The following is a 69,616-nucleotide window of genomic DNA, read 5'->3' on the forward strand; positions in this document are numbered from 1 at the left end:
CACCAGCATGAGCCCATGCAGTGGGGGCAGTCCTGGATTTTCCGCCCATGCTGTGGGGTCAGTTTTCCCCCCTGTTTGGAGAAGGGTACAATGCTGCACTAGGAGGGCTGAAGGGTTGTGTTGTGTCCTTGGTCAGTGTGCACTGGGGCCTCTATGGGTCTCCATGGGTACTCTGCAGCCCATCCCAAGCCTGAGAGTTGGCTGACACCTTGAAGAGAGGCTGTGCTGAGCAGAGCAGCCATCCCTATCAGCCTCCCTTCTCTTGGATAGGTTTTCTTGCTCCAGGTCATGCCAGCAGGTATCTGGAGCAGCCCTGCTCTGCAAACCCTCTCTGCTTTGGGATAGACAAGTGTGGGGACAGTGGGGCTCAGCTGGCAGCATCAGCAGGAGGGCTGTGCTCAGGGTCCCATCTGTGTGCGCCCTGCTGGAAAACACAGTCGTTTTCCCAAAATAATTGTCTCTGCCTCTGTGCTGAGGCGCTCAGAGCTCTGCCTTGTGTACTCTGGGAACCAACGATTTGTAAAGACACGCTACCGGGCTAATCCTCCATTAGCTCCCACAGCACAGTCCAGCTGGGAGCTGGCAGCTCTTTCCCTTCTCCCACTTCAGCCTGTTAAAATAGCGAGCATCTCTGTAACAAGCGGTGTACAGGTTTTGACTTATACACAAGGCAGAGCAGCAGCTCTGTGCGGTCGGAGGCCAGGGCTGCACGGGCACGTCGTCCTCCCATGCCAGCTGCTGCCAGCATGGTGCTGTGCCATGCACACAGTCCCGGGGCGATGCCAGCTTTGGTGGTGAAAGTATCTTGGCTCTGCCCCAGCTCCAGAGCCGTTGTTATGCCCTGGAGACACTCTTAGGGAAAAGAGCACTTTTCACGGCACGATTTGCCATGGCTCTGGTCCATAAGCTAATACATTAGGGAAGCAATAAAATTAGGCACTAAAAACAGATACCTTCCTCTCTGTGTGCAGGAAATCTCATGCTCTGCGTGGAGCTTTTAATAGTGAGCACAGTAGCACTGTGAGTCTTGAGCTGAAGATCACTCGTGCTGTTCCCTACGGTGGGGTGTGGGTTTGCTGAGCTGCGGCTGGGTGAGTGCTGGGGACAGTTAGGAATGGGGACACACACATGGTGACTCTCGAGGGAGGTCTGGGAGACCAGAGAGGATCTGGAGCTCAGGCTGCCGAGGTTTTCTTGGCATATAGGTGTGTGCTGGCAGACATCAGCCCCAGGATCCTTCCCACCTTCTAACATGTAGCGATCATGGAGCTGGAGCTGGTGTGCACCGACGCCAGCTCTGCCAAGGAGGATGGCTGTCAGGGTGACACCTGCAGCCAGCTGTCTGTGCATGACAAATGCAGCCCTGAGAGCCGTGCTGCACCTGGGCTGTGCATGCAGCGTGCAGGAGGCAGAGCAGCAGGATCCCACAGGCTGCCCAAACAGGCACTGGCACCCACAGCCCCCACCCCTCTCCTGCTCCCTTATTCCAGATAGTGCCACTGCAGCTCAGTGTGGGGTTAACCAGCACAGGAGGGCTGCAGGAGCAGTGCTATTAGGGAGGCTGCAGGACACGGTGCGTGCACTAGGTGGAGGGGACTTGTGTCACCCCAAGGGACAGCTCAAAAGCTGCCCCTCTGTCACCTTCTGGGTGAGCCTGGGGGTGCCCGGGAGCAGGGGGGAGGACGTCCTCTGCAGCACACAGTGACCTTGGGGGCGAGCACTGTGCTGTGCAGGTGGAGTGGGCTCATCCCTCAAAAACACAGCCACCCTGCAGCCCCCAGGAAGCCCCGTCACGTTGCTGCCCCATGTGTGGAAGGAAGGCTGAGAGTTTTAAGAAAACTCATTTTGAAGCAGACTGGAGTCTGTCAGAGCAAATTCGTTGCAGTTTCTGAGAGCCACTTGTTTCTGGTTTAGCCCTGGGAAAAGCAACTGGGCTACAAATGTTTACCTTATGAGGTAAACCATCAATATCCTTGAAACTTTGATTAAAAAAAATACCGCACTGGAGCATCTTGTGGGTTTCTTTCCTTCTCCCCCCGATGCGTTTCACAATATGCCAGAAGCATGGCTTGAGTTAGGGCTTTGGCAGGGGCTTTTATCATGATGGATATAGTGGAGGCTAGAAAAGAAATTTGGTTATCAGAGAATGCCAGAACTCAGCTTCCTTGCACATACATTTAATAATGCAAAAGTTCTCCTTTAAAGGTCTCCTTAGAACAAATCCCAGTCATCACAAAATCCATGCAGATAAATTAAATTACATTTTAATAGCGGAGAAGTCATTCCTGGGCTGGGCACAACAGTGAAAGTATGTTCTCTCTTAGGCAAAAGTAGCATCAAAGTTCTGAATGTTACCATATGAAAAACTTAATTGGAAATGAAACCCCGAAGCTTCCAGGGCAAAGGCTGCACGAGGGGCTGTCAGGTCCGTGGTAGCTCTGTTGCTGACACTGCAAGTATTGCAGTGCTTCTCCCCCCTCCTGGTAAATGGAAGGGCAGCTCCAGGAAGCAGCTTCTCTCCTGTTTGCTGGGGACAGATGGTGGCCATGGGACCTCCTGCCTGCAGCAATGAGTTGCTCATGCACTGATCCCCCTGCACACACCTGGAAGTGCTGGAGGAGACTGGAAAGGGCACAGCAAGGAAATAGATACTCATTTCTGATTAACTGCTGGTGGGGCTCCGACCTTCTGCTCTGCCTGTCCCAGGCTGAGGCTGCTCTTCCACACATGGGATGGAAGCAGGACACATCCAGGGCTCTGCGATGGCCCCGTGCCTTTGTCCCTTTGGGAGTGACTGCCTTCTGTGCTGTGTGCCTGCTGCATCTCTCCCCATCATCAAAACCTTCCCATGCAGGGAAGTGGGCAAGCGGCCACTGCAAACCTTTGTCCAGGAGGAGGGGATCTGCCCATTGCCCAAAGCCTTCACACACCCATACTTGGCACAGCTTTACTGCAGAGCCCTTGGTCATTTCAGTGATTTTTTTTGTTGCAACCCACCTTTTCTGAACCTCATGGCTCAGTGCCCTCAGAGCATTGCAGGGTGCGGGGCTGCCCTGAGTGGGTGTCCCTGCAGGGAGGGTGGTGGCTGAGCTCTGGGACATATTTCATGCAGATGAGAAGAGGCGCTCAGCCGTTCCCTGGAGGCATCACTGCATTTTCCCAGAGAATGGCTCATCTGAACTTGCACTGACTGTCTCCAGCCGCTGAGCCCTGCAGCAGACGTCGCTACATCTGCTCCGCCGCCCTGCGCGGCTCTGGCTGAGGGCTCCTGAAGCATTCTTTCCTTTGCCTCAGACCATTGTTTTCTGCTCTGCCATCCTTTTTCGAGCCCTGAACAGTCCATTCTCTTCTCCGCACTGTCATCTTGAAGATATTTAAACTATGGACAGACTCTTTCCGTGCAGACACGGAGCTCGAAGTGGAGTGCATGTGCAGCATGAAGTAATGGGTCTGGACCAGGGCTGCAGGGCAGTGCTGGCTGCACCCTGCACCCAGCCCTCCACTTTCACATCCCCCCCCCCCATCATTCTCCCCATCTCAGCCTTTCCCTCTCCCCAGCTTTCTGCAGCACCCGCTCCCAACACTGCGATCCCCTCCCTGCCCAGCGCTGGGCGTTGCTCCTTCTCCGTGTTTACAGAATTACCCAAATCTCTAGGCAGAATTCGCTCCTTACAGAGCATGGCACTCAATTAATTATATAGTTTAAAACACAATGCACATCCCCTCTGCACCAGCAAAGCTGACGGCTCCGCTGGAAATCTCTCCAAAGCCGCAGTGCAGCAGAATTAAGGCCGTATGCACAGCCCGAGCCGTGCTCCTTCCGCGTGCTCACAGGATACCATCTTTAATTATGACTAAAATCATTACAGATGTACTGCAAACGGCTCAGAGAGCAAGCGCATACTGACAGCTTTTGTGATACGGTTACAAATTACTTATTCGCCCTGATTTCCATGGAGTGATATTCCTCACTGCTTCGTGCCTTCCTCCCTCCTTTCCTCGTGCCTTCCTCCCCTGGCTCCTGCTGCACATGGGGACATGAGGACAGGGCCACCTCTGCAGCCATCACCGGTGCTGGGGACTCCAAGGTCACCCGCCCGTGTCCCCATGCTGAGATGGGAATCTGCAGCAATTACAGGCCTCCTGCGTGTCCTTCCTCTGGGTTTTGTCACACATGGTGTCTCACATCTGGGATACGACCGCTCGGAGGGGGTGGCAGTGCTGTTTTCCAGCCAAGCTGTAGCCGTTCTCCCCCTGGCCGTGTCAGGCTTTACAGCTATTGCGGTTATTTTGGGGAGTGGTAGGGTTTTTTTGTTTGTTTGTTTGTTTTTTATGTTGCAAGAATTAATATTGGGAAAAGTGCCTTTTTTTTCCTCTTCCCTCACTGCCCTGGGAAATGTCAGCCAGCAGGAATGTTCCCCAGAGCCGCTGGTGGCTGAGGGAAGGATGGGCTCTGGTGGCTCTTCGGGTGCCCCAGGAGCCCAGGGAGGGAGAAGCTGTTCGCAGAGCAGCCCTCAATTCAAAGCACTGCATTTTGTGTCCTCCTGCCTGATCTTCTCCCCATTCCAGCTCTGGGGAAAGCTATGGGATGTGCTGGAAGTTCCAGCCCTGTGGCCTGTCATCATTTTAGCTTGACTTTAATAGTGTCTCAAAGCAATTCACTTTTCCCAAATATCAAACCCCCTCAAGTGATGCTGGGAGAGGCAGGGCTGCCCTGCACAGCCCATCCCATAGCAGGGCTGGGAGATCCAGGGGCGGTGCTCCCCATGGAACAGCCTGTGCTTCAGCCCAGGTGATGCACTTTGGAAATACACTGATGTATTAAGATTAGGGTTCCTGTGGGTTTGTTAAATAATTCGACTTTAATCCTGGAGCATTATAGATTGGCGAGATCAACACAAAGAAGAGCTGCAACTTTGTGCAATGGGAAAGAAGGGGAGTGAAGGCACACACTAAAGCACAAGTGAGGTTTAGATGATTGTCCTGCTACAAAGATGCCTTTTCCTGAAGCAAACCACTTTGGGTGGAAGCGAGCAGTCTGCCCAGAGCCTGCAGCACTGAGCACCTGCATACTATAGGGTGGAAAGGGCAGTGGGGAGAAGGATCTCCCAGCTATGTCCCATTTGCAGAAGGAGCTGAGCTGGAGAAGAGTGATAAACTCAGAGCCAGCAGAGGGCAATGCATGGGGTAACGCATGGGGCAGCACATGGGGCAGCACAGTGGATGATCCATAGGATAGTTCTTGGGCTTGTGCACGTGCCATGGGGAAAAATATCGAGGAAAAGAAATAGCGAGTTGATGCTCGGCTGCATCACCTTTGCTTATGGCCCCCACCCTCCCAAGGGATGCTACAGGACGCAGGAGGAGCAGCTCTGTGCAATGCAGGAGGAGCAGCTCCCTGCATGACCACTGTCTGCCCAAAGCTGCCCCTGCGAACCCCCCTGCTGCTGCCCGCTCCCCGGCCTCCTGTGTTTTGTAGAGGAAATTTTACAGAAAAAAAAAACTGCAGAAGTTCCTGCCTCCACAAACAGAGCGCTGCTGTCCCTGCCAGAGAGCTGCTTTGCCTCAAGGAATCTGCGAGATCTGTCCTGCTGTGATCTGTAACAATATTGGGATTAAATTAGCTTCCCTGAGCTGCAGAGGGGTCAGCGTGTGAGGCCCCCTGGTTAATCCAGCAGGCCAAAGAGAACAGAAGCCTCCCTGCATCGGGAAAGGAAAACAACGGGGTCTGTTTGCAATCCGTGGAGCTAATTCAAACAGCATTCCTCAAACAACAGGGGAGAAGGCCCTTCGAAGCGAGCGAGAAAAGGAGCGTTTCCCAGCATGCATGTGATGCCAGGCAGAGACGAGATGCTGCAGAGCAGGACTGCTTGCTGGGTGCATGCACGTGTGCTGCTGGCGCATGCAGTCACCTCCTGCCCACTCATGCCTGGTGAGCGAGGAGCCCGTGGTGTTGTAGCATGGAGAAAAGCAGCACGTTGCAGCGATCCCAGAGCAGAGCAGCTCCCCATGGCCGTGTGGGAGGAATGATCCTGCGTGCCCCTGTGCGTGACCCCCAAGTGCGGCTGCGTTGGGAACTTGATAGTTGTCTTTGCAACCAGAGCAGTTGTTTATGCAATAAGTTAGGCACTTGGGATAACTGTATTACCGGGAACTGAGGACTGCAGGTGTTCAGATATTATTAAAAACAATTGCCCAGGCTATCAATCATCCTGCGCTAGATAAGCCTTCTGCAAAGCAAACCTTTTTGTCAAAGAAGGGTGCGGAGAAGCAGAGCAGGGAAGGTCTGGAGCTGCAGCGCTTCAGAGTTGATTTCAGCAAGTTCTCTCTTTCCTCCTGGTGTCTCTGTGAGCGTCTTCTCTGCTTTCTGCTTATGCTGAGATATTATCAAAAGGCTGATGAGGCACGGGGCATGAGTAATGCATCCTGTGTGCCAGCTGAGGACTTGTAGGCACTGGTATCTGCAGATAGGGTTAATGTCAGGCGGAGCAGAGCACGGTCTGCCCCAAGCTGTGGTGCTCAGCACTGGAGCTGCAGGGTGGGGATGTGCCATTCACAGGGAGAAGGTGCAGAGATGGTGCCAACCTGGGTGTCCCCAGGAGGGGTGGGGACTCTGCTCAGGGGTGTTGTCACCTAGCAGCTGGGGGCACAGGGAGATGTGGGGCAGGAGATGTAGCTGGGGGAGCTCGGTCAGGATAAGAGCAGAGTTTCAATGGGAAGGGAAGCCGGGTGCCCCAGCTGTGAGCTTGGGGCTGTGGGAGCTCTGTTTTCTCTGCACAAACTGGAGGAGTCTCCTCTTCGGAGTGGGCGCAGCGCTGCTTTGTGAGGAGTGAGACAAGAAGCTCTGGAAGGGGACGGCTGGAGCCCAGCCAGGCAGCATCACCCAGGCTGGGGGGTTCTGGTGGCTGAGCATTAGACCTGCAGCTCACTTTGCCACTTAACACAACAAAACTTGCTGAATTCAGATGCCGAAAGGTACCAGTGCTTCCAGGGGAGGATCCCAGGGAAGCCCCAAACAAAGGAGCACCTGGCACTCAGTGAGGTTTCCCATGCCTTTCCCATTTATGGGTTTGGATGGGAGCACCAGGTCTTCAGGGTTCAGAGCAGAGGCTTTTTGTGTCACCTTAATAATGAAAGCAAATATCAGTAGGATGGCAAACTGGCCAGCAATCTGTCCAATGCTCCTAGAGGCAGCAGTGTGGTGCTCTGCTGAGGCTGATGCTTTTGCTGTTGGAGGAGTAAATCCGGTGATCCTCTCCATGATTGCACTGGGACACTTGTAAGCAAGAAGAGATGGTGCTGGGAATGAAGCCCTGGGGTGGCTGAGCAGGAGGAGTGGGACCTCCTGAAGCCCCTGTGCTGCTGCTGCACCAGCACCTGCTGAGATGGGAACCTCTGAGACAGCAGCTCTGCTTCCAATCGGGAGCAGCTTGGCTTTTTTACCCCGTGAAAATGTGGAATTTCATGTTCTTTTGTATAAGAGAGAAACAGCCTGTTCAGGATTAATTTAGGATCAGCCTCAACAGCCATTAGTGAAAGAAAAACAAAGCGGTAAATTAGCTGCCTGTCAGAAGGGGGAGAAATGTGGGACTCGGTGCTGGATTTATTGTGCAGGGTGTTAAGGCAGGATTTAGTGTGATTTACCATCCTCTGCAATGATACCTCCTAACACCAGGTAGCTGGCAAGCCCCTCTCCTGCCTTCAGTCAGACCCAGCACTGCTCGCTAATTACCGGTGTGCCCAGTAGCCCCGTTCCCACCGCTGGATTTGTCCATAAAGCTCTGTCTTCAGGGGTTTATTGCTCAGTTATAAACATTTGCTCCGCACTGAAACTCGATCTACGGCTGTCAGCTGGGCTGAGAGAGGCTGGGAAGGAAAAGGTTTGGTTATCCCACATGAGCATAATATGCAGAGCTTCTGTCTATGAGGCTGCTCGCTCTTAGGTTCCATTATGGGATTTTGTCTCAGCAACGTTGGGTATCACTTCAAGACATCTAGGATAGAGAGCAGAAATCTCCATTCAGAAGTAGAACAGCTCTTTGATATGGAGGCCGATGGCACTGCCCACTTTGCATCTGTGCAGTGCTCAAACCACATTCAGTAATGCTCCTATGAGACAGCAGTGAGCTCAGAAGGTTATGAGTAGGAAAGCAGGGATACTGAACAAAGTGCCAAAGAAAATTCAGGACAAATCAAACTACCATATGCATATGCTGAATTTTCCTCACTGTGTGTTTTGGGCTGTTTCCTATCTTTGTCTTCCCACCTGAAGAACGCAGATCCCAGTGATGAAGTGAAGACAGCGCGGCTCCTCGTTTCTTTGAGACTTCTGCAGTTTTAGACACCCTGCACGGCACAGCCTGCTCTCCTGTAATGTCCCTGTGATAATTTGGAGGCAAAGACAGAATTTTACTCATTACAGAAGGACGATGGCATACGCTCCAGCGGATCTCACACCTACAATGAAGGCCGCCATGTGCTCAGATGGGAGGGATGCTGAGCCATTTCCCGGGGGATCGGGGCCATCTGGAGCCACATGGCCACAGCTGCCATTGGGGCAGTGGTGGCTGCAGGAGCAAGGAATGCCTGCTAAGGGATCCTCCTGCCTGCCTCATCCCAACCCAGGAGAGACTTTGCTTCTCGACTTCATTAACAGCGCTGCAACTAGAGCAAGCGTCACATCCATCTCTCATCCAGCCACTGAGAGTGGTTTCTGGGGATAATCTGCTGTCTCCTGGCTCAGATCAATACTGTAGCACAGAATTGATGGCTGGAGGAGGAACAGTGGCCGGAAGGGGGAAAGCAAAGATGGAGCATTTGATGCATTGCCTTCTTCAGCTCCACGGGCTGCTGCTCACTGCAGTCACACGTTTGGGCCGCGAGGGAACTGCTTTGCTGGGTGATTCCAACTAACCCGCACATAGAAAGTTTGGATGGTGTCACTGCTGACATCACCCCTCAAAGACCACAACATTGCCTCTGGACAGAGACAGGCAGAGGCATTATGATGAGGAAAGCCTTAGGCAAGGCCATGGAGTCAGGCAGAAAGAAGACGTGCTGCATCCTCATGTGCTGAGGATGGTGGAGATGAATGGGAAGGGAGACATTGGTATGGCCATTGCTGTCCCATGTATAACACTTGAATGTCCCCCTGAAGCCAGCCATGGGTGGGAGTGGGCTAGAGACCCCGACTTCTGGCTCCAGAGCTGGGGGATGAACCCAGGGTGGTTGGCACCATGTCTGCCCCACAGAAACAAGGGAGAGGATTGTTGACATTGGGGGCCACTGCTGCCCACGCTCTCTTGGTCCTCCTTTGCAGCAGGCACAGCCGGGTGCAGGCAGGGAAGGTGCTGGGTGCTGCCCAGCTGCATCCTGACCAGCCCACCGGTTATGGTGGCTCCTGGGGACACCAGGGAGGTGCCACCCTTCCCCTGCACACATGCCCCATGCAGAGCAGTTGGTCCCATATCACCCCTGTGTTAAGGAGATGAAAGGGAGCAGGGACACAGCGAGGAGGAGAGGGGACAGGGCTCGGGGCAGGGAGCAGCACGGCCCCATGGCGAGGATGGTGCTTTCCCACGTGTGAGCATTTCCTCCTGTTGCACAGCTACAGGGATGGAAAAATAACCAGGCTGTAAAGCTCATCAGCTCGATGTCTCCCCCCCCTCCCCTCCAGAGAATAATAAGCTGCTTTTAATATCTGACATGTTTATTAACAGATGCAGTTGTGACAGCTGATGACTTCATATGCCAGTTACCACTGAAATGTTAGTAATAACTCGGAATTAACTGTCATAAATAAAAAAGACTACAAAGAAAACGAGATGTTGTGTCACTCTGCAGTAATTTACTGAGACCCCGTTGGCTCTGGATGCAATGCTGGAAGGTCCTTTGTGGAGCTCCAGTCCGGGTTTTGCAACAGTCACAATATTTTGGCTGGATATTGTCTTAGGAGGTGGTACTAGTGGGGTGGAATTCCCTCATGCAGGAGTTTGCACTAGATGCCTTTACAAAGCTGGATACTCTGGTAATAATAATAATAAAAAACCCCTACCTGGTGGATGGGGATGGAGTCTACGGCATTGAGACCTGGATTTATTAATGTGCAAATTGCTCTGATATGATCACATACTTTCTGCTTTGCATACACAGGGAGCAGCGTGGGCTGATGGAGTATGAACTAGCCTGGGCGATCTTTACGAGCTGAAATCCTGCACATCACAGAAGGGTTTGTTTCTCTGCGCAAAGCCTGGGATGCTGTTAGGAACCTGCTTACAGACACGTGAACAGAGCCCCCAGACCCAAGAGCACCAGCCTGCTCCATGAACTCGCCATGAAAGTATTTTGTATTTTTTTTGACAGAAACGCGCACGTAACTTTCGCTGGAGGAACTGAGGATTTTTGTAGTTGGTCTGGTAGTGGTTTAAAACCAGTAGAGCCTTTGCAGCAGTGATGAGGGAGTGACAAGTCAGAGGTAAGGGTTTCAGAATGCATGTTTGTTTAGATGAAGCTTTTGCAATGTGGGCTGCTAATGAGGAACGCGAGCCTTGTCAGCATCCGACTTGCGGGTTTGCCTTGTGCAACGCGGATAATGAGTTCAGACAATGAAAGCTGTGAGAAATCACAGCCCGATCTGTCGGGATCCCCCACCCCCAAGGTGAGAGGGGCTGCGCAAAGGAGCCGGGCTGCTGCTCTGCCCCGTGCCGCTGCAAAGCTCCCCAACGGAGGGGCGAGCCGTGCAGTTCGGTGTGCTGCCTGGTGTGCAGCTCGGTGTGCTGTCGGATGTGCAGCTCGGTGTGCTGCTGGTGCCGGGTTCAGGGCTGGCTTTGTGGTCCCACAGCTGCTCAGTGTGCTGCTGCTGTCCCAGTGGCTGGCGGAGAGGAGCGTGCCTGTGCCCTGCAATGAGGGAACTGACCCATTAAGTAATTACTGCCTCGATACTGTCCTGCTGCATGCAAAACTGCCTGCTCCAGAGGACGGGACCCATGGGGACGCAGCAGGCAGCCGAGCAGTGCGGGGTAAGTGTGTGCTCCTTGGGTTTTGGGGTGTGGGATTGGTAAGAAAATGGTTAGCAGTGATCATGAGAATAATTAGACATCAGCGTTAACAGCCAGCGCCGCTGTGCAGGGGAAGTGCTGCTGTGTCTGGGTGCTGGTGGGCAAGCCACGGGTTAGGCTCTGTCCCATGGGCAGGAAGGGACACGGCTCCATTCTTGGGTGTCCCCAGCACCCACCCAGGTCACAGCCAGGTCTGACCCGTCCCTGTGGTCCTGCACACCTATGGAGCCAGGGCACAGCGTGTTGCTGACACCGGGAAGTTTTTATCTTTGGGCTTCTATGGTTTCTATAGGCTCAGACGTGCGTTCACCTTGAGATGGGCAAGGAGTTGTTCAGGTTTGGGCTTAAAGGAATGCTTTACAGAAAAAAGCACTACAGCAGGGCAGTGCCGGCGGAAGCAATGTTGCACAGTGTGGCAGGATGGAGCCTTTGATCTCCTTTGCACAGGTTGCTGGGCACTGGTGCAGATAACCACGCAAGCTGAAGGTCTGGGATCTTGAGGCAGTGTTTAACAGTGCTGTTTGGTGGCCAGGCTTTTGCTGAGACCCACGAGGACCAAATATTTGCAGCAAAACCTCTGCCTGCAGCACTATCCAGCCTGAGTTATTTTGTCTGAAGTCCACCTGTGACCCTGTGCTCCTCCCTGCCAGCTCACTCCACCTGCCCACCCAGGGCCAGGACGTGATGGCTGTGTGGGATGCAGGCACTGAGCCATGCCTGGAAGCCCCCCTGGGGACGAGGCTCCCTGCAGCTGGATGTGCACCCAGCCTCACTGTGAGAGCAGCAGCACCACCCTGAGGGACGCGGCAGGGAGCGAGCAATGCTCTGCAGAGACGGGGCTGCCACCCCACCAACACACCCCAAATAATGCGGCATGCACAGGTGGCTGCAGGGCACAGAGCAAAACTCCGTGTTCCCATCACCTGAGCTGGACCTGAGCTGAACCAGCACCTTTCTTGCCTGAGCTACGGGGCTGCTGATAAAGCAAAAGGTAGAGGGGATATAATGTACAGCACGCCAAGGGACAGCAGAGGGGTGGGAGAGCAGGGTCACCTGTCAGCTTCCCATAGCATAGAGGTGCCCATGTTGCCTGCAGCCTCTTCTAGAGGCAACTCTGCAGCCATGCCCACAATGTCCATGGGAATGATCCCCTGTGACTGCAGAAAGTCTTCACTGCAAACCACCCCGTGTTATGTCAGGCTCTGTGGAGTTCAGTGCTGGTCCCACTGCCTCAGGGCATGAGATGCTATGATCCCCTCAGACACAGAGCTCACATGCATTTGCAGCAATAGCTGAAAGCTGGGGCTGCCTTGCTCACTGCCTGCTGCCAGCACAGCAGCAGCAATGCCCCATGCTGAGGCTGCTGGCTGTTTTCTCCCAGCTGTGTTTTTCGTTCTGCTCCTGAAACGTGTGAGGCTCAGGTTTCCCAGGTGGTGCCATGTCAGTAGGAGAGGCAGCACGGGGGGGGGTCCTTGCAGGGAGCCTAGTGATGCTTCCACTGCCTATGGCTGAGCAGAAAGCCCTCGGTGCTGCTCCATGCCTTTGCCTTGGGTTTGCTCTCTGCCTTCTCCTGGAGAAGCTGCTTACACAGTAGCTTGTGACTCATTGGGCTCCTGTAAGCCCTGGAAGTTTGCTTTTAAAAACCATATATTTAGAGTCAATTGTATGACATCGCTGTCAGCCCTCGCTTGGCCACGCTGACAGTGAAACTCAGCACCCCGCTGTGCAGCAATGCAGCTCCCGGGGCTGTTTGTTGAGGAGCTCTTTTGGTGGAAGGCTCTGATTTTCAGAGCCCACCTGGCTTGTTATGGTCTGAAACGGTCTGCTTTGGAACTCCTGCTCTGAATTTTGCTTTGGTTTGCTCCTGTTGTAGTGCACCATGTCCCTGCTTGTCACCTGGGGGAGGCTGGATTTCTGTTGTGAAGTTAAATCAACCACACTGGGTTTTTTGGTGACCCCATCTAAGCCCTCAGGCAAGCTCCAGCTCTGCAATGATGTTGGGATGGCCTCAATGCATTGCCAGCTGCTCTGGAGGTTGAGCAGCCGCATGGCACAGCCCACAGCGCGCCGCGTCTGCCTGCGCTAGCGAGAAGGGCAGTGGAAATCCCCCAGCAAAACATTTCCTGGCGTTTTACAATGCTGAGCACAAGCACTCCCGGAGCGAAGGCTGTGGCACCAGTAATTGCTGTCGTATTCAGAGCTGCTACTGTGCTGGGCACTGTGCAAGGTGCCCAAGCAGAGCAGAGCGGGCGCTGGGGATACGTGGTGCCACCTGGAAGAGGGGCACCCGCAGGCAGGAAACTGTTCCCTGTGTTCCCCACTTATGGGGTCACAGCACGGCTCTGAGATACGGGGGAATGCAGTGCAGAAGCTGGTGGAAGGAGTCAGACCTCAACAATGCTGTGGAGAACGCCGCTGCCAGATTGTTTTTTATTATTTTATTTTTTCAGTGAAGTTTATGGGTTAGGGATTTTGCAAAACTTGGCACTCGGATATAATATCAAATGAAGACCTTCTGGTTCGGAAATTTGACTTAATGCAGCCTTCTTTTATTGCTTCAGGGATTAGGCAGAACAAAGTGGCTCTACATGCGCTGCGCAGGGCCACTCGCGGGCTGAGCACAATGCCCAAGTCGTGCATGCATGGGGTGCTCCAAAATCACTTCTTGTGCAGCACGTTGCTGTTCTCTGCCTTGCTGCAGAGAAAACTGCCCTTGGAAAGGCAGTAAGAGGGTTCCCATCAATGAGCATGATGTGCTCTTGGTGAAAATGGCCTTTGCAGTGCCAGTTCTGCACTTCAGGCCCTCACTGGTGATGGGAGCGAGCTGTTCAGAGGCTCTGAGATGGGTGGAGTGTTTGATGTTGCTGCTGCTATTGCATCTTGCAGCCCTCACCCATTGCCCCTGCCTTCTGCATGGTGTAGTTCTGCATTTGCAGAGTCCTGGTGCTGAGCTGCTCTCTGGTGCTCAGCCCTCTGTCCTCCTCCTGCCTGTGCTCAGCTCTGATGCAATGAGCTCTGCAGGTGCTGGATGGGATCCTGGTCCCTGCGCCTGTGTAGTGTGCTGAATTCTGACCCCCCAAAGGCTGCAGCCAGGCCCCAGCCCCAGCACAGCCCATGAGATTCAGATATCTCATTGCCAAGGGAAGGTAAGGCATGTGGTGAGATAAACAGATGTGTGGGCTTCTGCTTGTTTAAAAGATGCCTGCTTTCCAGCTGGTGATGTCCCACCTGCTGGGACCTAGCCCTGCTGCAGCAGAAATTGGGAACATCATCATTGGGAAGGCAGAATAAATGGATGCAATCTGGTCTCCTGATATCTTTACACCCCTCAAAGAGGCTGCCAAGGTGAAATCCAAATTATCTGCCCATCTCAAGGATGTGGAAACTCAAATTCCTTTGTCCAGCATCCCACGGGCAGCTCCCGGCTGCTGTCCTGACTCCAGCCCTCACCCAACATCTGGTCCTTCTCTTCCCACTTCAGTAAACCTTTGGAGAGTCCGTTTACATTACTGATAGCCTGATACATCCAGCGAGAGGCAATATATCAGCAATTTAGTTATTGCGGATTAGGTCTCGAATATCCTGGGGATATAATGTTGGTCTTTCTCACCTTGTGTGTAGGAGGACTAATGGCAAATTATCTGGATGGTTTACATTTTCTGGTTTGTATCGGATCTCCCAAGGACCAATTTATCCTGATTGAATTGCAAACAAGGCTTACTGTCATCGCAGATGCAGGGGCCAGGTCTCTCCATAAATGAATTCAGAGTAATTCGGGTTACCCTAAATTCTTCCTGTCGATGGGATAATGGCATAAATCCTGCTAATGTTTAGACTGGGAATTGTTTGCAGCAACCTGAGCTTGACTGATGGCTGGAATAGTGTAAAGAATCATAATTTGTGTCCTGAGGGTGGGAAGTGCTGGGATCTCAGCTCCTCTCCCACTGGGCACACCATGGGCACACGGAAGCAGATGAACGTGGAAAGTGCACAACAGCCAGGAGATGAGGAGGAGAAAATGCTCACGTTCAGAGCTCTGGGTTTCCCATGGCACCCCCTGCCCCTGCGCTTGTGCAGCTGAGGCACAGCTTCACGCTGGCTCTTGGCACACGGGGCAGTGTTTGCTCCCTGAGAGCATCCCCGCTGCTGTCCCCACACCAGGAGAGGTTTGCCTGTACTGTGACTGTTGTGTAAACAGCAAAGGACACAGAGCTGGTTCAGCTTGTACTTCCTGGGACACGCGTCACCCTCACGCTGCAGGGATTAGCAGCAGTGCAGTCGGAGCAGCGGTGGCAGTGCTCTGCTGGTGCAGCTTTCAGTGCTAATTTGGGAAGAGTTTGTTCTGTGCTGCTGCGCTGGCACAGCACTGCTCTTGTTGGTGAGCATCCCTGAGCTCCTCCTGGCGTGCTGTGCTGCGCCGCACCGTGCCATGCCATGTTGTTCTACAACATGCCATGCTGTACCATTCTGTGCCTTGCCATGCCAAGCCATTCTGTGCTATTCTGTTCCATACTGTGCCATGCCGTGTGCTGTGCCACGCTGTGCCATGTGTGTCGTGTTGTGCCATGCCATGTTGGGCTGTGTGTATGGGAACTACTGAGTCATGGCCTGAACCTCTGATTGATCACCTGAGGTGAGCCATGAGCCAGCCAGAGGAGCACAGGTGAAGGCAATTCACCTGTGCTGCTGGAAGGGGTGGAGCCAGGCTGCACCCCTCCTAGACCTATTGAAGAGCTGGCTACCAGTGGGGAAGGATCTCATCTGGAGATCCCTCCTTCTGGTGTTTTGTGGTGAGCCCAGCATAAGGGTAAGCCTTCCATTTATTCTCTTTCGTTATCGTAATCTACTTCGCCTAACTCTCTTGTTTATTTTGTGATTGTAGCATCTTAGTATCCATCGATTATACAGCTGTGCTATGCTGTGCCACATCATTTTGTGCCATGCTGTACCCTGCCATACCATGCTATGCCAGGCTGTGCCATGTGGTGCTGTGCTGTGCTATGCCATGCAATGCTGTGCTGTGCTGTGCCAGGCTGTGCTCCCCAGAGGATCCACACTGCCTCACCTCTCTGTGCATGCCAATGAATGCTGCACATGGAGAGGCTGCAGCAGCTCAACGGTGTGATCTCTGCACAGATCTCCTCTCCGGTAAACACTCCCAAACAGCCCAGCTTAAGCACTTGACAGTGTTTATAAAGCAGCTTGCAGCAAACAGGCTGGGAAGTGCAGAACAAGTTGGTGTTTACACAAGCGCCTAATTATTTATTTGAAAATCCCCTGGATGATGCCGTGGGCTGTAACAACAAGCACATGGGCAGCGCTGTGCTCTTGCCCCAGCAGCTCTCAGGGGATCTGCAGGACGAGTACAGTGAAAAGTTCAAAGCTGTCGTGCAGGCGGATGCCAGCAGTGCCCTTTGGTGCCCTCCCAGCAGCGTTGGTGTGCTTGGAATCAGCGCTGCCCCAAAGCTCACACTCATCTCAGCATCTAGCTGCACTGCTGCAAGGGTTGCTTCCTCCAGCAGCTTCCCCTCTACTGCTGCTGTGAGAGGCATTGAAGAGCTTTTCTATCATTTGTGTGTTTTCTATCATTTGTGTGATTGCTCGTGGGCTTTCAGTGTTGATGCTGGGGTGCAGGAAGCATCTTTCTGGGCACAGGGCTTGCTTCCAGCTGGATGGCTCCCATGGTTTCTCCAGCCATGGGATCCAGGTGTGCTGTGGGATGGAGGGTGACCCCTCAGCATGGCTGAACGTGGGGTCCTGCACCCCTTCCCAATGCTACAAGCTGCAGCCGGGCATTGTTCCAGCCCCATCACCGCTGCCCATTCGGGGCACTGGTGATCGCGCAGTTATTATAAGGGGATTAAAACCATTTTCTATTTCTACTGACCTCACAGAGTGAATGTTGTCACCTTTATTCCCACACAATGGCAACAGTTGGTCGAGCTGTGTTTTGCCAGCTGCGTAGAGAGGAGCACAGCCCCGTTGTGCAGGGTCAGAGCTTTCTGTTCAGCCTGGAAGTCACACTTCCTCCACTCCTGGTGCACACAGAGCCACCCTCGTGGCCCTTCCCCAGAGCAGAGCACAGTGCTGCTCCCCCAGCAGAACTGCAAGCATCCCTGCACACCATGAGTTGGGTCTGGCATCACTGCAACAGCTCAGCATCCCACAGACCTCTGCATTGGGCTTTTCTTTCTTCTCCCATACTTTAAGCAGAGAAACACGTCACCTGTCCTGATTGCACATCTCATTGCTCTGAGCTTGTCTGTTGGCTGATGCAGAGCATATAGCTGTGTCAGTGCTGCTCCAAGGGGAGCTCAGGAGTTTGCAATCATTCTGAGAGCAGAACTGCAACGTTTCAGCAGGTCCAGGACAATCCTGGCCCATCCCCAAACTTGGGGACAAGTCCCCAAGCTCTTCAGAGTCGCCCCGTGCCCAACTCTACTCCCAGTCTCCAGAGGTGCCCACCTGATGGGAAACATCCTGTGCTCCTGGCAGCCTGCAGCGACCATCTGCTGAGGAGCACTGGCACTACAATAAACATGTTAGAGCTACAACCATGTGCAGCATCAGCAGAAGGCATGACCACATCAGGCATTTCCCTGGGAAAGCCATGTGCTGTTATTATGCTAAGCAATGACTTGCAGGTGGGCTTGGAGAGGGATTCCCCCCATGCACTGCTCCTCCAGTTCTGCTCCGTGACTCCCTGCAATGCCAACCCAATCCACTTTGTACGGGAACGATGGAGACCGGTGTTTGTCATCCAGTAGAGTTAATCCCTTCTCCTCTTTCTTTCCAGTTCCTGCACCTGCACGTGGAAACTCCGAGCAGCTAACGCTGACTGCCCGACCCCCCGATGGGACTGGACCCGAGCTCCTGCGCTCCATATGGGGATGAAGGTAGAACCATGTTACCTGCTACCTAAGGTCTCTGCTGCTGCAGTGGTAGCTGGTGGATATGGTCCTGCACCAGGCGTCGCACACAGACTCTCAGCTCTGAGCCAGCCCAGGAGGTTTTAGTGGCCACGGACTCCGATCACCCTGCGCTACAGGGCTGCGGCGCTGGAGAGTTACTATGCAGCTTGGACTGTTTGTGGTGGTGGTTTTTCTAAGCTCGATGGATCTAACAGGCGGCAGCAAAGTGGTGAAGGGCAAGAGGCAAAGGCGAAGTATGTATGAAACATTTCCCTTCTCTCCTTCTCCTGATGCTATGCAGACTGGGAATGCCTGTCCATGCAAATAGTGAATGTTTGCCTGTGCAGAATGGGAGTGTTTGCCCGATTAGACCAGGAATATGTGCCCATACGTGGACAGCCTCTTGGAGCCCGGTGTGGTCCGGGTGCTCCCCTTGTCCCAGGCTGCTGCCCATTGCAGTCCCTCTTCTCCTGGTTGTCCCCATCCAGCTGCAACCCGAGGTGCATGGGAAGTGTGGGTTTTAATTACCAGGGCAGGCTTTGGGCAGCCCCACCCAGGGACTCGACTGGCTCCAAAGGCACAAGAGCGGCCCCATGGGTTTCTCCTCCTTTATGCAAGCTCGTTTTAGAACTGGTTTACATTAGAACTGATTTAAATTGAATTATATAAAAATGATTTTATGTTAAAACTGACTGCCGGAGCTCCGTGAGAACAGGGAAAGCTGGATGTCATGGCTAATGTTATTAGCGTGGCTCCCAGCGAGTCTCGGCTCATGCATTTGCCACAGAGGCAGACCTCAGCTCCATGGGGAGGGACTGGGCCAGACCCCCAAGGGCCTGCAGCCCCAGACACAGCATGGAGGTCACAGCCCAGACATGGAGCAACCTCCTAGGATCAGGGCACTGCAGGACCCCAGGCGAGGGGTGCCTCTACTTTCTGCTTCCTCTTCCGAGGCTGCAGCTGCCTCTGCACCCTGCAGGTGAGCTGGGACCAGTTATAGGGTGAGGACAGGCAGCAGGGAGCGTGCAGAACCCCGGGTCTGCAGGAGGGCAAGGAGAGCTCTCCAACACTTAGTCTGGCCTGGGAATGCTCTGGTGCTCCGCTCCTGCTTTTGAAGTGTAGTAAACACGGCATTTAAAAGAATACATTTTAACATACACAGTCTTTCTATAAACAAGGACACTGCTTGCATAATAAACTAATAAAAAGAACCTGCATTCTAGCCTGCAAAGAATGCTATGGGTTTCAAAACAAGCAGCATTTTATATGATAATTAAAAGCAGAAAACTCTCAAGACAGGGGATTGAGAATTTTTCTTGGACTAAACTTAGGAGCTGGGAACACATCTCTATTTTGGGGGCAGAGAAATCTCCTGCACTGCCAGATAGAGCGAGCGTCAGAGGGGTCATGGTGAGACAGAGCTGGGACTCAGCCTGACAAGAAGTACGAGGCAGGCTTCTCTGAAGATGGTTTCCCTCTGGCTCTGTGTGGCTCTGTCCCCTGCTTGTCCCAGAGGTGCCTGGGGTGGTACTGATGTCTGGCCTCTGGTATGGTGATATCCTGCTTGAATGCTGCTTGCAGCTTGTGGCTGCTTTTGAGCCCTGGTTCTGGTGGTGCTGGAGCTGCAGGCAGAGCAGGGTGACCAAGGCATCCCCCAGGCAAAGCCACGCACAGGGACAGGGTTGATGAATTATTGAGCTGGGTTTGATTTGTTCTCTCTGGGCAGCAATTGTGTCAGGACGTGAACTCGTACTTTGCATCAAATATTTATGGCAGCTTTCCTCAGAAGGGGATTTGTCTCCAGGAAGCTGCTGGCTGCCCTCCAAAGAGGCTCTTGCACAGCAGCGATGCCCGTCTCACCACTGCCTCTCTCTCCTGCTCTTGCAGTTAGCACTGAGCTGAGCCAGGGCTGTGCCAGGGGCTGCGACCTGTGCTCTGAGTTCAACGGGTGCCTGAGATGTTCCCCCAAGCTCTTCATCCTTCTGGAGAGGAACGATATCCGGCAAATCGGGATCTGCCTCCCATCCTGTCCACTGGGATACTTTGGCCTTCGCAATACAGACATGAACAAGTGCATCAGTGAGTATCAGCACTGAGATCCTCCACAGGTCCCTGTCCATGCTGTGGGCGGGGGTAGCAGTGAATGGATCGTCCATGAAAGCAAAGTGTGTCACCAGCAGTGTGCAGGGCTGCACTGCTCTATCACAGTGCCCTCCGCCCCATATGGGTGCAGTGATGTGGGATCCTGGAGGAGAGGGATGCTGACGCCCCTCGTCTTTGGAAGGGAGCAGGAGGAGCAGTGCTGGCACAAGTACCTGCTCTTCTCTCTGCCCATTTGAATAACAAACGATCTCTCTGAACGGGATCCTCAGCCCAGCTCTGCCTCTTTCGGCCAGAGCACCAGAAAGAAGCTTGGTGTGGAAAAATGCAATCACTTCCCTGGCAGTTCTATGCAAACCACCTCACAGCCAGGTTTCCATCCAGCTCGCTTTCTTTGCTGCACATGCTGGAGCTGCAGCTGGAGCAGCTGACACTGGGCTTTATTCTCTGCACTTTCCCACTTTGGCAGACTGATGCTCGAGCTGAACACAAGCCCAAACCTTTTCCACCCTGCCTGACGTCCACCTGGCAGCTACTGCAGCATAGTGGCTCTGTCCTGCAGCAGGAAGCAGCTCAGAGGAAACCAGCATCCGAGCAATCTGCATGAGCAGGGCTGGCAGGACACGCAGAGACTCTCAGTGGAGCCAGGAGCAAACTGTGGGGAACTGTCTGGAGCTCCCTGAGCCTTTGGTGCTCAGTGATGCCTCTGCCCACACCAGCTCCTTGCCCACTCAACCCCTTGCATGGCTGCAGCCTCAGCCCAGGCGCACACACAGTGTGAATCACAGCTCCTGTGTGCTGCTCTGCTCACCAGGGCTGCCAGCCGTTGTTTGCGTCAGGCTTCATGACGACTTTGTGGTTTTGTTTTTTTTCCCTCCAGAATGCAAAATCGAGAACTGTGAGTCCTGCTTCAGCCGAAACTTTTGCACAAAATGTAAGGAAGGTTTGTATTTGCACAAAGGGAGATGTTACGTCACATGCCCTGAAGGCTACTCTGCTGCCAACGGCACCATGGAGTGCAGCAGTCCTGGTAAGCAACACTGAGCTTTCAATGCATCTATTGCTACAAGTTGGTTTAAGTGATCAAACCAACCCCTCGGGGATGCTGTGTTGGTGCCTAACGGGAAATGCTTCAGGCAGCTTTGTACACAGCCCTTGGCTGGGCACAGCACGGATAGGCACTGCAATATTCATGCAAATTGCTTTTGGAGCACTCAGAGCTCATGGTGTGGTAGGAAAGGGGGTGCCAAGAAACCTGGGAACTGCTGGGGAAATGCACACACTGCTCTGGCTCCACTGGGAGAGGGGCGGGAGGGCTCCCCGAGGTGCAGCAGAGAGAAATGAGAGATACCTCTGGCCTCTCTTGTTATCTGGCAGCACAATGTGAAATGAGTGAGTGGGGGCCCTGGGGGCCCTGCTCCAAGAAGAGGAAGCTGTGTGGCTTCAAGAAGGGGAACGAGGACCGAACGCGGCGGATCCTGCAGGCTCCCTCTGGGGACGTGTCCCTGTGCCCCGCCACCACGGAGGTGCGCAGATGCACTGTGCAGAAGAGCCAATGCCCCGAAGGTGAGTGTGGAGCATTGCCTCCTTTCCCCCAGCACCTCTTTATGTGGCACTGTTCAGCCTAACGGTCCAGCGCTGTAAATGTAAATCCCACCACCTCTGTATGGCGCGGGTGATTTGTGTTAGGGTGCAGAGCTCCCTAATGGGGAGGGACCCCAGAGGGACCCCAATGGGATGGAGCATCTGGGCAGCCCCTTGGCCCTATGGCTTGCTGCCTGCCCTGCAGGATGTGGGTACTTCAGCAAACGAGGCAGCTGAGCAATCTCTGTGTGCTGCAGCAATGGGAGTTGTCGCCTCCTTCATGGGAGTGCTGAGGTCTGTGCTTTCCCCTGGAAATGCAGTGTCAATAGGATGAATGGTGGCTTGGTCATCCTCTTATGGGGTGCACAGGATTGTGGCTGGGTTGGCTGCTTGGAGGGGAACCGGTTCTGAGCAGTGAGTAAGAGCAGGGAGGGTTGAGCCCCACCTGGCTGCGAGCAAGGCAGGCAGCGGTGTGACAGCAAAAGGCCTCGGGCAGCAGCGGGGAAATGCATGCATCAGGAGTCCTGCTGGAAACTGCAAAGACAGATCCAGGCCTGATCCTCCTTTGCTGCTTTTTGCTTTGTTGCAGGGAAAAGGAAGAAAAAGGATGAGCAAGGAAAGCAAGATAATACAAATGGGAACAGAAATCGGAAAGACACCAAAGATGCAAAGTCTGGCACCAAGAAGAGGAAGAGCAAACAGAGAGGGGCTGTGGCCCCCACCACATCCGCCAGCCCTGCCCAATAGCTGCCCCTTTACGTCACCTGATGGCAAGACTTCATTGCTGCTATGTATATGAAAGCTTTATTGAACCAGAGCACTGCTACACAACATTACACACGTCAGAAAGACAGAGCTATACTCCTAGACTAGACTCGACAGAAGCCACATCCACAACACTTAAGGAGGCGGTAACCCCAGCACCACGGATGGCATCCACTGGGGCAGTGGGACACTGCGGGACCAGAGGTGAGGATGAACCAAGGATGGGGGCATGGGGCCACAGGACACTTGCCTCGTGCCCAGCCAGCCACGGGGACTGGATTTCTGCTCTTCCAGACTGGGGAACTGGATTCACACAAAGGCAGTGTCCTCTTTCTCTACACCCCCAACCCTTTATTTTGTGTTTTAAGCTGTATGACTTTATCATTGAGAATAATACATGTTAAACGTTTGTGGTAAGAGGTCAGTGGTATCTGCCCTGAATCTGCTTCAAAGAGTTATTTGGAATTAAAAGCAAAGCAAAACCAAACCAAAAAAAAAAAAAAAAAAAAGCAAAAAACAAACAAACAAAAAAAACCAAAACAAAACAACCAAGACGACAACCGGCTTCCTGAGTGTGTGGTTCATGCCTTGGCCCCTATGGAGGCTGCTGTCCCACAGGACAGAGACTCATTTGTGGAAGGGAAACTGACAAAAGCTTTAAGAAAATCCCAGTAAATGCTGCCGGCTGTGCTGCAGCCAGAGCTCAGTCTGCTGCCCTCACAGGACTGCGCTGCTCCCTGAGGAAGTCTCCATTCAAGGACCTGGCTTGAGACAATGAGAGCTAATGGCAAGCTGCAGGCTGCAAAATGCTGTGATTTTGTTTGTAGGCACAGCTCCCAGGCTCTGCTCCTGGCCAGGGACAGGCTTGTCCATCTGTCCCACCACCACCCAAATGCATAGCAGGAGGGAATGAAGGTGGGAGGGGGAAGGCAAAGCTCAGGCTCTGCAAAGTGTTTAAGTTTGGTAGGAGCCACCAGTCTCCATGTCACCGATGGGAAGCTCCTGGACTCAGCACAAACACTTCTGCTCTGCAAGAATTGGCACCAGGCAGAGGAACCAGAAGGATGGTGCTCGGTGGGGACCTGGCGAGGCTGCAGCGGGCGCACGCTTCTCACTGGGCTTCTCTGCATGGGGAGCCTTGCCCTTGGCCGTGCCACAACATGGCACATTGCTCCATTTCCCTGCTATTTTAAAACGTGCTTCCTCGATATAAATATTGACCCTTCGTTCCTCTAGAGTTCAGCAAAACTCCTTTTGTTCCAAGGGATGGAGCCAGGCAGGTGCCACGGTCCCCAGCGTTGTGCCAGAGCTCCTGGCTCCCCAGGAAGGGAAAGGGGAAGGGAAAAGCTCACTCCAGAGCTAAACCTGACAAAGCCGAGTCCTGCTGCCCTTGTTTTGCACCACCTCTGCCTCGTGTGGAGGTGGGTGCCTCCCCACCAGGTCCCGGTGTTTTGGCTTAGCTCAGAACGTGGGAGCTGCATAGTTGTTCCAGCTCCAGGGCTGTACCAAGCTCTCCATGGCTGCTCCACTGGCAGCAAAACCTTTCAGCCCATCATCCACTTTGTGTTTAAGTAAACAAGAAGCCGTTATATCTTTTAAAGGGGATTCCATTTCAGCACAATGATAAACGAGCAGCATACCAAGCAGAGAGAGAGAGGTTCTTAAAGTCATCCTTCCAGTTGTTTATGGATCTTGTTCAGACGATTCCTGAAGGCCTCCCAGCTGAAAGATCAGATCTCATTTTGCTCTCCAGCCTCAGCTAGCCTGTGAAATAGGTATTTTGTTTGCAACCTGGCACTGCATGTAAGCAAACTCATTTTTCCCTTCCGCTTTTCAGCAGCAATAGTCAGTAACCCTTTCACAAACCTCAGCTTGCTAATTCAGGAACTCCTCTTCCTTCCCTCCTGCTTCAGTATCTCAATCCAGTTCTCAACAAGGATTAAAGAGAAGAGAGAGTGCATTAGTAAGGTTTTAGACACTAAGGCTCTGTTAACTAACTGCATTCCCTACAGTAACTCATGGCAATACTAGCACAAATATTTCAACACTCAACTGCATATAATAAATCAACACAGCATATCTTGTAGACATTTCTAGAGTTTTTAGAAGAACTGAAGAACTTCTTTCTGTTGCACCCTTTTCCCTTTTTTCTTCCTTTTTTTTTTTTTTTTCTTTTTTCATAGCAAAATGGGAGGAAAGAGGGAGAAAGGCAAAGGAAAGTTTAAAACGTGTATTAGGAAGATCAGGATTTTTCACTATGGATGGTTGAAGATGAAATTTAGAAAACTTAGAAGGAAAATATGAAAAAGAAAAGTCAAATTTCTTTTTTCTTTTTTTTTATTTTTTAATCAGCTTAAAAATAGTGCTTTTTCCCACTCTCAGAGAGCTGGTTCATTGAAGAGCTTAGAAGCATTTTGCCTTTGACCAACGTGGTTTGCACGCTGAGTTCAACAGTCCAAAGCAGAGATTGCCTTAGGTTGATGTCATCTCAACTCACAGCCACACGACTGCTCTCTTTCAGTCCACCAAATAATACCTGTTGTGGTGTTCTCTCCATGGCATCACTGTAAAATATGCTTCTTTAAACACATTAATAAATAAATGGGTTTGCTGAACAAGCTCTGTTTGCTTTATTCACCCCAACGGGGGTCAAATCCCTACTGATTGAAATTAGCTAGAAAGCAGGAGTGACAAGGTCTCTCCTCAAGTCACATTCCCACCCACCTCCATCCATGAGCATATGGGTCAGGGCACAGAAGTGTTGCTCTGGATTCCACGCGTATCCACGTTCCACACTTTGACACTTGTGGTGCTGGAGAAATAGTTGCTAGGTGTGCAGACAGACAGGCTGCTCCTTTTTCAGAAGTTTCTTTGCATAGAAAAGATCTTCGTTCATACTCTTGAACCACTGGACAGACCTACTGAAAAACTGCAGGAGAGTTGCCTGGCAGTTGACTGAGCTTTGGGGCAACTCTCCCTGAACAACAGGGAATGAAGGGTAGGGGCGGTGCGTTAACAGCCTGCAGCCACACTTTTGGAATTGTTTCATTTCCATCTAATTTGCCAAGGTTTAGGAGCTGTGGCAGACAAACTGCACCAAACACAGGCTGGCTGTATTATGGTCTTATCCTCTCTGTGTAAAGCAGGATTTTTCATCAGCTGCAGTCAAGTCACATGCATGCACACCTACTCCTCAAACAACCATTTACTACTTTTCCACTCCTGTGGAGGTGGAGGCAATGTATACACTTCTTAGTTCATGTTTATGTTAAAACCATTTCTCACTCAGAAGAAATCTTAGCTTTGATGAAAGGAAATGTAGCGGGATGCTGAAACGCTGTCTGAAAACATTAGAAGAAATATTGTACACATGTTTACTCGCACGTGTTATGATGTCAATAGTTCCCATAGGATGAGATGTTAGGGATAGCATTAAAAAAAAAAACTCTAGGCAAATTACAGAAATACCATCTCTGTGTAATCAGTCACCACCAATAAATCACTTCAATGGCATTTATAAAGATAATAATATATCATACCAACTGAATGCCAAACCGTGGCACAGATGGAGCTGCTTGCCAGAATCTCTGGAATTCTAGAAGAGCAGTAGCATCTTTCTAAGTGAAAACAGAGACAATCAGGTAGATGATATGGCTATTTACAGCACAAGCAAAATCAGCTGGTTAGAGCCTCATTTGCCATCCCTTTGACGTAGCCTGATGAAGGCCATGCGAAATCTAGGGACACACAAGGCTAAGATGCATGATACAGTGCGTGCAGCTTTCCAGAAAGGAAGTCATTTTTTTTTCCAGACTATCAAAATCAAATCACAAAAGTAAGATCTTTACATGCAAATGCTTTCAATTTCTGATTGTTAGTAAACGATTCCTGTGAGAGAGATCTGCAGCTCCAGCCTAAGTGCAGAGAGCAGCGCAGAAGGCTCTGCAAGTCTATGAGAACTGCATGGGATTGAGCACAACTTTTGTTATGAGGGATGAGTTCTGGGGACACGGAGCAGCTTGGCTTCTCAAAGTCCCTTTTCACCTTTTTGCTTCTTTTCACTTTTCTCCTATCTCCTCCTTCTAGCTTTCCCCTCTTGCTTGTATTTGCTATTCTAGGAACTTAAAATCCAAGGCAACGATATCTGGGATCGCTCTTGGGTGTTGTTTTTTTTTCAGTTAGGGAGTTATCAGAGCTGGAGCCCTTTGCCAAGGAGCACTGCCTCCCACTCTAAGTTATATCCCTGAGAATGAACTTGTGAGACGCCGAGTCGAGAAAATGATTGTGTGATAAATAACCTGAGGTACCTTCTGACAGTGCTTTGGATCATTTAAAGGCTAGCTATGAAGCTCACTTCTGTCCTTGTTCTCTGCAGGGAGTCGCTGCAACAAGGAGAGTAAGATGGCTGATGTTGCTTTTAACTGATTAAATAGAGCAAAGTAGCTCAATAGCACACTGAAAAAGTGCTCTGAGTACAAGTCCAGTCTTGTACTGAAGTCTTGGAAATCTCATTTTCTTTCATTTAATTGACAAAATCTGTAGATCATACAAGGAAGACAGTCCCTGCCAAAAATCAAACATCACTAGTTTTTAATAATACAATGGGAATAACCCCTTAGAACATATGCAATTATGGCAGTGAGTCATTCTGATGGCATCACATAACCACATACACTGGGATTTTGACAAGGAAGAGGCCGCAGAAAATTCCAAATGCTTTCAATTCAGCAGTGGTCAGGCTGGTCTTGTCAATGGAAGTGAGGGTGTTTGGCAGATCCGCTGGGCTTGGTGCACATTGCTGAGCCCCCTGTCCCACCCAGCACGTGGTATGGACAACATCTCACTGCCAGTAACTTAAAAAGAAGAGAAAAAAAGTTAAAAAATTGAGAGTATGCATCAATGGTAAATGAAAAGCTGGTGAATCACACAGCAACGTGAAATTAGTTGTAAAATAAACTAATCTGACCCATATGTTAGCTGATAAGCAAGTCCAACAACCACAGCTCCAGAGATGCTGCAAGTTAAATGCTAGCAGTTAGCCTCAGTAAGTTTAGTCTGGAAAAACTTGAGAGGTGGGTGCAGCTGAAAAAATGAATTTCTTCCAATCTGAATACAATTCCCATATGTTATCAGCATCGTGTTTCCTTACGACAGAAAACATGGGGCCCACTCTGGCTTGGATGACAGGGCTCACCATAAGCGAGGCTGGAGAGAAAGCTGCTTGTGCCAAAGCTTTCAAAGTGGAAATTTTCTGATTAACTCAGATGCATTACCAATAAAAGCCCTCCATGACATAACCTCGTGTCTAACGCTATTACTATTCTTTTAAAGAAAGAGGCAGCAATTTTCTGGATGCATTCCAAGATATTTTGCAAACAATAAAAGGAGTGTTTTCTTAAGGAGAAGGAAGAAAGAGCGGGGAAGGACAGGGCGAGTATTACTCAACTATTTAGTCTAAAAATTGGAAAATCAAAAGGATTTTCTGACAGATTAATATCAACTTTAATAGAAAACACACTTGTCCTGAGAAAACTCTTCTACATAAGCCTCGAGTCTGATAGTTTAAACAATTATCTACAATTTGGAATTGATTTTTTTATGCCCACATCACTGTGTTTGTTACAGGCCCGAGGCACAGATAATTCCATTAAGGGAAAAAAAAGGCTTATACAAAACACACTGAAAATTCGAGACTGCCATCTCACAAAGCAGCTCAGAAGTCTGACTAATTAGGACTACTTTATACAGAAGGAACCGTGCGCTACCTAAAAGCAAAATGCTGAAAATCATTAAAAGAACACAATCTCGGAAGCTCTGTTATTGTTCTGGATTTAGCAGAGCATTAGCAGAACTGCGAGGAAATTGAACTAGCCGTGAATTCTCTGCCACTAATAACTATTCAGGGACGCTGGGACAGACCTTCACTTTGGCAAACGACTCCCCAGCGTGCAGAGCTGCCTGCTCCCAGCCCAACCTCTGCGCTGAATTAACACCATTTCAGCAGGCTTTGGGTCATTCCTCCTAGGTGTGGATCTTTCCAATTTCTAGTGAAATCTGGCTGAACGTAGCGTAGTCTTCAGGACTGTAATTTGCCTAAAATTCCGTTTAGACTGTTGCAAGGTCCGTGCAATTCTTTACGTGCATGTAAATGAGTGTGTTGTCATTTGTGATTTTGACCAGTCGATGCCAGGAGCCCGGGACAAACAACTTTGTGCCTGTAAACACCCCAGTGCACGCCGCTGCCTGCAGCTCGCTCCCCAGCGCTCCCCCCAGCATCCCCGCATCAGCAGACCGCTTTGCTGACCGCATGCATTCATCTGCAAATGGAAATAAGTCCTAATGCCAAGCTCCCAAATGATTCTTATTATGTTTCTGTGAACAAACAACATTTCAAAAACAATGAGGGCTCCCGTGCCAGCACTCTCGTTGTTACAGCCCTTTGAAACGCCTGCAGTCTGCTCACTGTCCAGGGCGGACAGCTGGGGACTGGGAAGGAGTCAGAGGAAAGCTTATGGAGGACCGGAGGCCGCGCCCCCGGGCACACAGCGGGAGCCGGCGGGCACCAGGCGGGCAAGGCCGGGCGGTGGGTGCGGGCACAGCCCCTATGGGGACCGGCATCCCCTGGCCTCTCCCGCGGGATGTGTAACGGTGGGGAGAGGTGGGTAACGATGGGTAGCGGCGGATAACGGGGGTAGAGCCAGGCCCTGGGGCGGCGAGGCCCACGCGATGCCGTAGCAACCGGACGTGTGAGGCGGTGCCTAGCGGTTGCCATAGCAACCTGGAGGCGCCTGCGCAGTCGGGAAATGGAGCCGCCGGAAGTACGTCATCGCGCTGCCCCCACGCCGGAAGTACACGTGCCGCTGCTTCCGGCTCGAAGCCGCGCGTGTAGTCCAGCAGTGTCTACGCTTGGTCCGGTCCCGGCGGCACCATGGTGAAGCCACGCTATAAAGGCCGCAGCACCATCAACCCGTCCCGCGCCAGCACCAATCCCGGTACGTGCGGCGTTGCGATCTTAAGCGTGTCGTATCACATGTGGGCCGGGCCGAGTTGTGCCGGCTGGGTCTAACAGTGCTTTCTCTCCTCAGATCGCGTGGCTGGCGCGGGCGGGAACAACATGCGGGACCGAGCCACCATCCGCCGTCTCAACATGTACCGGCAGAAGGAGCGGAGGTGAGCGCGGCCGTGCCCGGTGCTGCGTAGCGGAGTGCCCCTGTCCTTCGTGTGCTGTGGTCGGGAGCCACGCACTGGGCGGCTGCTGGGGCTTCGTGTGGTGGCAGCGTCTGGTTACTGGGCTGATTTGTGGAATGGTGTGAGCTGAGGAACTTGATCCTGAATTCTAATCGATGTGTGTCAGGGAATGTAGCTGGAAAGCTGTGACATGGAACAGCTGATGTGTTCCCATTCACAGAATCGCAGAATGGCCAGGGTTGGAAGGGACCTCAAGGATCACAAATCTCCAACCCCCTGCCACATGCTGGGCCACCAACATTCAGTACCAGACCAGGCTGCCTAGGGCCCCATCCAACCTGGCCTTGAACACCTCTAGGGACGGGGCAGCCACAGCCTCTCTGGGCAGCTGTTCCAGCACCTCACCACTCTCTCTGTGAAGAACTTCCCCCTGACATCCAACCTAACTCTTCTCTGCCTCAACTTCAAGCCATTTCCCCTTGTCCTGCTGTTATCTCCCCTTTCAAAGAGTTGATGATCCCCATTGGGATGTCACAAATCCCAAAATACTCAGAATTCTTTCATGTCCAACCGAAGTGCACCTCAGGATGTCTGAAGAGCCTGACATCTGTATGGCTCTTACTGAGAGATCCACGTGAGAACCTACAGCTGTGGCACAGTTCCTACCTTATAAATATGCACCTCTGCTACGGTGTTGGTGCTGTGAGGGTTCTGAGGTTGCTGGTTAGGAGTAGCAGTTCTGTTTTGCCAGCTGTTGATTTGTTTTGAGGTATGTCTGGGGGAGGTATGACATTGTGAAAAATGACTAAGTTTAATCCAAGTCTCAAGGTGGAAGCGTCTCTTCTGGCTGGTGTTCAGTAGAGGCTGATGGGTAGAACTGATTGCAAAGGTTCCATGTCAGCATGTGAAAGAAAAGAGAGTAATATCTTTGGAAGTCATGCTTAAGTAGGCCTTGCACCTCAATAAGATATTCGTATGCAGTCTTGAAGAGTTCAGTCAAGCTGGAGTGAGAATTGAGAGTTTTGGGGTGTGCTGCAGGAAAGCTACTGTAGTGTGTGTGTATGTGTGTTTGTATGTTGCATGCTAACTTTTATCAGTTATCTTGAAGTACTTAGCTTGACCCCAGCCACCTCTGATAAATAAGTAGAGTTCAAAACACAAAGATGCTTAGTGAGGTGTTTTTCAGAGACATTTCTCTGTGATTTGACACAGCAAACAGAAAAAATATCAGCCTAGGATCATTGCAGGGCAGCGTGTGCCAGCAGGTGTGATAGCTCATCCAACTAGCAGTGCTGTGCTGCTGTTTATGAGGGTGGACAGTGATAGGACAAGGGGGGATGGTTTTACACTGAGACAGGGGAGGTTTAGGTTGGATATTAGGAGGAAGCTCTTCACACAGAGGGTGGTGAGGCACTGGAACAGGTTGCCCAAGGAGGCTGTGGATGCCCCATCCCTGCAGGCATTCAGGGCCAGGCTGGATGTGGCTCTGGGCAGCCTGGGCTGCTGGTTGGTGACCCTGCACACAGCAGGGGGTTGGAACTCAATGGTCACTGTGGTCCTTTTCAACCCAGGCCATTCTAGGATTCTATGGTCTTTGTGCAATCATAGACTTAGATTGGCACTGAGGGGTTGAAAGGTGGCTTTAGTGAATGAAAGTGCTATGGGGGGGGTATGGCTTCATTGTGTATTTACATGCATTCTCATTTTTCACTTAGAAACAAGCGTGGCAAAGTGATTAAACCTCTGCAGTATCAGTCGACAGTGGCACCAGGCACAGTTGCAAGAGTGGAACCAAATATTAAATGGTTTGGTGAGTTTTCTCAGCTTTCAGGCTCTCAATTCAGCGGGCTTGGAATTGGATGAACTTTATGGGTTGTTGTAGTTTGGGCTTATTTCAGAATTGTGCTTTCAGCGTTGTGTAGGACAGACCTGGAAATGAAGGTGAAATACCCCTCACAACAGGCGAGCTCATTGGCTTCCACTTTGCACGTGCAGTACATTGGCTATTTGCTTTCCATGTGCTTTTGTTAAGTACATGTTGTAACCTACATATCCTCAGTGTTCTGGGGATACTTTAAATGATGGAAAGGAGGTGCTTTGTATATGCCAATGTCAAATATTTTTTTTTTCAAGTGAAATCTTCTATTTCTTACTACTGGTATTTTTTATTCCAGTTGAAGTATTTATATTTTCATAGCATACTCAGATTCTCTGAAGCAGTTGAAGATGGGGAGTGGTGTAGATGCAGTATTGATTTTCACATGCAGGGAATACTCGTGTGATCAAGCAGTCATCCCTACAAAAATTTCAAGAAGAAATGGAAACTGTCATGAAAGATCCATACAGAGTGGTCATGAAGCAAAGCAAGTTACCAATGTCCCTTTTCCACGATCGGATTAAACCTCACGTGAGTATCATTCATCTGCACTGCTTTAAGGCTGTTGTGTGCACAGAGGTATCATGAATGTTATTAATCAGTGGGAAATTTGCTACATTTGTAGAAGCATTGGAGGAGGAACTGGGGCAAATGTCTTGGGGTGCGATATTTTTGAGGCCACAACGCTGCAGATGCTGAAGGCAAAGAAGCAGTGTGTTATTTCCCTGTGCTTTGTGAGGTCTGTGTTATGGAATTCACGTTTTCTCACAGGAAATCTACTTCAAAGCACTCTAGGTTAGAAGATGGCATTGAAAACGACCATCTCAGCTTGCCACCTCATGTTCTAATGCTTCCAATGGTTGATGTGACAATCAGACCAGAAGCATCGTTCTGTTAGCGTGTGCCACCTCATGCAGTGAATGTCTGAACTCAAATGTGTGCTTTTTATCTTGAATCAGGAGTTCAGCACACTGCCTTCGTTTCAAGGAGAATTGAGTTTCAAGCACGTAAACCTTGAGTTGTTACCAGACTGCTTTCATAATGTCTGAAATATTGCTTTGGGTTATTGTTAGATACTTTTTCACATGGGAAGTTGCCAGGTTTGTGTCATAAAAATGTTACCTAAATGAAGGGCACAGTTACTGTAAACTAAAATAAGTGTTACAAAAACAAATTATTTCTTTCAGCTATGAATTGCGTGACGTTCCAAGAAAAGTTGTCATTCATTACGAGCTTCAAATTCTACAGTTTGGACTGTAATTATCCCTGACAAAAACCTGTGAATTTGGCGAGATTTGTGCACTTGTTAGAAAAATAAGAAATGATCAAAGATAGCAGCTGAATTTTCATCATTGTAGCCTTAATTACTTTTGACATCATTTATGCAGAAAGAACTGAAGCATAATTCTTTGGCAAGTGCAGCTGTTTTGGTGCTTGTTAAATATCCACGTTTGTGCTTCTCAAGATTAAGCTGCAGAACTCAAACATTGTTAGGAAAGTCCCTACAACTCCTATTAGAGGTTACAGAGTTGCATTGCACTGAGGTCTTGTTGGCTGCGTGTCACCAGAGATGGAAAACTAGAGATTGTGGTGTGTTTTCTTCTTTTGTTTTTCTGTTTTTTAACACTCCATCTTTCCACAGACCTCCAGAGTTCACATTCTTGACACAGAAACATTTGAAACAACGTTTGGCCCCAAAGCACAGAGGAAAAGGCCAAACCTTGCTGCAAGTGATGTGCAGTCTCTGCTGGAGAACGCAGAAGCCTCATCAGAATGTTATGATCAGGGCAAAGACAGAGACCTGGTCACAGAAGACACTGGTGTAAGGTAGATAGGAAGGAGAAATTATTCTCTATTTACATTTCTTAAACATCAGCTTCATTCACTTAAAGAAAAAAGTGCATCTGGTACCTCTATCAATGCTGCCAGTCTCTGATTGATGAGGATGCAACGAGAAATAAGCTGAATTTGGCTGGATTTTAAGCTGTTCTGTCCCACTATATTTAACTGACCTGCTGCTTCCATGGGACCCTTCTGTCTTCACTGCTAATTCATTCCTTGTTGCATATCTGGAAATTTGTGAACTCAGATATTGGGTTAAATAAGGGACTGGGTCTAATCTCCTCTTCTCTCTGTAAATGGCTAACTGGCTTTAGAGAAGACAGCACTACAGCCCTGTTGTTGTGGTTGTTGATGTCTCTGGTGATCCACTTCCAGGGATGAAGCACAAGAGGAAATATTCAAGAAAGGACAGTCAAAAAGAATTTGGGGTGAGCTGTACAAGGTAAGCAACACTTAACAATTTGCAGCAGGCATTTGTCTGTCTTTTAGCCTTTATGAAGTCCAGTTCTGCAGCACAGCTTGGCAATCTTGTGTGGCAGTGCTCTGAAAAGCTCTGAAAACAGTACACTTATGATCTTGCCACCTTAGGAAAGTTTTTGATCTGCTGAATTTGCTGTATAGTTTCTTAGAACAAAAGTGTCTGTTTGTCTATTTGAGTGTATAATTCTCTTGCTTGTTTTCCTGTCAGCCTAACTGAACTGACTGATGTAAAGCCATACACTCTCTTCTAACACTGGACTGGTGTTGAACCAGACCATCAACTAGAACAGGAAAAAAACCAGCTGTAGAGTAGAGGGGAGATTCATTTTCAAGTCTCTGCCTGACTGAGCTTGATTCTTGAGCTCTTGTTCCAGTGAAACAAACACCCTCAAAATATAGGATCGAAAGCTGAGCTGGCAGAATGAACAGTTCCTGGGGCTTTACCACAGATAAACCAGCTAGATGCCCTTAGGTTTCTTCAAGGACGTGTCATAAGATCTTTGGAGTGCTTTGACCTTCAGTTCTCCATGAGTTACCACCTCTGCTAGAGGAGTGGAGTCTGAGAATGAATTAGCTTGGTCGGTGCAGTTTGTGTGCTCTCAGTGACTGTTAGTCGTTAAACTGCTTGACTTCTTGTTCTGAATTTCTGAATGCAGCTTAGAACTTTCTCATCTAGGCCTAAAAAATGCTGGGAATGATAGAGCAAAACAGATTTCAATAGGATTCTGCCAAAAATGCAGGAAATAGCTGTGAAACAAATTCACTTGGCTTGAAGCAAGTCATGAAATGACAGCTCCCTGCTGTAGATGCTTAGTGGACTAACAGCAGGTTCCTACTTGGTTGTGTGTTTCATACTGATCCAGCAAACATCCTTTATGGAATGGATGGAGAACATTGTTTTTGTCTGCTTAAGCAAATAACTTCACTGTTTGGTTGTAGTGTTTCCCTTCCCAAGTGCTCCTAGAAGCTGTAGTGCATAAAAGCTGCTCACAGCTGTCCAGCCTAAATTTGGAGGGGAGCAGGGAGGAGAGAGTAGAGTCTGAGATCGTTACAGGAAAGTAACAGTTGTTCCTAAGGGCTATAAGGTTTTATCCTATAAGAAGAATGTAGGAAATTACTAATTTAGATTTTGGAAATGATGACTTTCCTTCTGTGTGATATGTATGTATTTTTTTTTTCCTCCAGGTGATAGACTCATCTGATGTTGTTGTTCAAGTTCTTGATGCCAGAGATCCTATGGGTACTCGCTCCCCTCATGTGGAATCTTATCTGAAGAAAGAGAAACACTGGAAACATCTCATTTTTGTCCTGAACAAATGTGATCTTGTTCCTACCTGGGCTACTGTAAGCACAGCCTTGTCCCTTCAATGTTTTTTTTGTTCCTTTCATAGCCTCTAATTCTGTTGCCAGTCCTTGTTCTAGTTTCTTTAGGGCATAATGTAACTGGGTCAGTGGGAACTCTCTGCTTGCTCGCTATAAAAGTAACAATGACCATTTAAATCAGTCCAAGTTTGGCTCAGTTGAGCAACAGTCATCAGCCACAAATTCCCTATTTCCTCTGTCTGGATTTAACTGTTCAGCTGATGTCTCCAGAGTATGCTAAATGTTAGTACATTTAAGATCCATATCCACCACAGCTGGTCTGTTTTATATTGTTAAACTAATTAGCTAGCAATGAAGGCGTTTGGGGGAAATTGTCTTTATGAAAACAATAGCCAGTGCTTTTAGCTGGTGGGCTGATAAAAATGCTTCAAAGGTTCTTACATGGCAATTTTTTTTATAGACAGTTGTGTGTGTGAGTCCAGTGAAAGTGCTGGGTTCTCATCATCAAATTGTTTCCCCACCTTTGCAGCACAGCATTCATAACTGAGCCGTGTTTTCCTCTTTAGAAGCGCTGGGTTGCTGTCCTTTCCCAGGAATACCCAACACTTGCTTTTCACGCCAGCCTCACAAACCCTTTTGGCAAAGGTGCTTTCATACAGCTTCTAAGGCAGTTTGGAAAGGTACAGAACAACCGTGGGCCTTTGTGTTGTTTGGGGTTGGAAGGGGTTGGGGTTAATATGGGATTTCTTCTGTTTTAATGTGTGGGGTGCAGCAGGCTTTCTTTTGGCCGTTCTGTCAGCAAACAAGCTTCATTCTGTGGAAATGGGAAATGCTACCCCTCAGTTGGCACCCTTAGATCTGATGTGAATGAATAGAGGAAGGGAATGTATTTTAGGCCTGTTAATGTCCTGCATATATGCATGTTGTATTAGGATGCTCCTTTTAAGTATCTTCACTTTCCCAAGAAAGTAAATGATCTCAAGACAAGAGAAAATGTCTGCCTCCAGACCACAGCTGTCTGCTGTCCCCTGCTGCTGCTTGTATTTGCTTTGTTTTTCAGTCTAAAAGGTTTCTAATTTAAGGCATTTACAATTAAGTTTAAAGCAGCAAGAAACACGTTGGGTTCACATCTTCCTTCTCTTTCAGTGGCTGGAGTTCTTAGACAGATTCTGCCCTTGTACATTTCTCCTGACAGAAAAGAGCTGATCTCAGTTTTCTTTAATCTGGTAGATTTGGAGCTGCCTTTGCTTTGTCATACAAGACCAGAAGCTGTTAAAACTGCAGTAGTAACTCTGTCATTTTCTATGAGGTATTAAAGTGATGTGTCCTTTCTTAACAGTTACACTCTGACAAGAAACAGATCAGTGTGGGATTTATTGGGTACCCAAACGTTGGCAAAAGCTCAGTGATCAACACGTTGCGGTCTAAGAAGGTCTGCAATGTGGCTCCCATTGCAGGTGAAACCAAGGTAGGAAGACGCTGCTGTTCTGAAGATTATAAAAACAATATTTCAAATATTAAATGCCAGAGGCAGAATAGATGTAAAATTGGCTCGTTAACATTTTAAAGTTGCTGAAATTATACAGGCTGTATGACCCTGAGTCTGAGGGGTGGCTGATGAGCCAGGCATTGTTCTGGAGTGCTGCTGCACAGAAGCATTTCTGAGTTTCTGTGCCTGCCGCCCTGCCTGTTCTGCAGCGCTGTGCGATCTGAACGCTCAGCTGCCCTGCCTCAGTGTTGTGCTAATGCCAGGTTTCTGAGATGACATCTGTGTATTAAACCTGTGCATTGAAAAGCTGAAGTAACAGTTGTGCGTGAGAGGAGATAACGTGGGGACCACTGGTGTCTTTCAGGTGTGGCAGTACATTACTTTGATGAGGCGGATTTTTCTCATTGACTGCCCAGGGGTTGTGTATCCATCTGGAGACTCAGAAACAGACATTATTCTGAAGGGAGTGGTACGTATTTATGCTGTGTGCAGGGAGAATTCTTGCTGTTTTCGGTGTGGTGAGTTCACTTTCCAAAGGGTTGATAAACTTTAGCATTCGTTTTTAGGTTCAAGTTGAAAAGATTAAGAGCCCTGAAGACCACATTAGTGCGGTGCTGGAAAGAGCCAAACCAGAGTACATCAGGAAGACATACAAAATTGATTTCTGGGAAGATACAGAAGATTTCCTGGAGAAGCTTGCTTCTAGGACTGGAAAACTACTAAAGGTTTGAGAGCATCCTCCATTTACGGGTTGGAAGAGCACAGGGGTCTGTTTCTGCACTGAACATGGGAAACATGTTTCAGTTGCAAAGAGATAATATGAAGATGATATGCCCTGCAAACAAGGACAAACTGTTACTGAATTCTTTCAGGGTGGTGAGCCTGATGTGCAAACTGTCAGCAAGATGGTTCTCAACGATTGGCAGAGGGGCAGAATTCCATTCTTTGTGAAGCCACCAAATGCAGAAGCAGGTTCTGAGGTGAGGATGTGAAGCTCGTGCCTCTTCTTGCATGTTATTCCCTCTTGTTCATGATACCCACTGGTGCTTTTGCCTGAGCGCCATGTATCTTGGGCTTTTCCTGACGTGATTCAGGTGATAGTCATTTAAATTTGGTAGTTAATGGAGAGGAGCAGGTAGCAAAGAATTTTTCCACAGAGACATCTGAGCTGTTTTGCAATCATCTGACTAGTAGAAATGTCAGTAACGACCATGTTAGTTATTTTAGGCTTTGTCCAAAGGGATGTTCGGACAGGCTGTGGATGATACATCCTTTATGCCCTTTCTCCTAGCCACCTGCATTGGAAGGAGCAATGACATCAAGCCAATCTAACAACGAGAAGGAAATTTCTGAGTCTGTAGCATCAAGTATGGAGGCAACAGAAGAGAAGAACAACACAGACACAGAAATGAAGCAACTCATGGCAAACGTTCGGCAAAACTTTGGGAGGATTAATGTAGCACCTCAGTTCTCAGAAGAAGACCTAATTCCTGTAGATGTGCCAGGCTTTGATGAAACAGACAGCGATTGTCCTGAAGAGGAGGAACAGGAAGAAGAGGAAGAGGAAAATGAGCAACATCAAGATTCAGTAGAGGCAGAATCACAGCCAACTGTACCAAGTGCCAAGGAGAGCTCGAAGGCAGTTCTTCAGGCTTTGGAGGAGAAGATTGCAAAATGCAAAAAATTTCTGGATAAGGCCAAAGCCAAGAGATTCTCAGCAATAAGGTATCTGAATCTGTTTAGTGACTCGAGCGTTTTGCTGGGGGAGGGTGGGAAGGAGACGATAAGATTCTGTTGTAGTTTCACTCCATTTATGCCGCATTGCCATGGCTTCGCTAGCTGAGCCATAAATGCTTGAGCTTTGGCTAAGCAGCAGTTTGTTTTTGAGAGAATGTTCTAAGAGTTCCTGCTGGCCATAATAACAAAGTTTTCTCACTTTTGGAAAGCTGCCTTTTCAGCTATGGTTTAGAAACCTGTGGGGAGCAGTATTTCTCCCTTGCATTTTTCCCTGCTATTGACCTTTCTTGAGTAATACAGAGGGCAGCGTCCTCTCTGTATCTGAGTCTGTGCATTTACGAGACTATCCCAGCTTGTGTAGCAGGCCCAGTTTTAGTAGAGTGAATCCCCCAGGTTCGTGAGGACTGAGATGTCAAGGTGAAGTGTTAAATGTTGCCCTTTGTGCAATGCACAAGTCCAGTAACTCTAGAGACGAGCTTACTGGAATATTTCTTCCATGCAGAGTCTGCGGCTTTGCTGGTGACAGGCTGCTGGGACCTACTGGAGATTGATCACTTGTTAGATATGGCTGCATTTTGTGTTATGACATTCTTTTATCGCCTGTTTTATCTTTGGTAGAATCCCCAAGCAGCTGAGTGAGAAAGTGTTTGCAAAATCCATGCAGAAGGCTGAAGAGACCAAAGAAAATGAAGAGAAAGGTAAAACAAAATTAGAAGTTCCTGATCTATGCTTGGAAATCCAATGAGAGAGAAAATAGGGATTAAAGGTTTTCATTGGCTCCTGACTGCAAGTTCTTCTTTCTGCAGAGCTGTTTCTTAAACCTCTGCTTAGTGAACCCAAGGCTTCACTGCTTCATGACCTTGCTTTGGCCTTTCTATAGGACTGTAGGGTCTGGATAGTAAAACATGCCCTCGACTGCTGAGTGAAGATAAAGACAAATGTTGTGCTCTCAGCAGAATGGTGCTGTGGGTGGTTTGCAGTCTCAGCAACATCCGTTCCACATGGTATAGTATTACACAGCAGGGGGTGGAAGCATTTTGTGACATTATAAAAGCACAGAGCTACTTCAGGCTATAGATTTTACTGTGGTCACTTTTTGCGAGGCTGTCTTCAGTTTCCAAAGCAAGTTTGATTAAAGGCAAAATAATGTGGAAGAATCCTATACTGACAAGATTGATATTTTTCTAGACTTACGTAAGGCTTTAAGCAATCTGCTTACCCGAAGTGGTTTTCTGGTAAGGGATGGACACGTTGTTTTGGTAAAAGCTCTTAAAATACCACCAAAGGATTGCTTTGCTGAAATGGATGGGACAGTGACCCCAGTCTTAATTCTGTGGGCACGTGGGTGTTGTGGAAGATGCTGGAGAAAATGATCTTTGCTGTTTGCAGGTGGCACGGTAAAGAAAAGAAAAAGGAATAGAGAAGAGGAGGATGATGAAGACCACTTGGGTAAACAGCCTTGCAAGAAGCTTACATCCAAAGAAGTAAGTGTGATCTCCTGTTGTGTAATAGATAAGTGGAGTAATTGGGCTGGCTTCTTCCTGCATGGATTGCCCATTGTTATTGGAGAGGTTTGAGACCTGACATCAGCTGTCTGTTGTAACAGCAGTACATTCCAGCTGGCCATACAGCCATTAGAGGAGCCAGCAGGTAACAATGACAGTGTTGAAAGGGAAATGAAAGGGAAATCCTTTGTAGAGAGCTGTTCTGCTTACCTTGCGATGCTGGTAAGGGAGCAGGGATCTAAATCTGACAGATGAGAAAACTTGGGTCTAGATGGGCAAAAATCAGGGGCTGTTCTATCCTGTCTACAGCAAGAGCTGCTGCTCCTATTTCTTATTTGTTTGTTGAGTCTAGACAGGCTGTTTCACTTGGTATTTGCAGCATGTTAAAGTGATGTGTAAGCAAATCCTGCACAAGGATTTGTTTGTTTTGGTTTGGCTTTTTTTTTGGGGGGGGGGGGGGGGTATTAATATAAATGGAGTGTTAGGACTGTCAGAGGAAGACTGACAGTGGAAGACTGAATTCTATTCATGCGTGTTTGGTCACAGTTCCTGCACATCAGTTTTCTTGTAATTCTCCTCCACTTTTGGAGAGATTAAACTGCATCCTCTTACGTGACGTTTTAAGAGCTTGAGTGGGTGGATTCTTTACAGATGTTTGTTTGTTCACATCAGTAATGGTTTATAGGAAATGATTTGTTTCACGTAAGGTTTGTGGAATGGAAAGTGAACACTGGAAGAATGCAGACAAATTCAGGCAGTGGGTGCTGTGGACGTGCTAACACATTTTGTGTGCATTACAGAGGAGACGAGCTGAGAGGCAGCAGCGCTCCAAGAAAGTTGGAGTCCGGTATTATGAAACTCACAACGTGAAAAATAAGAATAAGAACAAGAAAAAAAGTGGCTCGGAGGCACAGAGATCAAAGCACAAAAAATATAAACATAAGCAATAACTGTTGATCCTATTAAATTTTACATAAAACAGCTCCAGTATGCGGTGGCTTTTTTAATATAAAACTTGTAGTTCCCAGTCGAAGCTGAGTTTGACTTGTCTGTCTTGTTCCCAGGAGTAACATCTCGTTCTTTTTCTGCATCATCTGAAAGTTCTTTATGCAACTGGATCGTGGTATTTCCACATCATCTAAGGCCAGTAAACACTGCATTTGCAAAAAAAACACTTCCTGAAATGTTCTTCAGATTTGGTCTTCTGGAAATTAGCTTTATGGAGCTGTTTCAGTGAGCACAGCGAGCTTCTCTTCCTATTCCTGTTTGCTGATTGTAACTAGCTGGTTATGCAGATATCTCAGCTGAAACTTTCATTTGCATTCACTGAGAAGTGCTGCTTGGATACATCTTTGTTTCATTAGAAATAAGCACAGGGAGAGCTTTGGTATTGCTCATCATAGGTGACTGCTGCTGGTTGCTGAGAAGGATTTTGGTACATAAATAACACCGACTTGCACGTGCTCAGGAAGTACTCTAACTGCCTTGTGTCCAAGAACTACCTAAAACCTAACAGTGAATGTGACACACGTGAGTGTAGACACTTCATAAACTGCCTCTGAATGAATTTTGTACACTTCCAGAGTAAAAATTTTAGAGATGCTTGCCTGGAAAAGCATTTATTAGTTTATTGCTTTGAAGATCATCCAGCATATTGCCAACTAGCAAGACCCAGCCATGTTCACATATCGAGGAGCTGAATGCTGTGATGGCACAGGAAGAAGGCACAGTTGTTACTGAGGTTTTAAATTTCAATTCTTAACGAGAAAAAGGGAGAAATAATGCAATTAGACTGCTTTCAGTTACCGGTAAGTGAAAGTTCAGTATTGTTTTATGAAGACAAATCTTTGTCATTAACTGCAAGCTTTGTGCTCTGACAGCTCTTCTGGCCTGGAGGCCAACAAAAAATTTACTTATTTGGTGCAATGATGCTTTCAAGTTGAGCCTGAAAAGCAAATGGGAGAATCAGTCAAATTAGATTTAATCTAGAAAATAAAAGCTGTGTGGCTGAGCAGTGATAAATTGGCTGTTAGATATTCAAAGAGAAGAGCTGAGTGATGCTGTGGTACTTCAAGAGGAACAGAGCAGGGGTTTTTCCCTAGCTACTCCATTCCTCACTACATGTTTTATAAATTAGCTTTTCATTCTTGGCATACACACTTGTTGCTTTCTGAGAAGAAAAGAGCTGGCCTTGGCTCCATACAATGAAAGACTCATTTTATAATGTAAAGCATTGAGGAGGAAATTAAATAAAAGCTGTTGAAACAGTGGTCTGAATTCTCTGATTTCAGGCTGGACTATGTTAGCTAAATTAAATATTTGGCTCTGTGGGGTTTGGAACACAAACTGACTCGAGGACAGAAGTAGCTGGGAACAGCAAGTTTTTCAGTTCCTGAGACAACTTGACGCCCAGTGAAGAGAGTGATCAGAGAGCTTAAGAAGCATGTAGTGTGTGAGGCTTCCAGGGCTTTCAGATTGCTCTCTTCCTAAAGCTGCCATAAAAATAAACTACCACAGTGATACACGCACAGCTGTTAAAATACTTCAAGGAGGAAACACGGCTTCAGCCCTGCACATATTTGCTCCAACAGTTACTGTATTTTGTGCCCTAAAACACTTCAAGATGGCCTGAGGCTGTTAATGGTTTAGAAAGGAAAAACTGTAACAATACTGAAGATCAGGAGGGCAGCTTGGTGTAAAGGAAGTATTTCAGCTCTAGCCAGAAACATTTATGGTTATGATTACACTTTTTTTTTCCCTTCTGAAAGCAAAGTAATTGACAGAAGCTCTGCTTTCATTAAAGTAGCATACACAGAATTACTCCTTTCAGATACAAAACAATTTCAGTAATCCAGTCGAGATCACCATGGGACATAAAGTGTTTTCCACGAGCAACAAGTGAATAGGAAGAATGCTTCTACCTCCATCACAGTAATTACACTTCAAATGTGATGTAACAGATTTCTGGAGGCTAGAGATGTCAGTGACGTGTGCTCACCCTTCCTAGGTTTTGTGTTGTCCATAGTTCTATTATCTTACATAGAAATGGGAAGTTGCAGGAACGTGTGAGGGCATTCTCACTGTACTACAAGTCTGCTGCTAAATAATTGTAGTAAGAAAGCATAAAACTTGTGCTGTTTTCCCCACTTCATTGAGAACTTAAAGCATTAATACAAATGCATCATAAGTGTAACTCCTATTGAACTGAAAGGATAAAATTAGTTCCTTTTACATCTTTAATTGCAAAATGCTTGGCTTTACCATCACTAATTAGAACTGCATTTCTTTACTAACCTTCAGCTGTTGATTGGTTCTCTTCAGGAATTGGACCTCTTCAGTGTGTTTCTTTTCCTCTATCTGTCGCCTTTCAATCTCACGTTTCTCAATAGCTTCACATTTTGCTTTCTCTTCGCTCACCAGTCTTTCCAGCTCCCGCTTCTCCTCTTCTAGCTCTTCAATCTCGGAAAATAATACAGATCTCTCATGTTTTGTTTGCTATTAATCAATTTTCTACTATGCTGAGACAATGCTATGTTGTACGGTCTTTAAAATGCTACAGGAATAGTAGCAGATCATTTATGAAACGCAGCCTTTAAGGCAAGTATTGGATACACTTTACTGCCATCCAGTGGAAGCAGAAATAATTGATTTTGATACAGAAGCCCGTAGCTTAGCTTTCTTCATGCCATACAGCATAAGGGTAACAAACCAGCTTACTCTTTTTTCCATGTCAGATTTGCCTTGCTCTGCTTGCAGTGCCTTCCGCATGCCAAAGGCAATGCTGCTCTCGTACAACGTCTGGTAAGCAGCAATTGTCATTTGGATCTCATCCCTGACTCGAAGCAGCAGCAGTCCTCGCTCTGCACAGTTAATTGTGGTTTCACGGATCAGCTCATCTTTAAAGAAAAGGTACAGCAACAGAGTTACGTTGAGTTGGGAATGCTGGGTGTGCACAATGTGCAGGGCTAGTTGTCTTTGCCCTGTTCTCTGCACCACAAAAGCAGCATTGATTTAACTGGAGACGGTCATAATTTTGTTTGTTGTATTACAGCTGTAGCATCAAGTGCTACCTAACAAAACCACAGGCATGAAGTAGAGGGGTGGTACAAGAAAGGTAAGAACACATAACAGCAAAACCCTTCAAACCTGTAATGGTTTTATGCAGCTTTCAGCACTCCAGCAGAGCTCGGTTTAACCAAACAGCCATCTCTTGCTGGCAACACTAGGAGTGGCAAAGGGTTTTAACTTAACTGCTATGTAAAACTAACAATGCTAAGCCCCTGTATCTTTTATATATGTGTACAATGCCTGTTCCAGGCTGTGCTTTTAAGGCAGCTGTGTGGATGCCAGGAGCACTGACCGAAGCACTGTGAGTACAGCTCCCTTCGCACGGGGCAGATGCCTGTTTCTCTCGCCTGCCGCTGTTGCAGCTTCAGGTCCAGCTGCTCCTGCAGCTGCACGACGTCCAGCCGGGTGCTGGGAGCGCTGGAAACCTCCTGCACCCACAGCCGGTTGTCCTCCTCCCACGTCCTGCACAGAAAAGCAGCAGCTCAGCGGGGCGGCCCCGAGGAACGGCTCGGCGGATCCCCAACCGGCTCACCGCGGCGGTAGGATGGCGTTCAGGATCTCCTGCGGTTCCTTCGCTGACGCGGCGGCGGCGGCCGTGCGAGGACGGGACGGCGGGACGGGACCCGGCGGCGGGGAGGGCTGCGGGATGGCCTTCAGCGGGAGGGCCTGAGGGGAGAGAGCGATGGGTGCGGGCCGGGCTCGGCACAGGCCGCTCCTCCCCGCCCCACTCACCTCCGGAGAGCGCTTCTCGGTGCGGCGGCTGACGAGCATCGGCGGGTTGTAGCGCAGCAGCGAGTCCGGCGGCGGGATCATGGCGGCGGCCGTCGCTATGGCAACCGCGCCGCTCGTTTTTTTTCCATAAGGCGCATGCGCGGAGCGGAAGGCAGCGTGCCTACGCAGGCGCGTTACGCAGCGGCTCTGGGAGAAGTACTTCCGGGTGACTGCGCGCGGGCCGGAAGCGGCGCGTACTTCCGTTTGTGGCGGCTCGCGGCACCATGGAGGCCGCAGCCGAACGGCGACGGGAGCGGCGGCGGCGGGAGGTGGCAGTGAAGGCCGAGAAGCGGAGCCCGCGGCGGTCCGGTTCCCGTTCGGCGCGCGGCAGCCAATCGCCGCCGGCCGAGGAGCGGCGGGGCAGCCGCGGCAGGAGCAGCAGGTAGGAGGCCTCCTGGCGGCCCCGCGCCGCGGCCCGCAGCCCGCAGGCCCCGCTCACTTTTCATGTCCTTGTCTTAAAGATCGCCCAAAAGGAAGAGCAAATCCGGCCGGAGGAGCAAATCTCCGCGCGGCAGGCGGAGCCGGAGTCCGCATCACGGGGCTGTGAGGGTAAAGCAGGTAAATGGCGTTGGGAGCGGCGAGGCCCGGCTCTGTGAGCTGCCCGCCGCTCGGCTCTGCACACAAGAGTGGCGGCGGGGCCCGGGGTGCGTCCTGCTGCGGCCGTGAGATGTGTGCGGAGGTACGGAACCGGCTTCTGGTCTGGAAGCCCTCTGATCCTTGTAGAGCATCTCTTTAGGAGTGTAATATCTCGTTGCTCCCTGCTTCATGTTGTGCCATAAGGAACTGATTATTTGTACCTTTTAGTGAGCCCAGCCTCTGTCACTTCTGCAGGCTGACCCTGAAAGCTTCCTTTTTCCTGATGTTGATGATGCATTGCTCTCCCTCAGTCTTGCGTTATTCAGCCCAAGTTCAGTTTGCAAGGAAATTACTTTATCTAGATATACGTGTCACGTATTCCAGTCTGTTTTTCATGTATTGATCTGTGATTTCTTTTGAAACTGAACCTGCTGTTCTTTCATTCTTATTCTAGTTCCATTGCTATAAGTCTTTTATTTTCTTTTTCTCAGGAACGAGATGACCATCCTCGTAGAGGAAACGAGGAGCGAAAGCAGAGACACGCATCAGAGCAGGAACACAGGAGAGACAGAAGCGGTGAGAGAGACAGGCACAGAGATCACTCAGACAGGAGGAAAAATCCAAGTGAAAGGCCTGGGGGTCGAGGCCACGAGCGAGAGAGAGATGTTCAGAACATCCGTGAGCAGCAAGCGGAGAGGGAGTTCTATAATGAGAAAAGACGAGAGCATCGACAGAATAACGAGGGCAGCGGTCTTGACCAGAATCCAGAACACAGGCAATCTGATAATAAACCAAAAGATAAAGCTGTAAACAAAGAAAAACCGAGCTTTGAACTGTCTGGTGCCCTTCTGGAGGATACCAACACTTTCCGAGGCGTCGTGATCAAGTACAGCGAGCCCCCAGAAGCTCGGATTCCAAAGAAACGATGGCGCCTCTATCCTTTCAAAAATGATGAGTTCCTGCCAGTCATGTACATTCACAGGCAGAGTGCTTATCTCCTGGGCAGGCACCGCAGGATAGCAGATATCCCCATCGACCATCCCTCCTGCTCCAAGCAGCACGCTGTGTTCCAGTACCGGTCAGTATTGCTCTGTATCCATCTGGTAGATCGGGGTTATTTGGTCACTCGTGTGCAGAAAAAAAAAAATCAAACAAAGTGGATGTGCATTAGAAAGATTAGATTCCATTAGATTAGAAAGTGCGTTTTGCTCAGAGGTTTTTAGGTAAATGGAATTGAGGTATGACTGGAGCATATTAGCATAGCAATAATCAGAAATATCTATAATTCCTTTCGTTTAACTGTAAGCAGCCTTTTAGTGAGAGAAATCGTCTTTAGTAAGACACAGCAGGATTAAATACAGAACTGCATCTATATCTGGAGTAATTAGCAGGTGGAATTGGCAGTAAAAAACCTTTCAAGGAGAGCTTTTCATTTGGTCTTTCACAACAAAGACTGTTGATCTCCTTTGGAAACAGCAGGGGTTGCGTGCTTCTGGAGGCAGAGTTGCTCTCTTAAGGAGCAGCCATCTGTTCTGTTTCAGGAATTACTGTGTTGCATCATAAGAAGTTTTAGGGGTGAAGCAGTTCTGTCAGAATCGGAGCTTTTCCGTGTCCCATCTCTCGTTACTCTCCTTGTACTTGCTCTGATCTTTGAAGTACGGTTAAGTATGCACTGCAGTGAGGCTGATGGGTTGGAAAATCCCTGTGTTGTGATCAGAATGATGTGGGTTTTCTTGTTTTGCCAGGCTTGTGGAGCACACTCGTGCCGACGGCACGGTTGGCCGCAGAGTGAAGCCGTATATCATCGATCTTGGCTCTGGCAATGGTACTTTTCTAAACAACCAGAGGATTGAGCCGCAGCGTTACTACGAACTGAAAGAGAAGGACGTACTGAAATTTGGATTCAGCAGCAGGGAATATGTTCTCCTCCACGAATCTTCAGATAAATCTGAGGCCAACGCAAAGGACGATGACGAAGAGGAGGAGAAGGAGGAAGAGTCTGACAGTTAACAGAAGAGAAGGAAATTGGGGACGGGGAGCAGGGGAGGGAAATCTTTTTTCAATAAAACATGCATTGGGATGTAAACGTTGGAGCATCAAAGCGCTGATGCTTCTCACTGCCTTAAAGTCCTTCTTCTGTTGCTGAATGGTTCTCATGGTTTATTTCGGGGGACTCCACTGAATATTTGTCTCTGGTAGGTCTGCGTGTCAGGAAATCCAGGTCATTCTTCCCATCCTAACAAGCAAAAAGGGCACCTGGATGTGAATGTTCTGATGCTGGAAACGTTCAGCAAATGTTCAAAGACTTTCTTCTTCTGGAAAAAATGATGTGGAACGCAGCAAGCGTATTTAAAAATATTTTTATTAACTGTTTTGTCATAAACCTTTGAGAATGCTACTGAACTGAGATCTTAGTTAAAGTGTAACCCGATGCATTTTTTTGTAACATGTCTTGTTTGGTAGAGTTTGCCAAATTTCCTTGGCCATTTAGGAGTTCTGGACAGGAGAATTTACCTAAAGAGAAATATTGCAAAGCCCCCCAGGTGTTTGTGTGTCCTGGGTAGTTGGTTTGCACTGTGAGCACTCGGAGCAATGGGCATTTCACCAGGATGTGCTGTTCCAAGGTAAGTCCAAATAAAAGGAACTGCTTCCTGGGGCTTTAGGCTGCAATAATATGATTTGGGAGGGCTGAGGTCTACATCAGTGCACGTCCAGTATGCATTGCAGCAAAGAATGCTGCAACTGTGATGGGAGTTTCTCCTCCTAAAGCTCAGGCCTTTGTTTCTGTCAGCTCCATGAGTAACTTAATGTTTTTGTTTGTAATTGTACTTGTTATGTGGTGGCATGTTTTTACTGGTTTGCACTATTTAAGTTTTCTTTATATATATTAAAAAAGAAAAAGTAAAATGGAACTATCATTGGTTTATAACATTCTCCCCCACTGGAAAAGAAAACAACGCTTTAGGAAGAGGTAAACAAAACCAGTTCCACTCACTGAAAGAAAATGCATCTTTGTGGATGTCTTCTTCCTATGGTTGATAAAAGAAACATAAGACTTTCTACACTGTTGACTGCTCAGCCTGGGTGTTTGTTCTGTGGCCACACACACTGTTCTGACATGCTGTGTACATACACTGTGTATACAAACGTGCCGTACTGTATGCACACTGGATTTATGGTGTAAATATGGGCTGCTGATGTAGGTTTTCAAATAGTGAGCAGGACGGATCTTGACTACAAGGATCTCCTTTATATATACACACTCTAGAGGTTTTTAAATAAAGAATTTGTAAATTTAGCCCTATTTACCTTTAGCTGTGATGTTTTTCTAATGTCCCGTTTCCCCCCTTTGCGTTCTCTGAAAGAGATGCACTCATTTGAAAGGGAAAGGTGGGAGAGATGCTGACCCTGAGGGAATATGTTGCAGCTGTTAGAGGTTTAACAGCTGTAGAACTCGCAGATCGTTGTAACTCATGCAGATGTTTGTTACTGGACTATTGATCCTTTAGCAGCAGCAGGACTGGATGGATTCAGTGACCCCTGGGGTGGTGGTAGGGCTGCAGCTGCCTCGCTGCTCTGCAGGGCTGTGAGTTCATCTCGTCCAGCTTGGGCTGCGTGTGTCCCTGTGAAGGAAGCACCAAAGTGACCCCGGCAATCCTCAGCTATGGGGGAAGGCTGGGGTTACCGTGTGGTAGAGCAGCACAGCTCTTGTTTTGCTGTACCACTGCTGATGGTTTGCCTGGCAGGGGAGCACAGACTGCTGATGGTGGGACTGCGCTGTGCTGAGCAGTGACAGAACCAACATAAGCCTCTGCCTGGGAGCGGCGCAGCATCTGATCTCAGGTCTCATCATTGATGGCCTTCATTTCGGTGCGAGTTTTTTCATTATTCAGGTTCTGAAGCTGGGTTGATTCTCCGGAGCAGCGAGGAGCCCTGAGAGCCCTGCCTTTGGGCTGCTGAGTGGGTTCAGGCATGGGTTCAGCCTTGGGTTTGGGGTTGGCTTTGTTTGCTGTGCCTGCTGGTTCGTGTTGCAGCCTCCATCCGAGCGCTGCTTCAAGCACAGCCCCAAATCCAGTGCACCCTCAGTAAGTTTGCTGATGACACCAAGCTGAGAGATGTGGTTGACACGATGGAAGGAAGGGGTGCCATTCAGAGGGACCTCAACAGGCTGGAAAGGTGGGCCTGGGTGAACCTGATGAGGTTCCACACAGCAAAGTGCAGAGTTTTGCACTTGGGCTGGCGGAATCCCAGGCATCCATACAGACTGGAAGAAGCAGTTCTTGAGAGCAGCCCTGCAGAGAAGGACCTGGGGGTCCTGATGGATGAAAAGCTGAACATGAGCCAGCAGTGTGCATTGCAGCTCAGAAATGGGATCCTGGGCTCCATCAGAAGAGGGGTGGCCAGCAGGGACAGGGAGGTGATTGTCCCTCTCTGCTCTGCTCTTGTGAGGCCCCATCTGCAGCACTGCGTCCAGATCTGGAGCCTCCCGTACAAGAAAGACAGGGAGCTGTTGGAGAGGGTCTGGAGGAAGGCCACAAAGATGATCAGGGGGCTGCAGAAGACAGGCTGAGGGAACTGGGCTTGTTCAGCCTGGAGAAAAGAAGGCTGCGGGGTGACCTCATGGCAGCCTTTCTGTACCTAAAGGGAGCCTACAAACAGGAGGGGAATCAACTCTTGGAAAGGGGAGATAACAGCAGGACAAGGGGAAATGGTTTGAATTGAGGGAGGGAAGATTGAGGTTGGATGTGAGGGGGAAGTTCTTTGCTGTGAGAGCGGTGAGGTGCTGGAACAGCTGCCCAGAGAGGCTGTGATGCCCCGTTCATCCCTGGAGGTGTTCAAGGCTGGGTTGATGGGGCCCTGGGCTGCTGTGAAATGGGGAGGTTGGTGGCCCTGCGTGTGGCGGGGGGTTGGAGCTTCGTGATCCCTGAGCTCCCTTCCAACCCCGGCCATCCTGTGAACCCCGCCGGCCCTCAGCTCCGCTCGCAGTTCCCGTTTCCCCATCGGGGCGGCGCGGAGCTCAGCGCTGCCCCCGCCGGCTCCTCCCCGCAGCCCCGCCCGCTCAGCGCAGGGCCGCAGCCGCCATGGCCGCGCTGCACGCCAAGGCCGGCGGACCTCCGCAGATCCCCGATACCCGGCGGGAGCTGGCCGAGCTGGTGAAGCGCAAACAGGAGCTGGCGGTGAGCTGGGCGCGGAGCGGGGCGGGGAGGCGGCGGGGCGGACGGGCGGTGAACGGCGATGAACGGCGGTCGCGGCCGTCGCCGTGCGGCAGGGCCCGGCCCGCTCAGCGCTTTGCCCGGCAGGAGACGCTGGCCAACCTGGAGCGGCAGATCTACGCGTTCGAAGGCAGCTACCTGGAGGACACGCAGATGTACGGCAACATCATCCGCGGATGGGACCGTTACCTCACCAACCAGAAGTACGGACCAACCTCCCCTCCCTTCCCCAACCGCCTTCCAACCCCCCCCCACCCCCCCCCCCTCATTCCCGGTCCTCCTCCATCCTCCTTTCTCCTTTGCAGGAACTCCAACAGCAAAAACGATCGCAGGAACCGCAAGTTTAAGGAGGCTGAGCGGCTCTTCAGCAAATCCTCGGTCACTTCTGCAGCGGTGAGTGCTGCAGGGATACCCCCCCATCCCCCCCCAGGACCCTGCACATCTCATCGACTTCCAACCCCCTGCTCACATTGCTCCTTTTTGACCGTTCTGGGATTCTGTGACACCCTCATGGGGCTGAGTTCCCACAGATATGTGTTAAGCAACATCCCTGCTGTCATTAACTGCCCATTTCGTCTTTCCAGGCTGTCAGTGCGTTAGCTGGAGTTCAGGATCAGCTCATTGAGAAGCGTAAGTCACCTTTTCCTTTCTCCCTCCGTTGGCAGAATTGGGAAGAATTAAACTTCTCCTCACAGCTCGGCCCCATCTTCGCTTCACTGGGCTCTGCTGTCTGCTCTGAATGGAGAAACAAGGACTGAAGCGATGCATTTCGGTGCCTGTGTCTCTCCATCAGTTGCACGTGGCTGTGGGAGAAGATGAGAGCTCCAATTCTGGAGGCTGCAGACCTTTCCTTCTGCTGTCACCATAAATTCTGAAAGAGTGATCAGGCATTGCAATGGGCTGCCCAGGGAGGTGGTGGAATCACCGACCCTGGAGGTGTTCAAGGAACGTTTGGATGTTGTGTTGAGGGACGTGGTTTAGTGAGAACTGTAGGTGGTAGATGGTTGGGCTGGGTGCTGCTGTGGTTCTTGGTGATTCTATGATTCTATAACTCTGGGTTCACCGTGTGCTGATCAGGTGCTGCGTTTCCAGTTCTTGGCACCAGAAACTTCAGTTTCTGTAGTGTTTGTAGTTCTTCTCCCCGACTCTTTGCAGGAGCAGCCTGAGATGTGAAGTGTGGGGACGTAACCACTGGGCTGCTCTGCTTCTCATCCCATTCCAGGTGAACCGGGCAGCGGGACGGAAAGCGACACCTCTCCAGACTTCCACAACCAGGAGAACGAACCCAGCCAGGAGGATGCTGAGGAGCTGGATGGATCTGTGCAGGGGGTGAAACCCCAAAAAGCCGCTTCCTCCACTTCTGGGAGCCACCACAGCAGCCACAAAAAACGGAAGAACAAAAATCGGCACAGGTCAGTGGCACCAGCAGCCTTCTAGTAGCGCACTGGGAATGGTTAGCTCTTGTTGAACGGGCTTAATTATGTGAAGGGAGCTGATAAGCTGTGAGCATAACAAAGTGTTCAGGTCGTTTGGTTACATCACTTGCTTGGAAGCTGCGTGCAGCCTGTGCTCCTGCTGTGTCAGGGAGGGGAAGGCATGTGAGGCAGCTCCACAGTCAGCACAGGGTACCCACAGCTCAGAGACGGTGGTGTTTTTGACCAGGCCTTGTCGGTTCTTTTCTCTTTCAAGCAGAATAAAGCTGTCTTTCCTGCAGTAGAGGAAGATTACAGTCCTGGTCTCCTGTGATTGTTCCTTGGTTTCTACAGAGCCAAGGAAGATAGGAATGTCACTGCTTTCTCTGGAGAAGGAGGATGGGAAAACAACTTAGAGTGTTTTGGGGGCTGCTGACTCTCAGTATCTTTACTACATTTTCTACTCCAAACCTTTTCTGTTGTCACGTCCCAGAGTCGTTTGATTACAGCGTGTACAAGTTGCTTTATCACACAGACCACTAGTTTTTGTTATTAAACTGCCCTGAAATTCACGTGAAACAGCTCTCCTGAACTCTTTATGATTGAATTTAGGCGACCACTTCTATTCCTTAAGGCGTGCCTTCAAGGCACAGTGGGCTGAGGGCCCAGAAATTGGGAATCATTGAATTCCAATGCTGTTTTCCCTGGGTCAGTGTAACCTGCACATTAGGTATCATTACTGAGCTCGTTGGCTTTGGGTTCCTCTTTGAGGAGCCTTCCCATACAATTGCAAATGTTTTAAATAGCAGCAATAGATGTCACAGAGACTGCTGGGAAAAGGTCTGAGAGACACCGAGGTAGGTACAGTGCCTGCAAACTAATTATCTACTGCTTCTTCTTAGTTAGGTTTTCTGTCATTAGCATTTTTAATTGCTAGGTCAGGATTTTCTTCCCGCAGCAGCCTTCATCAGGCACACATCCCAAAGTGTTGGATGTCCTTTTTGGTTCCTCCTGAGCTAGGAACCAGAAGCAGTTCAGAAGTGTTTTTTAGCCTGCAGACAGTTGGGAGGAAGGCCAGAAGTAGCAGAGCACATCTCTAAACCACTTCAGAGAAGCAGTCTGTACAACTGAGGTACAGCATGAGAGCAGATTACAGAGCACTGCTGAACACTTACATGGAGCACGAAGCAATCTGCTGCAGGACAGTGGGGGCCGGTGCAAATGCCATAAATAATATAAACTCTTTTGCTCCATTACATAACCCAAACTGTAGTGATGAGAGTTAGGAAGAAACTGCCCTACTGGAAGCTTGTGTGGCTTTGGGCTTTCTTCTGCATGCCTTCCTGTGAAGCAGCTGATACGGGCTACTGTTGGAGACAGAATATTGGACATGAGGAACCCTGGTGTGATCTGGTATGGCAATTCTTATCATCCTAAGAGATGCATCCAAGTACAGAAGGGATTTTGCAGATATTGTGTAATGCTTAACAAGGCCAGGTAGTGGAAAGTAATTACGTTGGTCTGCAATGCAAACTGTTAGAAGTTGTGATTGCTGCTAACGACTGTCCCCTAAATTTCAGCAGAAGAGCCCAAATGATCTTCAAGTATATCTAGGTTGGAACCAAACAAAAGCCAGTCTCAATCTTTTTAATGGCACAGCTCATTCAGAAGCTCTTTCATTTCCAGCATGCATTTGAGTTCTGCTCTCCTGTTCCTGAAGGACTGGGAGGTGCTGGGAATGGACGCTCTGAAGATGCACTGACTCCACGTAGCTCCAGTTTTTCTCACTCTTGTGCCACCAGTGGCAGCGAGGAGAGTTGGATTCAGATTGAGCAGAGCTTGTGTGAATAGCTGGTTTAATTCCTGACAATTAAAGCAGGAGCTCACGTGGCAGTGTTTTATTGAAGCCACCCTCTGTTCCCTCAGACCACAGAAGGCCCAGATGATGATTCTCACGGCTAAAAAGTGTTTCAGGGGAAAACAGCCCTCCTTCCTCTTAGAGACCCAGCGCTGAGAAGCGCCAAGCAGAGCAGTGAGCTTTGGGGCAGAGCGCAGTGCCATCAGTGCTGGGTGCTGACAGGTGGGGTGGGAATGCAGCAAGCCATGGTTGGACTTGAGAGCTCCCAAAGGGATGTTTGGGTGCGAGGGGAGTGGGGCATGCAACGAGGGAGCATCGAGCGCCTGCGTGGCCACGTAGCTTCATGGTTGTCTCCACCTCTGCCTGAACAAGCTTTGCTTTGCTCAGTAATCTAGCCAAAGCCACTGCTTCCTGACCACCCGTTGGGTTCTGTGAGCAAATCCGTGCTTTGATCTGTGAGCTCTGCAGCCCTCAGCACGCAGCGCTCCCTGCGTAACACCGCTCCTAACACCTCCATCCCCACCATCCACCTGGGGCTGGGACTCTGTCAGATCTGCAGTGCTTCTCATGTTGTTGTTGTTGTGCCCCGTTCTGGTTCAAGAACCTTCAAGTTACCTTTCGGAACTTTGTGGCGTTTGAACACTGGCTTTCATTTATTTATTTACTTATTTATTTGTAGTATTCTCGCTAGGGTGGCTAATCGACTAATTTATTTAATTCGTTAGTGTATTAATTTCTATTGCTTTCTTCCTTTCAAATGCTGCCCCTCAGCCCGTCTGGCATGTTTGATTATGACTTTGAGTAAGTTTGACTTGAATTAGTACTTGTGCTGTGTTGTTAGTGTGTAGACACCAATGTGCCTTTTGAGACCTTTCTAACCCATAGTTTATCTGTTTAATTGTAGGTATGTATATTAGGTTAGGCTGGGAAGTTTTTTTAAAAAACAGAAAAGCGTGATGGAGGTAACATTTTATTTAATAACTTCGGCAAAATTAAATTAACTTCACTCTCCTTTACCTCTCTGTTCCGTTTTTTAAATAGATAAACTCTTTAACTTAAACGTGTCGTTTAAAAACTGATTCTTCTGGCTTTGCTTCTGAAGGAGATCAGTGTAGATTTGGTTGTTTCCTTCTGGACATCCATAACCAACTCCGTACCTCTGTCTCCTGTAATCCCTGCCATCTTAAACTCCTCTCTCTGTCCCTAGTAAATAACCCTTGCCACTATGTCTGGATAATTACCTGTGGCATAGTTACACATCTAACAATGAACGTAGAGCATGCGTGTGTAACAGTATTTCCTTGTGCTGCACAACTTCCCTGTGATTTTTATTAACTCTTTTCCTGAATGGAACGGAATATGCATTGTGGCAAAGAACAAAGAATCCACTCTCCTTCTCTTTGCTGTTCTCTTGTAATGTTGGGACAGTGATTTGGCTCAGCCCAATCGAGAACGTGGATTGAATTAACCGAATAGCCTTTGTCGTAGCCTGTGCCATATTCAGTAGCTGGTTCTTTGCAACCTACTGTTTGTGTCGTGTATTGAAATGGACGTTTCTCTTATCTTTCCAACCACAGGATTGATCTCAAGTTAAACAAAAAGCCGAGAGCTGTAAGTATCAGTGCTCTGTCATTGTTTTTGTTGCTCATCCTGGAAAGCCTCCTCTGCCGTGATAGGAGATGTTGTTTGTTGTGCTTGGGGAATGCGTAGGGATGAAGTGTAAGCGTTGTCTTCCAGATCTGATAGTGAATAAGCCCAGGTGGGCTCATTACGGAGCAAGGTTGCACTTCAGCCGTGTGCACGTGAACAAAAAAGCTGTTCTGCATCTTTCTGTTCTGTCACGAAGTGCACCAATAAAAGCACCTGGTTTGGGCTGAAACCAAATCTCTTTTCTCTTTTGCCTTCAGCTCATGGCGTGTAGAATGAGAGAAGGCAAGGAATCCCAGCTCTGCCAGCAGAGGTGGAAGTAGAAAGGTCTTAACGTGCCCATCTTCTGTCTCTGCAGGACTACTAGACACATCAGTGCTGAAGATTCTGGGATCCGGTCCTACATGAATCCCCACCAAGAATAACTCCAGTCATCTGAACGAGCACAGTGGCAGCTCTCTGGCCACGTGTGTGCAGAAGGGAGCCATCCACTCTAACCAACTCAAGGGGGAGAAAGCCTTGGACATGTCTTTGCATCATTTTTAGACACCCTGACTGACAGGAGATGAAGGTGTAGTAGTAGAAGTCCTCAATTCCTGGCTATTCTGTGCTTCCAGCTCAGTCAGGAGCTTCCTTCAATTGGCTGATCTTACTGCTGCCTCTGTAAAACCGTGGGGAGGCATTTCCTTTCCTGCTGGAATAGGGCTGTGATTCACTGTGTCCCATCCACGCTGTAAGACTTAGGTTCCTTTTGTTACTGAGACGTAGCTTTGTGGTTTTGTTTGTTTCTTTGTTGTTTTGCTTTGTTTTTTTAAACCAAAGTGTTTAATAAATGGGCTTTTGGTTTGTTTTAATGCCTGTAGAGAGGAAGGTTCTTCGTTCTGTGGAACAGCTCAGTTTGGTTTGTAGGTAAGCAGAGAACAAAGTGGCCATCCAGTTTCTCTGACTTTTCTTTTAAATGCCATCCCCTGAAGTTGGCACAGTGCTTTTAGACGCAGAGGAGGCTGGAGCTCAGAGCCACCTTGCTCTCTGCTATCTTTTGACATTGGGTAGATTCTCTTTTTAATACAAACTTCCCTCATTTGTACATAAACAATAAAAGTCACATTCGTCTCTCTTCCCGTGTTCTGTTCAGTCCAAATATTGTCTCCTGATGCTTTTTATTCTCCATCAGCTTTGTGGGGAGTTTGCTGCAGCTCCTCCACTTTCACATAGCAGCTGCTTTCGTCCCATGACCCTTTGGAGGAATCATTTGTGCTTGCTCTCCTGCGGTAGACATAACATGGAGTGCTTGAAAGGATTGCCAGGCATTAATCTCCAGCCATGTTCAACTAATCCTGCATCAAGGTAGGGCTTGGATGGCAGGCAGTCCTCAATGCTGCTGGCGGCGTGCCTGCAGATAAGGGATGAGCAATTTGGATTGCTGCTGGGAAAGCACGCAGAGGGGTGAATGTTTGGTGCTTTTCACAGCGGCCGAGTCAAGATAGCAGTGTGGAAAGCAGCTGTGCCTTTCCCAAGGTATTGGGAAGCTGTTGGGCATTGCCAGTTTCCTGTGCTGGGATGCTTTTGCTTGCTTAAACAGTTTGGAGGGAGAGAGTGCTGTGTAAAAAGTTGTAGCACTTGCCTTACAGCCTTCCATGTGCTTTTATGTGCGCTTGTTACAGCGGAGCCTGAATTCTGCTCTGCTGCACTTCTCCTTTCCTGGGGTCATGCATTGCAGCTCCTTGTGGCAGCAGCAGCGACCATCTCCCCTGTGCAACCCTGCCATGCAGGACCTGCAGGTGAAGGTGAACACATAGGAGCACAGTTCCCTCTTGTTTTCTCGTTAGGGAATGGAGGCAGCTCTGTGTTTGCTCCTGGTGGCTCCTGCCTTAGCCCACAGCAGTGAGTGCTGCTGCTGCTCGGCCACAGGGAGCTGCTGGGACAGAGTGGCTTAATGGGAGAGCAGTAAAGCTGCCCTACTTTTTTGTGTTTAAAATTATTCCTCTTAAGAGGTAAAAGAGAGAGGAATAGAAGATGTAGGAAATAGCATAAAGTCCTAACAGGGCCTGCTTTGCTATAGCTGTGGAAAAAAAGACGACTTAGCTGATGGTTTCTGACTACTTGACCTTGGTACAAAAGCTGCTTTTCTCTGGTGCTCTTTTTCCCTGGTGCTGCCGTTCCAAAGCAAGGTTTGTAAAGGCCTGACCTCAAGGGGTCCGTGCTGCACCTCTGACCTCAGGGACAGCGTTGGACCTTTTGGGCTGGAAAGTCTCCCCTGCAGAGAAACAGCAAAAGGGCTTCATGTCACACAGAGAGCCTCACGTGCCAGAGATTTTATGGCAAAGCATCCGTCGGCTCTGCATCCCTGCAATATGAACTGGGGGTGCTGCAACCTTCCCCAGCAGTGCTTGTCCCTGAGGGAAAGGGACAAACAGACTCAGTCGGTTCTGATTGAGGAGATGGCTGCCCATCACCGTGTTCAAGGAGCCCCGTCCCGTCCTGCTGCAGCTTTCAGACTTGAGAAACCACGGTGTCCACTGAGGTCTGCTCCAGCAGAGGGAGCAGAACTGCACGTCCCAGAGCAAAAGCTGTCGGCAGTGACAGCGCTGCAGCATCAGCTCCCTCGAGGTGCTGTTGTAATGGGAGTTTGAGTCTGCTCGGTTTGAGCACAGCAGCACTGCCACCTGCACCAGGGGCGTGAGGCAGAGCCTGGGCCAGGCTGGCATCGCCTGAACCTTCCCCTCTATTTTCTGAGACCTTTATTTCTCTTCCTACACAGCTGGAGGGTGTAAAGCTCCCCAGGCCAGGACAGCTGACCTTGAACCTGGCTGCCCAGGCTTTACTTCAATGCCAATGAAAGCCAAATACAGTTACAATAAAGTCCTTTGCTTGCAGAAGATGAATCCTGAGCAAAGAGTGGTGGTGGCCCAGCAGCCACTGTCCTTATGGTGACTGAAGGTAGAGCAGAAGTACCCCTAATCCCTGGCACAGCCTCGTCAGCAAGAGGATTAGGCAGGCATTTAGCAATCCTGAGCAACGGGCTGAAGGCATAGCAGCAGGCAGGAGGAGCAGCAGCCTGCACAGCCTTGTCCAGCAGCTCTCCCTGCACCTCCTGCCCGAGTTGAGCTGGGCTGCACTGCCAGGTAAGTGGGCACAGCAATGGGGGAGGAGGGCTGCTCACCCTCCTGTTGGCAGGGCTGGGTGCATCCTGCAGCCACTGCCTGTCCTGGAATCTGCAGCACGTCTCCATTCCACTCCCTGTCTGCAGGATCCCCATGAGGAAGCAGCACAGCCCAGGGAGGCCGTGGTGGAGGCAGCTCCTGCGTTCTGGATGCTGGCAGCTCCTGTCCCTTTCCAGGACAGCTCTGCAGGGGCTGCAGTGGCTCTGGAGGCTGTTGTGGGTTGGTGCTATGGGGCTCCCTCGCTATGGGACTGCATGCATGTGTGGGCTTCGCATTGTTGTAGGATTGCAACCGGGTTCATTGGGCAGGAGGTTATGAAGAGCCCTGGGGATGTGGGGTCTTTGCTCCCCCTTCAGACCCTGTCATCCTCAGTGGGTCCCACTGCACTGTGCTCTCCCTCAGTACCTTCTGATGTGCTACACAAGCTGCTGGGACATCGCCTTCCAGTTTGCTGAAGAGGTAAAGCCCCCCACCACCACCACCACACACCCCCCAGTGCCCTCAGGGTCTCTCCAGCAGCGGGGACTCATGGTGATGCAGTGCTGGGTGGCAGAAGGGTCCCTATGGGCACCACACAATGGGGTTCAGTCCACGGTGCCTTCCAGCTGCTGGGGGTGGACCATGACAGTGAGGGGGGTGAGGAAGAGGAGGACGGGACGGCTGCTGCTGTGCTGGAGCCTGAGCAGACAGGTGGGTGCTGAGAGGCAGGTGAGGCCCTGGTGCCAGCTCAGGTGGAGCAGAGCTGTGGTGCCTGGGCAGTGCTGGAGCTGCAGCGGCTGCGTGATGCCAACGAGGCCACAGTGGGGAGGTTGGAGGCACTGGAGGATGATGTCCGCTTCCTCTGCACCGAGCTGGGAGCTGAGAAACTGCTGTGGAGCAGTCGGTTCTTGGAGCTGCTGCGGGAGCAGCAAGAGCTGCGGCAACGGGTGGGTACCCCTGCAGGGTCCTCAGGATCTCTGGAGGGTTCCCCTTGCCCCCCCAACACAGTCACTCATACCCTGTTCCAGCTCCTGCAGAGGGACAGCAGAGACAGCCTTGAGCTGCTGGGAGAAGCCGAGATGCTGAATGAGAATGAAGGAGAGGATCCTGCAGGTAGAGCTGGGGCCATGAGGTTGCAGCAGGGGAGCAAGGAGCTGGTGTTTGGGGAAGGGGCTCCCAGCCCCTGCACACTGCCAAAGGGCTCCGCTGCACGGAGCAACGCTGTCAGCTCATCCCATGCCCAGGCAGCTTCTGGAAGCCTGGGGTTCTGTGCCAGGCAGGAGCTGTAAGTGCCACTGAGAGCTGGGTACCAGGGGCTTGCTCAACCCAGAGCTGGGACAGTGCAGTCCTCTCATGTTTCCATGTCCCTGATGCGCCCATCTCATCAGCCTCATCTGATAGCATTTGGTGCCAGCCGGGCCCTGCCCAGCCCTGCCTTGCCCAGCCCATTTAGCAGAACTGCAGCCATTTCCCAAAAACACAAAACCACCAGGAGGCAGCTTGCAGTGAGCCAGCTCCCCATGCACTTGGAGATGGGGCACTGGCTGTGGCTCTTACTGCAGCCACTGCTGTGCTGGAACACGGTGCTAGAAGTTGTCCTCATGCTCAGTGCAGAAACCTGGGAGCCAAGCACCACTCAAGGCCACACACTGCCTCCTGCTCTGCCCCAGGGCAAGTCCCTGCTGGGTCCACAGCAATGGCAGTGCTCCCTGGGGACCCAGCCAGCATCCTCCTCAGCTGTTGCAACGCTTCGGGAGTGTCCCGGAACAAGGATTGTGGTCACTGAAAGTTCCACCATCACCTTTCATGAGCTGGAGGAGCTGTGGCAACGGAGGGATTGCAAAACCCAAGCACTGCCCCATTTACTTCCTTCTTGGATGAATACATCCCCTCCATCAGCATCTTCCCACACGTGTTGCAACTCTGACAGGCCCCTGGTGGAGGGATGCATCGTGGGGAACAGCTCAGGATGGGAGGTGGGATTTGTTCCAGCATGAGCAAGGAGCAGCCAACACCAACCCACCTCCCCCAGAGCAGTGGGGGCTGCACGCCCTCAGCCTCTCTTCTGCTGATACGAAATAAAGGATGGCTGCTTCCTGCAGGTCTCATTTATTCAGTGTGATGCCTGCAGCTCCTGGTGCCCAGCCCTGCCCCAGGCCCTCACTGCAGCCCAACACGTGGCAGCAGCCAGCACCGTGCTGAGCACCAGGTGCATTTGTGCTGCAGCCGTGATTCACTTACAGAAATCATTGTGGATGTGCAGATAGGCTCGTGCTGTTCAAAGGAGCGTGTGGCTGCAGCATTTCCTGCCACCCTGCAGATAATCCTGCCTTCTGAGCAGCCTATGCAAACCAGCTGCTCCTCAGCTGCTCTCACTGCAGCTCCAGCCCCATGCTCAGCCCTTCCTTGTAGGTACAGCACCAGGGCCACCACCAGCTGCCTCTGAGCTTGGCAGTGGTGGAGCCAGGCATGCCCAGCTCTGAGCAGCTCCCAACAGGTGCCAGCTAAAGGGGAATGCAACTATCTGGGCTGGGCAGGAGAAAACTCCATGTTTCTTCTGCCTCCTCTCCGGCTGCTGCTTGCTGCGAGATGGAGTTTGTGCCTGGCATCAGCACAGAACTGTGCCTTGGCACGTGGCTGAAGGTCAGCCCGAGTGTGTATGACCCTGTCCTACAGCCAGAACTGGCGTCCAGCCCCACAGCTTCTGTGGGCATAGTTCCATGCCAGCACCAGGCAGACTTGTTTGCTGCTGCTTGTCAATTAACCCTGTGTCACTGCGCAACAGCTGCCACCAACCCAGTCCTGCACTGTGCCCCACTGCAGCCCCTGCTTCCCAGGGCACTGCATGCAGGGACTGCTCCTCCTGACGCGCCCATGCAGTGCCCACACCTCAGGGAACTGATGCAATGCAAATAGCAGCAGCCTGACTCATCCTGCATTGACCTGGCTCCTGCATCGTGCTTGAGATGGGACAGCCCCACTCTTCTTAGAATTGCCAGAAGCAGGGGCCCTGTAAGCTACTCACTCCCAGGACTGCTGCAGCAAAACTCAGCCACAAACTGGTCAACTTCTGCAAGAAAAGCAGCATCCAAGCTAAGCAGTCTTTGGGCAGCCCAGGCCAGCACCTGTAGGCATGGGCGCAGCACAGCCTCTCCACTACCTGCTCTGTGCCCCTGGCCCAGCTATGGGTGAAGCTCTACAGCACAGCTACCCTCTGCTTCTTCCCCCCCAGGCTGAGCCAGAGCTGCTCCCAGGCTGCAGAAACCTTTCCCCGGGGCCACTACACCATGCAAATCCTCCTGGCCTATTGCTTCAGCAGACACTGCATTTACTCTAAAACATTTGTGCAATGCAGGCCTTCGGGGGAGGCAGCCAGAGGAAGCACAGGGCAGCCTCTTGCTCCTGCTCTGCAGCTTCCCTGTGGGATGACGCTGGCTGCTGCTCCCCTCTGTGCTGCCACGGGGCAGAGCTCCATGCTGCTCTCAGGGAACTTTGCTTGAGGAGCTGCTGGGGTGGAGAAAGCACTTCTGCCATTCTGATGCAGCTCCCTAAAGGAAAAAATGTCATTTGCAAACTCCTTGAGGAGCACAAGGCCCAGAGGAGCACTGTAAAGCAGCATGGCCGGAGGGTGAGCACTGGCAGGAGCCTGCAGGCAGCACCCACAGCTTCACTTCTCTCCCATCTCACAGCAGCAGCCTCTCTCCAGCTGAGGCATCTCTGCTTGCTTCCTGCCTTACTTTCTCCCTCTACCCTTCATGCTGGAAATGCTTCCTTGTAGCAAAGCCTGCCCCACAGGGCTAGGAGCACCTGCCCCTTTCCCATGGCCCTGGCTGGAGGTCAGATTCCTGCCTCAAAAGATGTACTGAAATGTTAGAGCTGAGCCAGCCACAGCCTGGAAATCCTCCTGCAGAAGAGAGCCGGGCAGCTCACAGGGTAATTCAGTGAGGAGAGCCGGGAACACAGCAGGCAGAGCCTCCAGGACCAGGCTGCACTTCACACAGAGGTAAGGTGGGAATGCAGCAGGCTCTGCCCCAACCTCTGCCACAGCACCGTGCTCCTCTTCAGTACTCCAAAGAAAGGACAAGTTAAGATATCCTGCTGCACTGACTTCCAAAGGAGGGCTCTTCCCCTTCCTTTCATTGCACAGAGGAAGCAAAGCCTTGATGATGTTTAACTACCTCTGCACCTATTTCTAGCACTGCTGGGAAGAGAAAGAGATGGCTCTCCTCTAAGCACCACAGCACAGCCCCTCGGCCTCCTCTATTTCACATCAAAGGAGATTTTCCTGCCCTGGCCTCTCCCTGGCACGGTCACCCCATTAAAGTACAGACAGCTTCCCCACAGGGTGCTGCAGCTGACCTCCTTGGCTGCATTTAATTTACGAGCAAGCTGACAAGAAGATTTAACCTATTTAGATGGACAAGAAATCATGCAGACACTGCAGTCGTGACAGGTCCTCCCCTGCAGAGCACCAGGAAGCAGTGAGCCACAGGATGTGCTGGCAATCCCTCAGCAACAGCAGAGCCCAGAGCTGGGCACACTGCGTGCCCTAAGTCACACTCAGCCAAGTATCTCCGACTACAGCAGCAGATGCAGGTCCCACTACAACAAACTGAAGTCCTCACCAGGTTAAGAGCTGACACAGCACTTGGTTCTCCCATCACCAAGGTCCTGGCCACACACAGTGCACCATGAGCTTCCTTAGGTTTCACACAACAGCCTCCAAAGGAGTCCTCTGCAACAGATAAGTCACCTTCCACGTAGTGCTTCACTTCAAAAACCAGGAGCAACTGTTTCCCTTGCCTTTTTATGAACTCAAAATAACCACTGCCTTGGATTAAATTAAGAGCATGACCTTTAATAAAGGCAATAAAAAAAAACCATGCCAAGTCACATAATATGCTGTACTACATACAGCAGGTAGCAGATGCACCTGAAACAGGCACTTCATACCCTTATGCACTTCCTTTGAGCTCTAACAAAGCTATAGAGCAAAGCTTGACGTGGCAGCTGCTCTGTTCTTCTGTTATCATGCTCACACCTGGCTCAACTGTGCTGTATAACTGTACAACGTGTGCATTTGTTTCCATACTCTGCCACAGAACTGCTGCACGACCCACACATCCCCCCAGAAGGATCAGGAATGACCCCCATCACCTGAGACACCCAGCCACAGCACAGCTGTCACACCAAGTTAGATGCCCTCACACCACCACACTGCAGCCTCGTGGCACCTTAACGACCACTGCATCCCCTGCACAGTGGGTTCACTTCAGTAACTGGACGTGTTACCTACTAAAGCAGTTTAAGACCTACCACCTTAGATCAATTAACGACATCCAGCCACTGCTGCTGCTGTTAGATTCCATGCAGAGGTCTGAGAGCATCAGAGGAACCCCAGGGAGGCAGGATAACCTCTTCCAAAAAGCCAGCAGAGCCCAAAGTTCAACTCAGCAGTATTTATTTATATAACACGGGTTCTTACTTCGCCACGGCTTCCACACAGCTGCCTCCACTCAGTACATAACCTACACACTGCATAATGATACACAAAGTTCAGTAACATGTCAGCTTCGGAGCAGGAATCGTTAGCCTTCCGACTGCAGGAGTATATCAGCACTCTGCCAGGAAAACAAAACACACCACGCCAAGTAACACAGTGGCTGAGTCAAGGATAGCACTAATGAACAACAGCATCAAGCATCAAGTTGTTGGACAATAACATTAAAAACCATTTTTTTTTTTTTTCCTGTAATTTACAAATACGCGAAGTATCAGGTTACTTAAAATTAAGAAGCATTTTGCTTACTAACATGAAACATTACTAATTTGTAATGTATCATCATTAACCAGGTATACAGGTTTCTGTGTCCCTGTGGTTTTTACGGCACATGGTGCCTGTTTGGGTAGGTCACTCCTTGGACAGAGGGAAGGTGGGTAATAGACAGAACCATTCCTCAGCTTTCCACTGTATTCCACTCTCCCCTTGATGATCTGCCACTCGACAGCCTTGGTTTAACCACGAGATGGACGTACTTAAAAAAAACCCAACACACAAAACACAGATACAATGTGCATCAACAAATCAACTGCTTCTGGCCTGCAGTGCAGGAAACATCCCTGCACCGTAACACAGTGAAATTCCAGGACCAGAACCAATTACTACAGCAATCGGTTTTTTTTTTGCATATTTAAAATCTATTACAGTATCTACAATTAAAAAAAACAAAACCACACAACTTCTTAGAGGAGGAAGGAATGAAAGGGGAACAGCCTTACCAAGTAAGTCTCATTCTACAGTTTTGGATGCTGTTACAGTCTGACAAAGCTGAAGGGGACAGGAAAATATCAGTGAGAAGGAAGACGAAGCAACAGCTTTGAAGAGAAAAGTATTAAGGAGTCCTCAGGAACAGTATTGGCAGCAGCTGTTTTACTGAATGCTCAAAACTATTGCTGTCTGAAGACAAAAGGCACTGTATCATAAATCCTCTTTGTCAGTGTTACACAGATAGCCAAAGATAGGATACCAGGCAAGGACAATCTTTAGAGAAGCCTCAACAGCACGGCCATCCACCTCCTGACAACTAACTGCCTTCTCCAGCAAACACAGCTCACTGCAGCTTTGGAGCAGCGTCGGGTCTTCCTTCCTTTCTCAGGATGAATTCTATTCCTAGCCCCCAGTGCTTCTAGGAGCTGAGCAGCTTGCTGAGCACTTGTGGTGTATATCATAGAACTGCCTCAGCTCAGGGAGGCGAGCTGAAGTGGGAGGGGTATCACTAAACAAGTGCACCAATAAAGTCAAATCTAAGACAGCTAAACCTAACTTCACGCTGGATTGATAACTTAGCAAAGAGCTAGGAACAGCCTCGACAACACATTTCAGTCCTCAGAAATGAGCCTCACACAACTAGAGATCGTATGTTTCACATACATGTTTTTGTTTCACAAGCCCCACAGATTCTTCCTCCCTCTGCATGCCTGCTAACAATCCAAGCCAAAACAAAGCTTGAGCTAGCGGGAGGAACGAGGCCATACACAGTTTTGAACTGCAGGAATTTAGGGTGTGCCTAACTCACCATGTAAATCCCATAGGAAAGATCTGCTCTGAAACAGCAGCCTTTTCTCCTGTCCTGCACCTAGATTCTCTTCAGCATCCTTTGAGGATGACAGGGACCATAACCTACTCTCACATCTTTAAGAGGGACACAGTCATGACCAGACCAGAAATTGCTGTGAACATGCCACATCTGGTATCCAGCCTCCAGCTGGGACTTGCAGGGAACAAAGAGGAGCCCTCGAATGGCAGCTACAGAGTGCAAACACTGCCCACAAGCTTAGCATGCTGGCTACCCTTGGCATCTGCTTCATATACCTGGGTTCTGGGATTTGTAGGTTAATATCTCTGCGGCAAGCTTTTGGGGATCCAAAAGCTGAGGGAAACGGCTCATCACAGCATCAACTAAATGGGGATGGAATATGCCACACAGCTTGACGTGAACATTGGCCCTCTCCTCTGCAAACTGATCAGACACAGTCCACTGGCAGGAATCACCATACGTTGGCCCTGGGGCTCTCTGCACTGAGTGAGGATCTCGCACGCTGCTAGATCTCACCTGGGGAGGAGGCATCTGGTAGGGCTCAGACCAGTACTCACGAGAATGAAGCGAAGGAAGAGAAGGGGCATTGTACTCACTGGGGAGACTGTACTGCCCAGCATTAGCTGGATGGACAGGTACCCCATAGCCTGAGAAAGAGTGAGGTGGCCCCGAGTGAGGTATCTCAGGGTTATACTGCAAGAAGCTAGCACCAGAGGCAGAAGATTTATGGGAACCATGCTTGTAAGAGACCAGACCGTTTTGCTCTAAGCTGGGAGAGTGTGGGTAGACAGGTCTCTGCCTACCACAGGAGCAGACTGTCACCTGCTCGGCATGGGAGTGATCACAGTGACTGGTAGATCTGTAAGGCCACATGTCAGACATTTGGTTCTCCAGAGACCCAATGCCCGAGTCAAGATGCTCCTGAGAGATGTAAGACAGAGAGTCCATATGAGGATGCTGGTACCTTTCAGAGGACCTGTGGCTCCCACTGTTAGCAGGAGCACTGCCTGACACACAGCCTTTGATCTGAAGCGGAACATCATTGGGCTTTGTTTTATGTGTCAAGCTTTTCCTCTCTGCAGAGATCTTCTGCAAAGAGCTTTTATCACTCTCTGTAGACCCAGAGCACAAGAGCTCTGCCTGGGAACCTCTTTTGCCCTTTTTCTCCTCCTTGACAGCGCTGCTACTTCTGGTAGGAGACAATCTTGCATTGGCACGGAGTTCATCAGCTAATGAGCGCTGGGGTTGATTGATCCTTTCAGGGTGGTAGAATTTACACTTAATTCCATAAGTGCATTTCTTCCCTGCAAGGAAAAAAAGCATAGATAGCAAGGAATGACAGCTGAATTTTACCAAATGCACGAGCTATACTCATATAGGGACTGAAGTTTTGATGTTCAGAAGGCAAATCTTACCATAAGGGCACTGCTGCTTCTTGTGTTCTGGCACCACAGGTTTCTTTCTCAGAAAGTTATCCAGGCTGGGGCCATGCCGCCCCAATGGATCATCTGGAGGCATAAACCTAAAAATAATTTTTAAAAAAATAGATATCTTAATTAGGAACAGCTCACTTTCTGGGGTCAGGGTTTCACTTCTTATAGAAGTCTCCCATTTCACCAAGCATTAAAAGTTATGAGCCCTAACAAACTTTTCCATTTCACTGCTTATCACCTGGTACAGACTGGCAAGAAGTGCTTCTCTTCAGGCACAGAAGAGGTTTTGTGCTGTGCTGCTGACTAAAAGCAGCACTTGGGGCTGGGCCTGCCAATGACAGCGCTGTGAGGAAATCAAGCACTACAGCTTTCCCAAGAACTCTTCCAGAGCAGAGCTCCTACCTGCAAACCACGTGCAGCCATTGACTCCAGTTCTTCATACCTTATACAGCCAGGGAGGAGCTCTTCCTGTCTCTCTTCCTTCTACAGAAGTATCTATGGGATTGTTTTCTCCCATTCTCTACCACCCTTTTCCCTTTTTCATGCCTCGTTACCCTCCCTTCATTAAAAAAAACACCACATGCTCCCACAGACCACTTTGAAAGCCAAGGCACTTGGGAACATACTTGTCATTAACAAAGGAATACATCAGCAGACGCTCCTCAATGAATTTCTTCCACTCAGGACGTTCATTCTGCAGGTCCCGATAAGTATCATTAGAAACCACGATGCCATCAGACTCGTGTGCCAGTTTCACAATGAATCGATCATCGTAGCAGACAACACGTTTGCCCCCAACCCGTCTGGAAGGAGTGAAGACCAAAATCTTCTTCTTTTCCAGGTCACGGAGAATGTACTGATCTACAACAAACACAACTGTCACCACATCACAAATGTGCACAGCCCAAAGGTCTTCCCACCCATAAGGTAACATTGTAAAGAACAAAATGCACGCAAACGCATTTCTTTACAACCCTCCCCTCTTTTTTCATACTACCTTTTGAGTCTATCAGAGGTGGATTCCCACCTGGGAACACTCAGGAACATGAGGCTATTGAAACACAGGGTGTCCCATCCAAATCCTGCATACAAGGTGCTGATTTGCATTTAAGACTGGCATATTTTATAGTAACACTGTGTGCACACGTTACTTTTGAGTAGGTTTACTTGGAAATCTCAGCTCCTCATAAGCTGAGAGCAAACTTCCTTCTATTTGAAGAAACCTGACTGTACTCCTATTGAGGTTTTACTTCTAGTGCATCGAAACTCTGCACTTTCTAGTGTCAAACATGTTAGTCAAATATAGCATAAAGGTGTTTCCCTGAAAGGAGAATTCAAATCATGAAGGACAAGTTAAGCAGAGCAGTATTACATTCTTTGTTCTCTGAATTATTCCAACTGATCCAGGCAAGAACTTGCTTAAGGGAGAATTTAATGACTTTAAATCTCACTGGTCAGCGCAGCTTATTGGATCTCCTACTGCTCAGATCTTCCATTCATAAGTTAATTACTAACTACCCAGAACTTTGCAAGCTCATTAAGCGACAAAGCAATAAGCCTGAAAAGCTGCTCTTGGCTTTCATATTTCCACACCTGTTATAAGTACATCTGGTCGTGGCTGTTCCTTCCTCCAAGACGGCACGAACACTGTAATATCCTTGTGTCCCCTGTCCCAAAACCACTGCACAGCCAGAAGGATTCCTCTGCAGGAGAACACCTCTTTATTTCCATGGCTGCAGTGAAGAAGAAAATAAAGGGTTTCAATATTCAGGTGATGTACAGATCAGTGAGGCAACAGATTAAGCAAACAGATTCAGCAATTAAAACAACCTTCAGCGTTGGAGCAGTAAGAATCAGTATTACATGCTGATCTCAAGGAGGAGCACCAGGTTTTACCATTGCTTTTAGCACCTCAGTACACCAACAAACAGCCAAGTTTTCAGTGGGAAGAACAAAGCAGCTGTAACTGCTCCTTTGAAGCAGGGCCTTTTGCTTCAGCTCTTTATTTTTAGCCCTGAGTACAACATGATCTTGAACTTCCTTTGTCCTTTTCTGCTAGCGCGTGCCAACGGCCAAGCCAGGGCAAACTGCACTTCCACAAAGGGATCTGCTTACAAAGCTGCTTTGATAACTTAGGGAAAACACACCATTTTGTGCACTCTTACCCCAGTGACATCAGCACTGAGGCAGGATGCCTCTTCAGTTGCTGATGCTTCATGCAAATAGCACATTTGCATGAAATATCAACATTTCCCTTCACCGGTGCTCAATGTCCCAAGAGCACTTGGCAGCTAAGAAACAAAGTTTAGCAACAGTGTCAGAAACCACCTACAATATTAAAAGCTGCTTCATTATTCATTACTCCATATCAGTAAGTTTGCAGAACCTCTATGAGGAAACTACCAGTTGTGTTCTATCAGTGCCACTATTTACAGTGTTATCAGCTTTGCTGTTGATAATGGCTCTGGCAGACTTTCAATGTCTCTCTGTTGCAGCCTGATTTGTCATTCTGGGGATCTAAGCCTGCATTTCGTAGTGACA

The 69,616-nt window shown here is 49.5% G+C and overlaps 6 protein-coding genes across 6 annotated transcripts in view; 4 read left to right on the forward strand and 2 right to left on the reverse strand.

Moving 5' to 3' along the window:
* Window positions 1-18,128: 18,128 nt before the first annotated feature.
* Window positions 18,129-22,399, forward strand: RSPO1 (R-spondin 1; the record flags this gene model as incomplete). The annotated part of the gene is made up of 5 exons (XM_079546081.1): window positions 18,129-18,222; window positions 19,856-20,047; window positions 20,949-21,098; window positions 21,446-21,634; window positions 22,242-22,399. The coding sequence occupies 5 exons, from the start codon at window positions 18,129-18,131 to the stop codon at window positions 22,397-22,399; spliced, it is 783 nt and encodes a 260-aa protein (XP_079402207.1).
* Window positions 22,400-29,345: 6,946 nt separating this feature from the next.
* GNL2 (G protein nucleolar 2) lies at window positions 29,346-40,807 on the forward strand (the record flags this gene model as incomplete). The annotated part of the gene is made up of 16 exons (XM_079546240.1): window positions 29,346-29,409; window positions 29,503-29,587; window positions 31,321-31,415; window positions 31,873-32,012; window positions 33,124-33,308; window positions 33,699-33,765; window positions 34,989-35,147; window positions 35,693-35,806; window positions 36,466-36,594; window positions 36,980-37,084; window positions 37,182-37,340; window positions 37,488-37,595; window positions 37,907-38,340; window positions 38,971-39,050; window positions 39,742-39,836; window positions 40,658-40,807. The coding sequence occupies 16 exons, from the start codon at window positions 29,346-29,348 to the stop codon at window positions 40,805-40,807; spliced, it is 2,169 nt and encodes a 722-aa protein (XP_079402366.1).
* Window positions 40,808-41,766: 959 nt separating this feature from the next.
* Window positions 41,767-44,738, reverse strand: DNALI1 (dynein axonemal light intermediate chain 1; the record flags this gene model as incomplete). The annotated part of the gene is made up of 6 exons (XM_079545932.1): window positions 41,767-41,802; window positions 43,152-43,316; window positions 43,575-43,753; window positions 44,218-44,387; window positions 44,458-44,591; window positions 44,658-44,738. 6 exons carry the CDS (start codon window positions 44,736-44,738, stop codon window positions 41,767-41,769), a joined length of 765 nt encoding a protein of 254 aa, XP_079402058.1.
* Window positions 44,739-44,920: 182 nt separating this feature from the next.
* SNIP1 (Smad nuclear interacting protein 1) lies at window positions 44,921-47,282 on the forward strand (the record flags this gene model as incomplete). Its single annotated transcript, XM_079546184.1, has 4 exons — window positions 44,921-45,078; window positions 45,158-45,254; window positions 45,764-46,350; window positions 47,018-47,282. The coding sequence occupies 4 exons, from the start codon at window positions 44,921-44,923 to the stop codon at window positions 47,280-47,282; spliced, it is 1,107 nt and encodes a 368-aa protein (XP_079402310.1).
* Window positions 47,283-50,353: 3,071 nt separating this feature from the next.
* Window positions 50,354-55,827, forward strand: MEAF6 (MYST/Esa1 associated factor 6; the record flags this gene model as incomplete). The annotated part of the gene is made up of 6 exons (XM_079545968.1): window positions 50,354-50,449; window positions 50,573-50,688; window positions 50,791-50,878; window positions 51,070-51,115; window positions 51,708-51,897; window positions 55,761-55,827. The coding sequence occupies 6 exons, from the start codon at window positions 50,354-50,356 to the stop codon at window positions 55,825-55,827; spliced, it is 603 nt and encodes a 200-aa protein (XP_079402094.1).
* Window positions 55,828-65,909: 10,082 nt separating this feature from the next.
* The window catches only part of ZC3H12A (zinc finger CCCH-type containing 12A), a gene marked incomplete at both ends in the record, with an annotated part of 7,494 nt that continues 3,787 nt past the window's right edge, over window positions 65,910-69,616 (reverse strand). Inside the window, 4 exons of the mRNA XM_079545925.1 lie at window positions 65,910-66,946; window positions 67,058-67,164; window positions 67,702-67,936; window positions 68,669-68,808. Of these exons, the coding sequence (XP_079402051.1) occupies window positions 65,910-66,946; window positions 67,058-67,164; window positions 67,702-67,936; window positions 68,669-68,808 (1,519 nt within the window). The remainder of the gene's footprint in view (window positions 66,947-67,057; window positions 67,165-67,701; window positions 67,937-68,668; window positions 68,809-69,616) is intronic.

Source organism: Tetrao urogallus (assembly GCF_951394365.1).
Source record: "Tetrao urogallus genome assembly, chromosome: 23".
Classification (NCBI taxonomy): Eukaryota; Metazoa; Chordata; class Aves; order Galliformes; family Phasianidae; genus Tetrao; species Tetrao urogallus.